We start from the raw sequence: 72,089 nt of genomic DNA on the forward strand, positions 1-72,089 counted from the left end.
ATTCTTATTCCCATCACACATTCAATCTGCATAATTACAACCCTGACACCACCAGGCTCTAATTGCACGGCTCACGAAAACAGCAGCGTCCTGGGCCGAGTCCAACCCGCGGCTGGGGTTAGGGGGAAGGCACCTTTGTTTAAAGACCTGCGCTGAGGCAGCGCTGCCCCCGGGGCTACCCGCGGAGGTTTCCTCCAAAGCGGCCCTCATTGCCCCCTTCCCCTGGGTGGATGGAAGGGTAGCCAGGCGGCTTTGTTCCCGCCGTGTTGCGTGTGCGCGGTACCTCGGCTACCGGAGTGGGAGGAGATCCCACCCGCGTCCTAGTCGCTGCTGACGAGAAGGCGCAAGAGCAACGGCGGAGGAGCGGGGGCGGGTAGCGTAGCGCTGCGCAGGGCCGGGCCGAGCCCCTAGCACGGCAAGCGGTGCTCCCCGGCCCTCCTCCCGCCCTCCCACCACCCTCGGGGGCCGGGCGCTGCCCTCCGGCGGCGCGGCGGAGCAGGTGCCGGTGGCGGCGGGCCGACAGGATGGAGGCTGCCTTGCTGAAACCGGCGATGATGGCGGAGGTGAAGGGGAGCGGCGTTGGCTCCGCCGTCAGCGCCGAATTGGAGGTGAAGAAGCTGCAGGAGCTGGTGCGGAAGCTTGAAAAGCAAAACGAGCAGCTCCGGAGCCGCGCCGCCGCTGCCGCGGTCACGACCGGCCCGCCCAGCCCTCACCTGCTGCTGGCCCCGCCGCCGGCCACCGGTGGACTGCGCCCCGCCAGCCCCCCCTCCGTGGCGGGCGGTGGGGCCGCGCCGTGCATGCCCAGCCCGGTGCCCACCCTGCTGTGTGCCACCGCGCTGGGCCCGCCGGAGCCCCTCGCCTATTTCAAACCGGCGACCGGCCTGCCCGCGGCTGGCGGCGCGGGGCAGGAAGCTGCTGGTGGCAGCAGCCCGGGGGCGGTGGCGGCCACGGTGCTGGACGAGGTTGCGGTGCTGGAGTTAGAGGACGGCTGCTGCGGACAGGACGAGGATACATGGTACATGCGGCTCGGCCCGTCCCTGCCCCGCCCCAGCTATGTCCCCCGGACCCAGGTGTCCGTCGATCCCCGGTCCTCGGTCGGGCTGGCGGCACACGCCACCTCCCGCAGCGCACACCCCACTGGTGCTCGTCAGGCTGTGATTAGCATTAGCCCCCAAATCCACTTGATCTCGTTCTGCTTAAACTTCAATCTGCCTATTTTTTGGTTTGTGTTTTTCTTTTTTCTTCCCACCCCCTCACCCTAAAATGTGTCATCACTGCGGTTGGCCCTACGGACGGATGGGGTTCAAGGCGCGGGGGGGGGGCTTTGCCCCGCCCTCCCGGCTCGCCTAAGGGGTCGCGCCGTCGGCGGGTCGTTTCTGTTCCTTTTCCCCTTTGAGGAAGGTTGTCTTTCTTCAGTTTCAGGTGTCAGCCAAGTTTTAGTCTCCTGTTTACATAAGGAATTAAAAATAACGGAATTGTGTCGGGAAAGCCTTTATCTGAGCTGCGCTGCTTCCCCATCCTAAAATCTCTGCCCAATTGTCTCTCATTTTAAAGAATTTCGGAAGCCTTTTGTTTTCTAGGCATTGATCTAAATGGTTGGCTGTGTATCTTGAACGCCAATGTAGCTCTAAAGGACATGTCCGAGTACGGGTAAATTGAAGTAAAATGAGAGATGAATTGCGAATGAATGTAGCGGAAAATAAAATCGACCTAGAGGAATGATAACTCTCATTTAGCTAGAGGGGGAATAACAGACTAGAGATATAAATAAGTAAGCTTGGTGCCTCAAAACTTGTCTCAGCAATATGGACAAACACTGTAGGCATGCTGCTAGAGTACAGTGGAAATAATTGGCTGCATAACCATATTAAATCTAATTGATGCCCAATTGTTCTAAAGTGTCATCAATAAAATACAGATTGTCTGTATTTAAATAACTGTTTTAAATATCTGTCAAATCTTCAGTGTAGCTTTTTATGCAGTCACTTTTTAAATTGAGCTGAAGTTTACCTCAGCTGTGAATAAAATACAGTATAATACAGCTGAGATGCATTGAAATATTCCTGGTTTTGGCTCAAGAGAAATTTAGATTATTTTTGTTTTAAATCCTATTTCTTGAATGCTGGTTGTGTGTACTTCATGGTGCACATTAATACCATGCTGCAGTTTGGGAAAATTTGCCTTTGGGAATCATCAACAAATTGTATGGACATTTTTGTCACTGTTTCTTCATTGTGTGTACCATTAGTCTGCGCAAGGCTGTTTTGGGGTTGCCAGTCCATGCTTGAATCAAATTTTACATTAGCCCTAACTCCTAGCATTCCTTCATGTGATGGAATATCAAATTTATTTAATTTTTTAAAAATTTCACCCTGTTAAACAAAATATTTCCCCTGTTTACATTTTTGGGATGGTAGAAAGTTGTCATTAATTTAGGTGTCTTGGTAAACTTTCCTCTTTGATTTGCCCCCTGGAAACAATCCTAAACGTTTTGGGGTGGGAGGGTGGGGGAAGAATTTACCATTGTGTCACACACTTACCTGTCCAGAGGAAGACTTTAGTGACAGGGACTTGTTAACAAATTTATTCCAGAAAGAGTGAGTTGTTTTAACTGCTGAAGGTTTGTAGTTCAAGGCTGAATCTCTGTCATTTTCCGTGAAAGGTCAGCTCTGTAATGCCAACTGCTCGGGGCTTTTTTGGAATGTCAGTCTTTAAAGCAGGCTACAGTTGGGAAAGCCAAAGACCTACGTGAATCCCAGTTGTTGATTGGTAATTTTATGCCTTAAATACCTTTGGTTTTTGTTTGGTTGTTGTTGTTTTTTGTTTGACTGCAGTTACAAAAAAACCCTGCCAAAATAGCATCATTACAGGCAGGTCCAACTTCTTTTTACTGTTCAGCTTTTTATACAAACCTCTGATCATCAGTCAGATGTGTGGCCTTTGAAGCACTTCTGCAAGTTAACAGGAAAGTGGAAAGCTGACTTTTTTTTTTCATTTTCATTTTTCACAGTATCATTTTTTAAATGTGTAGCCAGGCACTGCAGGAAGTTGAGGGAAATGAGTCCTCTCCGCAGAGAAATTCAATAGTTGATCTGTGCTGGGATTGCCAAGAAAGATAGAAATCACAATAAGGATATTTATTCCTTCTGAGCTGCATAGAGAGGTCTGATGGACTTCAAAGGGGGGAAAAAACCCCAACAAGAAAATGCAACAAACCAAAAAAACCCAACATTGAGCAGACATGGGAGAACAGTTGCCCTTGGGGGAGTTGGCTAGCTGTTGAGCTGAAACCCCGAAGGTGAAAGGCTGCTGCCTGTTAGTGGTCCCCTGAGGAGCTCGGTTTTGGTTGTTGTTGTTGTTTTGGGGTGTGTGTGTTTGTTTTTCTCCCCTGGTCTTTTGTTTTGCCTGTGTGCAGGCCAGATTCCTTTGCAGCCTGTGTTTTTGCTGGTGCCTGAAAATCTGCCTCTGACAGACTGTCTGCAGCCCTATCGATCAGACATGGTCAGGTCAAAGAGCCACGAGCCGTCTCCAGCAGCCAAGAATAGCTGCTTTCCTGGGAGATTTGTGCTCTCCCAGGTGAACCGGTGTCTGCTTCTGTTCACTAATCTTCAAGGGCAACAGCAGCAACATGGATCCCAGCTTCAAGAATTTCCCTGTGAAATGTGCTTTGATACCTGGCTTCCTAATGTGCTTGATTGTCTGATTAGTTGCTTACTCTTGTTTGGGAATAACACCTATATACTAGCTCTTTTTTGCCCTTTCTTTTTTCTCTTTTTGCTCAAATTGAGTATCAGAATTGGATTTTCAGTGTTTCTCAGCAAATGGTTTTGAATCTTTAAAAATCTGACTTGTGCAACATCTGGTTCATTTGGGAGAACATACTGTGTATGAAAATTCAATTATTATAATCAGCACTTTGACAAGTTGATTAAATTGTTAGCGATCAAAGAGTGAAATAAGTAACATTGAAACTGTGATTTCAATGTAAAATCAAATACTGTAATAGTTTACTCTCCAGTAAAGATAAATATAAAAGGGGAAACTGATAACACCTTTGGGTGTGTGTACAGCACATGATTTGGGCAGTGATGACATAGCAACACTGGTAATGATGAGATGAAAGATTTTCATGGGAAATGTCCTTGAACTTTGTTTTCATGTAGCAGACGTGTAAGGTTCATGTTTTGCCACCTAGTTTTCTGAGGAGAGAGCACAACTGATGTAAACTCTTCTACTTGGGAGTATCTTTTGTTACCATGTTGCAGAGCTTTGCACTGGTCCAGGAAAGTGAGAATACAAAAGTAAACAGTTAAGCATTTCACATCTCGCTGATGCTTGTGTGTATTTTGGTTAAGGTTATACGTCTTGCCTACCAAGATTCTCACTCCTCCAGAGAAATCGCTGAGTCCTCTGCAGTGGTGCAGGCGTGTTCTGGATCATCCAAGTCCTGAAATAGAGGCTGCAAAACGTTCCCTGTGCTTTAGATTGGAACAAGGTAATCTTAGTCTTTCAATTTCTTTCCTAGCAAGTTGGCATTTCACTCATGTTTGGTGTTTTTCACAATTTAGCAAGCTTTGCAGATGGCAGATACGCATTTTTTTTCCCCCTGTGTATGCAAATCTCTCTCTACTATGCAACTCCTAACAATGTAAATGTTTATTTTATTTGCTGGGCACGTTTTTTTTTTCCTAAAGTGTTTTCCTTCTCTTCGTGTCTTTAAAACTTGGCAATTCACTTCAGTTTCTTAAAGAAGTGGACCTCTTGGAAAGAAAGAGTTGATGCTGACTTTAATATTAGTAAGAGATTTGAAGATTAGTGCTTTAGTGATTAGTACAGATTTGAAAAATAGTGCTTTTGGAATTATGTAAAGCCCAAATTATCATGGTGCTGCTTATTTTTTTAAGGTGTATTTGTCCACATCTAATGTAGAACTGGGACTGCTAAATATGGACAGCCCAAGAAGAGCTGTAACTTGACCGTTAGCACTGCTTTGTGGGGCTCTTGGTAGTCTCAAGTACTGGGATCAGTCTGATGATTATTTGCTGATGAATTTGCTGATGGGTATATGCTGATGAACTTCTAGAGCTATATGTGGGTCTGCTGAATTTTCTGAATAAATATCAGCCAGCATTGTTTTAAATTTTTGCTATCTAGGGTCCCTTTAAGATTGCAGTGAGTGGTGTTGAAGGAAGGGATAAAGGTGGGATATTATCTTAAGGTTTATAACTCGCTAGGAAAGAAGCAGCAAATGAATGTTATAGGAATGTGACAGGAGAAGGAAATAAAGCTAATGACAATATGAAGTTGTATAAGCTAGCTACAGTCATCATTCCTATGTGCTTTGGAGGATATACATACCTGTGGGTGAGTTTTACCCAAAATCATACATTGAACCAAATCAGTCTCTGAAGGCATCTGTTTCTTTGCGTTGGCTGTAAAAGATCCTACATTGATTATTGTCCTAGCAATATTTAATTGAAATAATTTGCCTGAAGTTATCTAGCTTTAGGGTTGAATTTTGCTTGTGATTTGAACACCTGAGTTCAGGCATCTGTAGTGTGAGCTGAGTGTCCATACGTGGCAGTCAATGGGAATTTTATTCATAGAGTTTGGAAAATACAGGGGGAGCTGTAGGTGTTTGCCTTAGGATGAAGTCAGTAGCTCTCTTTACTCCAGTGCTGGTAATGGGCGCTTGGCATTCATCTCCTGTATGGTCATCTCAGTGTACATCTATGTGGTATATGGTGTCTCAGTCTGGAGCTGAATCAGTGTAGAAGCTCCTTCTAGATTGTCCCACCCAGCCATTTAGTTCTGTTTGAGGTAGCCTCAGTTACTCTGGCTGACCTCCAGCTTCCACTCAGGATGAGTACAGACCTTCCATAGGTCCTATGCTTTAGCATGCTGTTCCTTTGATGATAATTTTGGTCTCTCAGATTGACCCAGTGCATCTAGCTATGGGCAACTGAGTCAAGGCCATAATCTGTGTGTGGAAACAAGCCAGAAGAGCATGCAGCTTACTTATCCCCTAGAAGATAATATTTAAATTTATTAGGTAATAAAGGGACTAGAAGGCAAATTTGTTGGTTGAAATTTAAATCACTCTGTGGTTATTAGTTTTATCTCTCTGTGCAGCAAAGTCGCAGCGACTGATATGCATCACGTAAGGTTATGGTCATAATGACTTGCTCTGATCCATATGTTCTGCTTGTGGTGATGGGTTCAGAGATGCTTAGCCTGGAGAGGAGGAGGCTCAGGGGAGACCTTATTGCTCTCTACAACTATCTGAAGGGAGGTTGTAGACAGGCGGAAGTTGGTCTCTTCTCCCAGGCAACCAGCACCAGAACAAGAGGACAGAGTCTCAAGCTGCACCAGGGGAGGTTTAGGCTGGATGTTGGAAGAAATTCTACATAGAGAGAGTGATTGCCCATTGGAATGTGCTGCCCGGAGTCACCATCATTGGAGGTGTTTAGGAGGAGACTTGATAGGGTGCTTGGTTGCATGGTTTAGTTGATTAGGTGGGTTGGATAATAAGTTGGACGCGATGATCTTGAGGGTCTCTTCCAACCTGGTTTATTCTGTTCTATTTCCTGGGCTCTGTGAAGGGTTTCTGAGAAATTGTATGCCAGGTATGAAACCCATTATGGGAGGAGTAGGCTCAAGAAGTGCATGGACTTGTATTTCTACTGCAGCAATTCTATGCTAAAATGATTTTAATTATTCAGTTAGACTTGATTAACTCTCACATTTCTAAATACTTTCTTTTTATCACCTCTACCTTTAGAAGTAACACAAAATGAGCAAATGTCCTATTTCATAACCTAACTTTGTGGAAGTAGGTTTCACATTATTTATTTGTTCTATAGTTTTGACCCCAGGTGTGAGATTGTAAGTATCTAGTAATTCTGTTTCGAAGTACACAGTTTTCTGTCTTGTGACTTTCCTGGGGTTTGTGTTGCAGTGTGCTCTAGCAATTAGTGTATAAATACGCATTGTTCTTTCTGGTGCTGAAGCTTCAAGCTTTCTACTTCTAAGTTGAAGGATGTTTTGTTTTTTCCTTTTAGCTGGATGCCTTGAGAGAGCATTTTAGAGGGATTTTTGAAATACCATTATACCTTGTAAAAGTATAGATGTTCTGTAGATGTTTCATAGATGTTGGGTTTGCCTCATGCAATGCTTTCAGGACCAGATGTAAGCAGGCGAAGATGTTTGTTACGTTATACAGCAAAGTTATATAGTCTATCAGAAGGCACATGTGTCACCTCTCAGTTGGTCATTTTCTACTGGCATATGTGTAATTAAGGCATACAATAGGTCAAAATAACAAAACAATATTTTAACACATCCAACCAAATTCTGCCAAGCTTCTCTCTTTCAGTTACAAAGTGTTTATATTACCCTCAGAGTCAAAGACAAAACATAGCCCACTCTAATTCGAGCAAAGGCAAATCTTCATAGCCTTCCAAAGCTGTCTGAAAACAACCCTCTTCCCACATCGCCTTTGCTGCTTGGCACTGAGTCAACAGTAGCAGTGATGTACTTGAGTTAGTAAATGTGGAGTCAAAACCCATTTGTAATGCACCAGTCTGTGATTTCTGAGGGGCTCACATAGGTTTGAATTTGCTTTCTAGTTGTGTCCAAAAATTAGCGCAGTTTAGATTGCCCATAGCTCTTTGGAGATGACAGTGTGCATGGTAATAAGAAGCCATAAAAATTGATTTTTGTTTGCAAAGTCAGCATATCTGAAAAAGCACACACAGAAAGATCTGTGAGCCACAAGAAGTAAAAATTGGCTACTTTTCTGAGTTTTAAGTAATTCTTGTTCTCATGATTTTTAAATGTCTAATATTTTATTCCTTCTTATGTAATTTTTCCATACTACAGTATATCCTGATTTTCATAAAGGTATTAATTTGTTGTCTAAAATATCTCAGCAATAGAACAGCTCCTAACAAGGCTGAAAGTCTTGTGAAAGAATTCTGCCAAAGCTGTTCAAGTTGATGAAATAACACAGTGACTGCTTGGACTTTCGGACTTGACACTCACTTGGCTGATCCTAGTTAACTTTTCATGGCAGTCTCTTTGTGTTTGTTTTTTTTTTTCTGATGAAAATACCTGGTTTAAGTATGTCAGGTTGGAAGTAAGATTCCATCTTGGCATAAGTCTTTAGGGGTATGCACAATGGTGGTGTCCAGCATGTGGTTTCTGCTGTGAAAGATTGAGAACTTGAACAATTTTCTCCAATCTACCACTAAACTGCTAAAGTTTTGGGTTTTTTATTTTATGATGGGCTAGGCTTATTACAAGCCCTGTTTCTGTGGATTGAGTATGCTAGCTTTAAGAAAGATGAAGGTTAAATGTAGCCTCTTATGTTTAGATCTTTGCTCAGCCTTAGTGTGTTTTCTGTGAGTAGTTCTAATGTTGAGGTTGTATTTGTAGTTATTTTATTTTTTCCTCTGTGGCCTGATCTGGATTACTACTTTAGTTTTGCTCTTTTTCAGTCATCTTTTGTTTGAAACCCTTGTGGTTTGTTTTGTTTACAGCAGTTCTCTATCTACTGTAGTGTCAGTTCCCTCTCCATTCTGTTATTAGTATTGCTGTCTGTTTTATTTCTTCAACTGAAATCAACAGAACTGTACCACATCCTTAACAGTGCAGTGGAGCTGCTTCTGTATTTTCTTGGTGATGCTTGGAAATGTTGGGACATGTCAGCAGCAAGCCCAGTGAGCAGAGAGATGTGATGTGTAAACATCCTAGCTGGTGGAGATAGGTATAACTCCTTTGAAATCGATGAGATGGTGCTGATTGACACCCTGGCTAAGATACCTTATATAGCTTCAGTTCTGAAAAATGCTGTGGAGCAGGCGGGTGGATGAACTGAGGAGAGGAGTTAAGAGGCTTAGCAAGGAGTCAGTCTGTAGGAGCTCAGCCTTTATGCAGGGCTTCAAAGCATGTCATCCAATTCAGCCTTCCAGGCAGAAAGCTCCTCTTTCTTGGAGAATATGAAGTATTGGCTAGATTCAGAGTTTGGTTTAGATGAATTCTTACTTGAGACGTTTAAAAAGAGTAGGCAACAGAAGTCTGTAGGTTTTGCAGTTGGCTGCAGTAATTTATAGTCTTCAGCCTAAACTCTGCTTTGTTTTTTAAAGTGTCACATGCTTCAGAATGAATGCTGCTATGTCACCTGTGGATGATAAGGTATCATATGAAATGGATACATTGTGGTTTTTGTTGGATTGCTTATCATTTCACAAAACCCAAGGATTCCACCAGTGAAATTTTGCACTTGATTTTGCTGGCTTCCAGTGTCATGTGATAATTAAGTTTGATGCCCAAACATATACCCAGAAGAAGAACCAGAGGAGAGGAAAAAAACCCTCTCAAACCAAGCCAAGCAATTCAATTTGACAATTATATATATGTGTGTGTGTGTGTGTGTGTTCAAAAACCCAACCAATAATAATACAGCTTGTATGGGTATTTGACCTGGTTGTGCAGCTTGTTATTTACATCTGAAGAGAAGTTCTGGTCGATTATCCTAATCCTCTTCCATTTCCCAGTGGTTCATAGTGCATTCATCTTTTTTTGGAGTCCAAGATATAAAATACGTTTTGCCAGTTGTTAAGATCTGTTGTCTTAGGGAACTTTTGGTCTGGTAACAGCAGAATCAAACTGAAAAGACTGTAAGTGGTTGAAAGCTCTTATTTTGTATGCTGGATGCAGGGCTGTACCCAGTGCTGGGTGGGATTCTTTTTATTATTTTAAAATAGGTTTAAGTTTATATGCTGCCCACTGGTGTGTTAGAGATGTATGCTAACACTCAGGACTGGATTAGTAAGATTTAATACATCTTTCTCATCTTTATCTTTCATATGTAATGGAAAATACAGTTTGATGGAAAACATTTTTGGGGTAGCAAATGATAATGTGCTGAAGGTTGCAGATGATTGAATTGTATTTCAATCATAAAATTTCTAAAGTTCTGAAATGAATGGAAATAGTGGCACAGCCACTTTGATTCCTTTTTGTAGTATGCTTCTGATAATAAAAGTTGATGAGCAACTAACAGCATCTGATCTCCTCTGGGGAATGTGTGTGCTGTTGTATGCATAGCAGGATTCTGCTGCAGCACAAGCCTAGTTCTTGGAGCACACATACATGCAGAGGAGTTATTTCCTATTAGCTTTCCTTTATTTTAAGTAACCTGTTCTAACAGCTCTGTAATCTCAAGTAGATCTTATAGGTCTTTCACCTGCTGGTATCACTGAATTTTCTAACACCATTGCTGCTGCTTTGTGTATTTGGACTGGTGGAAAAACATAATTTTGATACTCTACATACAAGCCTGTGCTTGCATTTGCAGCAGAATATTTCTTTCTGCCACTGGAACATTTCTACTCTTCAAGTACCCTTCAAGGTAGAAGTGTTGGTTGAAATCCCTCATGGCAACAAATGGGTGGATCACAGGATGTTACGGGTTGGAAGGGACCTCCAAAGATCGACTCCAACCCCACTAGCAGAGCACGACCATAGCATCAGATGCTTCCCTTGATATTACACAGGTGTGCCTATTTAATATAGCTCTTAGTTATGACTTGTACTTACTGATAAATTGTAATGTATACTATTCAAGAATATAGTACCATATGTGAGGACTGATTGTCCTACAGCTCAAAGTAAAAAAAAGTCCTTAGAACTGATTTCTGGTTGTCGTTAGATTCAGCATCTGTAAAGGGTGGTGGAGAGGTGGTGTTGGCTCTTACCTCAGTTCAGAAGATAACTACAGTTATCTGTGCCAGGGGATGTTTAGGCTCAAGGTGAGGAGAAAGTTCTTCACCGAGAGAGTAATTCATTATTGGAATGTGCTGCCCAGGGAGGTGGTGGAGTCACCATCCCTGGAGGTGTTCAAGAGGGGATTGGACATGGCACTTGGTGCCATGGTCTAGTCATGAAGTCTGTGGTGACAGGTTGGACTCGATGATCTTTGAGGTCTCTTCCAACCTTAGTGATACTGTGATACTATACTCTAAACAGAGTGGGTGTTCTAATAATTCATGACAGCTACTGAGCTGGAACTTTCAACTCGTGGTGAGTGTGAGAAGTTATGTCACACTTTATGTGAGGATTTCAGTAGGCTTATTTAAAGTGAGAGCAATTTGTGCTAGAAATACAGCCTCAAAAGCTATAATGTAGCATATGTCTAAAAGCAGTTACACTAAAAATACAAGCACAACTGTTTCTGTTTCTAAAGTACACAACTACTTCCCTGGACAGAAATTAAACAAACCCCTAGGTTATATTAATGGACCTGGGGAGACCTCAAAGCTTGTCTTCTGAAGATGGTTTTTTTGGTGGACTATTCTGAACGCTCTCATTTAGTTTTTGCTTCTGATAGTCATTGTTTGCTACTTTCCAAATCATTGTAGCTTTTATCTTTCCATTCTGAATTCCTCTCACTGCCTGTTTTTGATGTCTTCAGAAGAGAGCTGGGAATAGCCTTTCAGAATGTAGATGAGCCTCCCTCATGTGGTCTACAGAGGTAGCACTACTTTACTAACATGTTACCTATCTTCAGCAAGCACTTGGGTTACTGTCTTCAAAGCACTGTGTCTTTTGAGAAACTTTTGTTCAGATTTATTCCATGACCCCTAAGTACCTTTCAGGAGTTTTTTCTTTCAGGATATAGCCTACAGTCTTGTAAGTATGCCTGACAGTCCTTACCAGCTGACCTCACATTTTAGTATAATAGAAAGAAGTAGATTATCTGCACTTGCTTTACCAAGTGCTCCACATCCAGCCTATCTGTTTGTAATTTGTGAAAATAAAGCATTTACAGCAGTAATTTACTTTTAACTATGGATCATGCAAAAGTTCTTCTAATGCTGTAAAACTTTTTTGACTCTACCTGATAATGAAATGTAGTCAGTTGTTGGGGTGCCGTCCCTGGAGATGTTTAAGCCCAGGCTGGATGAGGCTCTGTCCAGCCTGATACAGTGTGGGGTGTCCCTGCCCATGGCAGGGGGGTTGGAACTAGATGATCCTTGTGGTCCCTTCCAACCCTGACTGATACTATGATACTTGTGAAGTCTGGGCATTCATAGATTTGCTTGATCTTCTCTGTGTTGCAAAACCAGGGATAAGTTAGTATGAATGGTAGAGACAGGGGTTTACAAAGATCAAATTCTTAAGTCTTTTAATGTTCTTTCATGAACATCCCCTAAAATATTATTTTTTTGTAATATTACTTTCAGATGGGATATAATTATAAAATTTTTAATTACATAAAATGCCTTTTTCTTTTTTTTTTTTTGGTAGAGTATTCACTTTTGGGAGCTGTACTTGAGCCATTCTTAGTCTTCGAATGTGGCTTGATCACACACTGTAATTGAATACTTAATTAAAAGCTTTACTCTTCTGAGAAGGCTGAGATAGTCCTGCAGGAAGACTTAAAGTACTTTTCTAAAAATTGCATCCTTCAGAAAAAAAGCAGCAGCACAAACTTAGGTAATTATTTGGAAAACATTTGCAGCAGTTTAGTGATTACATTTTTAGTAATTTTAAAGAATTGTAAGAGAGAAGGGCAATGAGAGGTGAGAGGCCTCCAGCACAAGCCCTGTGAGGAGAGGCTGAGGGAGCTGGGGTTGTTTAGCCTGGAGGAGAGGAGGCTCAGGGGTGACCTTATTGCTCTCTACAGCTACCTGAAGGGTGATTTTAGCCAGAAGGGGGTTGGTCTCTTCTCCCAGGCAACCAGCACCAGAACAAGAGGACACAGTCTCAAGCTGCACCAGGCAAAGTTTAGGCTTGAGGTGAGGAGAAAGTTCTTCACTGAGGGAGTCGTTATCCATTGGAATGAGCTGCCCAGGGAGGTGGTGGAGTCACCATCCCTGGAGGTGTTCAAGAGGGGATTGGTTGTGGCACTTGGTGCTATGGTTTAGTCATGAGCTCTGTGGTTACAGGTTGCACTTGATGATCTTTGAGGTCTCTTCCAACCTTGGTGATTCTGTGATTCTGTGAAAATAAGTCATGAAATAGAATTCATGTTCTTGATTTTTTTTAATTATTTTTTTTTTTTATTGGAACATTTGGCTGTGAGATGTTGTGGAAAACAACAGGGCAACAACTGATTTTTAAAGTGATGTTAAGCTAATAGCTGAGATTTTATTTTGTAATTTCTATTTGTTTATTGAATTGTTTTACCACAATTAAGATGTCTTGTAAACCAAGGCACAAGACACGAATTTGGACCACCACTACCACTTCTGCAATGTAAAGTGCCTGAAAACTGATTCTACTGAACTACAAGTGTCTGAGCTGACACTTGTATGATGGCACCATTTTGGGATAACTTCTTCTTGAAAGCAAACACATGGGAAAATGCATGGAAGTACAGCTGATGGCTGAACCTACTCAACCCTATGTGGTACAGGGGTATTGAAATTAAGCCGTCTAGAGAAACAAGGCATGTTCAGAGTGGCCAGAACCAGTGGAATTCAAGACGCAAGGGAGTGCACCAATCTGATTCTCCAGAGTTGGAGTCTCAGACACAGGTGACTTTTTCTCTCTGGTCCACTAGGTGTGAGGCTGCTGCGCATCCTTATTTGCAGGTACAGTCAGCTGTAAAGCTGAGCCTTGCTGGCAGATGTTACACCCACACTTGTACATGGCCAGACCTATGGTCCCTCAAATATCAGACCCCAGACCTCCATTCTCTGTTACTGACCTTTAGAACCTGTTTTCCCTACAGTATCCAGCCCCCCAAGTCTCCAGCCCTACTCAATGGGTAGTCTGACTTGATGTTTGCTGGAATCTCACCAGTATACTCATAGGTATGTGCCTAGACTGACAGTTCCTCCAGTGTCCAGCCTGTGGACCTGCAGTTGCTTAATGGTGGGTTTCGAGACCTTATGCCCACCTCGCTGGCTAGCATGGTTTGCCAGTATCTGTCACACATGTGGCACAGAAGACATATTCTGTACAGAAAAAATGAAGAATTCTTCAAGTAGAAAGAGACTGATCAGGTGCAGGAGTGGCTCAGGCCAGTGCACTGACTAGCAGCTTGTTTCCATGTGGCTGGACCCCTCTTATGCCCCTTCTCTTTATATCACAGAATCACCAAGGTTGGAAGAGGCCTCAGAGATCATCAAGTCCAACCTGTCACCACAGACCTCATGACTAAACCATGGCACCAAGTGCCACGTCCAATCCCCTCTTGAGTTTCCCATGCTTATTCCTTAGCCATTCACTCTCATTTCCTCCTTCCTTTGTCCTGGTCTCCTCCTAAATAAGCAACCTGTCCCTCATTACTTTTTCATAGTTTCATAGTTTCATTCAGGGTTGGAAGGGACCACAAGGATCATCTAGTTCCAACCCCCCTGCCATGGGCAGGGACACCCCACACTAGATCAGGCTGGACAGAGCCTCATCCAGCCTGCTCTTTTGCCCATTATTTAAGATTTTGGTACATCTGTACTCAGACTTGGTGTTTCTGGTGCTGTTACCCAAGTCACTGCAGCCTTGCATGGTGTGTGGGTGGCGTTACTAAGACACTGCTGTCCTTGCAGTACTCTACCCTCAAAGGTCTGTGATGCTTCTGTGGAGCTGCATGTGATACTCAGCTGTCTCATGTAATGCCCCTCAGCTCCCAGTGAGACTCAGCCATCTCTTGTGGTGCTGGTGGTCACTTTTGGCAGGTTCATAGGCTGTTCCTGTTGTGTTGAACAATAATACCTTATGTCCAGTCCTGTAATGCCTTGTCTTATATAGTATGTATTAGAGTGAGGTTTTTATTGGTAATGAAATCAGTATTTTCAACAATACATATATTAACACTACCTGGGACATAAATATATAACCTGTTAATTTGATGGAAGTACTTCAGGAGTTTAAGAAGGAAAATTTTTCTAATTAATTCTGGATGTAGCTTCAAACTATAGCTTTTAGATTATTAGCATGTTGGCATATGCCTCTCAAGGTTTTTCATGTATCATGCAGCACTATGTATTCATTATTTTGTCCTGTCCATTTGGAATTGCTTTTTGCATGGAAAGAAATTCAGCATGCATTTTATATTGATGCTGTCATGTCATTGAAAAGTTATCAGTAAGAAGAAAATAAGTTATGCAAGGTAACTTGCAGTTGCATATTTTTAGTATGTGAGTAGACTTTAAGTAGCATTAAATGCTTGTTTCAGAGTCACTTGAAATCCATGTAAAGATCTGTGTCAGAAATGAAAGCAAGCTGATAGAGCTAGGGACTGTCATTTGTTTTATCCTTCAGGAGAGGCTCATGTAATGTAATTCCAATTTCCCTGGGCTCAAGGTACTACCACAGCATAGCCTTAGCAAAAGACTAAAATTAAGTGTTAAGAAGTTGCATCTGACTGGTGGCACTTCGTAATTATATTTTTTTATTATTTATTTTAGAATCTTTTGGTGCTTGATGTATTTGTGATTTCTGGCTTCAGGCAATCTTTTTTCTTCAGAGTCAGTCAGGGCTGGAAGGGACCACAAGGATCATCTAGTTCCAATCCCCCTGCCATGGGCAGGGACACCCCACACTAGATCAGGCTGGCCAGAGCCTCATCCAGCCTGGGATTAAACACCTCCAGGGACAGGGCCTCAACCACCTCCCTGGACAACCCATTCCAGGGCTTCACCACTCTCATGGTGAAGAACCTCCTTCTCATGTCCAGCCTGAATCTCCCCACCTCCAGCTTCATTCCATTCCCCCTAGTCCTATCACTACCTGAGATCCTAAGAAGTCCCTCCCCAGCCTTCTTGTAGGCCCCCTTCAGATACATAAAATATCTTAAGCCTGTTGTGTGCAGGAAGGGATTTTGTGGCTGTAGTGTGTGGGTGATAGCAACACCATAATCTGTTATGATGTTAACTGCAAATACAGAGGGCTGGGCTCAGCATCCTAACTCCTTGAGGTCCATATTTCCTAAAGGTTTGCCATGTCCCTTGAGTAGCTTTAGCTTTATGAAGCACTAGCAGGCCTTCTTTATGTTCTTGTTTTCCTCCTTCCCCATCTGTACAAAATGCAGGGGTGAGAGTGATTTGTAGGCCAGCATGAATCAGGGCAGGGCGGAGTGATAGAGGGAATCGTTGCTTCAGTCTGTTCCTCTGTGGCATCACCAGTTTTCTTTTTTGTCATTTCTGCCTCATATTGCAGTTGTATAGCCAACAATAAGAATGTCTCATGGTTGTGTTTTAATGTCTTTGAAACACTGTCTGTGAAATACTTCACTGTGATCACAAATGGGCCTTTACAAATAAATAAAAAATAATTTGGGTATGTGAGTAAGCAGATAGGTTTTTGCTTTGTTGGACTTAGTCCCAGAGAGATTTTGGGGTGGGCTGTTTTGGTGTATGTGGGTGCTGATAGATCTGAAAGAATTACTTAGAAGAAACAAAATGTTTTTTGTGGAGAAGCTTGAGGAAACATCTTAATCTTTGTTGCACAAGCCCCTTTCTGTTTACTGTGGTCATGACAGATTGCCTTTTGTACTGAAAAGTAAGATGTGGGCAGAAGGATGTCTCAGCAGTATAATACTTGTACTGATGGTGCTTCTGCAAGTTGTGTGCTTTGACTCTTGCCTCTTGTGCCATTCTCATGCTTTCTGTGTTGTGCTGTGTTCTTGCTTGATAATGTCTACTCCTCTCTTCCTCTGTCATGTCTGTCATGTCACAGTCTCAAGCTGCACCAGGGGAAGTTTAGACTTGAGGTGAGGAGAAAGTTCTTCTCTGAGAGAGTTGTTCGCCATTGGAGTGTGCTGCCCAGGGAGGTGGTGGAGTCACCGTCCCTGGAGGTGTTCAAGAAGGGATTGGACGTGGCACTTGGTGCCATGGTTTAGTCATGAGGTCTGTGGTGATGGGTTGGACTCGATGATCTTTGAGGTCTCTTCCAACCTTGGTGATACTGTGATATTATACCTATGCCCCTTGTTTGTGGGGAGCAACTATTGTCGTTTTGTTAAATGCTTGTACAATTCTTGCTGCAGCGTGGGTACCTTCTTACAAAGTGAAGTTTACTTAAGGAGTCTCTCTCAATGTCTGAAATCACCCCAGGGGAGCTGAAATTTAGGAATGTGCTCTGAGTTAGTGCCAATTTTTCTCTAGAGAGTCTGAAGAGATTAGTATGCTTAGGCTAAAAATTGTCTTTGCAGTAGCTCTAACTACTGTGACAGTAATTATAATGGTAATGATATCTATAGCAAACATTTCATTTTACTCATTTCCTAGAACTAATTATTTGGTTAGTGCTTCTTAATTAGACTCTAGGTTGGTATTGAACCATAATGCTACATGAGTATAGGTATTCTGAATACTTTAAAATATAAACCTCTCTCAGAACTTTTGTTAATCCTAGACTTTCATGATTTTTCCCCCCTGTTTGGTGTCCTAGAAGCATAAAGAAACTGTTTTACAGTATCTTTTATTTTTGAAGGGGTTTGTATCTTTTCTCTACTTTGGGTGATAATATTAATACTTTCACATAATAAGCACTTAACTGTGACACCTGCTGTATTTATCTAGAGGCCACAGGGGTCCTGGAGGGTAAGTGCTGCTTTTGACCTCAATTTGAGCCTAGCTTTTATCTTTTCCAGTCTGAGTCAATATAGGCAGCAGATGTACTTGTGCAAAGAAAAAGGAGTGTGGCGTCTTAGGACAGGGTGTCAGAGCCAGTAACCATAGACAATGGAGCTGTCTTGCAAAACCCTCCTGCCAGAGTCTTAAGTTCACCTAGTATGGAATTGTTAGCCTGTGCTGTTAGAAGAGACTGGATGTTAGGAGGAAATTCTTCATAGAGAGAGTGATTGCCCATTGGAATGTGCTGCCCGGGGAGGTGGTGGAGTTGCCGTCATTGGAGATGTTTAGGAGGAGACTTGACAGGGTGCTTGGTGCCATGGTTTAGTTGATTAGGTGGTGTTGGATGATGGGTTGGACACGATGATCTTGAAGGTCTTTTCCAACCTGGTTTATTCTCATTCTATTCTTATTCAATTGTCTTTCTATGAGTTTTACAGAATGGATCCCTTACCCTTTGTGCTTACCTCCCTTGCAGGTGGTAATATACAAAAAATATAGGAATTGTATATGCTACTAAAAATTTGGGATTTTGTAGGAAATGTAATTAGCTCTGTTTTTCCTCCAGCCACCTGTTCTCCTCAGCAGAAATTTACATTTTTGCTTTGAATTGTTGCTAACATATCTGCTTAGCAGTATAGTGTGTATCCACTTAGGGGAACTGTCGTGCATCCTGTGTGGCATGAGGTAATGAAGTTCTCTTTTATTGACTGGAGCAAAACCCTAGGTACCTCTTCTGAAGTAGTGCACTAACCACTACTTATTAGTCTTTTTTTTCTTTTACCTCTAGTCCAATGAAAAAAACTAAAAGAACAGGACATCTTCATAGGAAGAGCACGAGAGCACCTTGTGTAATAGCTGAGCTCTGATCTGCAAGGGGAGTTGAACCTGTTCTTTAAATCAAGCAGAGAAGGGATAAGTAAGCTTATTCCTCATCCTAGAGGAATTTGCTAAGTGTATTCTTAGAGAGTGAAAAGGTGAAGGCACCCTTCTTCCTACATTTTGTGAGTGGCAGCTGAACCTTTCTTGCAATCTAATTTAAAAAATCTGATTTGTTCTCTAAAATAGTTCCTGCAGCATTTAAAAATATTACATTTATTTGCCCTGTTGTTGAATGTTTGTGCTAATTGTCACATACTTGTGAAGAGCTTCAGTTGATGTGATAATTTTAAATCAGGTTTTTTTTTCTGGAATTTCACTTTTACTGCTGTCTCCTCTCATCTTTTATTCAGCTCCTGAGACAAATCTGGAGAAAGGGAGCCTGTCCAGCTGAGTTCTGTGGGACTGCTGTGATAGCAGCGCCTCAACTCCTGTACTGAATGCATAGGAAGATAAATACAATGGCACTGACAATCTTAGAACTACCAGTGCAAAGACACAAAGGCTCAAGAGGTCACAAAGCAGCTGTTGTTCTCTAAGGGATGAAAGCAGCATTTCCAAGTGACTTGATACGCTGCTGTCCTTGGAGTTTTAAAACTGCTTTTTGACAGATTAGCCTGAGGAAGTCTAATGTACAGTTGCAAGAGATTGATTAGGCAAGTAGTACTTCTGAATAAAAATGTACTGTTTGGTTAAATGGTTTTGGAAACAGACCTCTTTCTTAGACTGAAGTAACAAAATACATAAGACCTGTGCTTTTTTATTATGTATAAAGCAGCTTGCTGTCAAGATTAAAGGTTCTTATGTTCTTAGCCTTGAAGGGCGTGCTTGTGTACAGAGCATATACAGTCATGCAGAAGACATCACCCCTCCTTCTTGTGTTACCAAAACATAAATAGATCCTGAGAGTTGATTCTGTCAATGCATACAACCTGTCTATACCCTGCACAGACATGCCAAACAGCCTTGCTCCAGTACACCCACATGCTGCAGTACAGTGCCATGTGGATGATACACACTCATATAATTGCCACTTGGATCTGACTGTAATAAATGCCATGATACTCTTTGTATTACAACTTTCATGTTACATCTTCACAGAATCACAAAGGTTGGAAGAGACCTCAAAGATCATCAAGTCCAACCTGTCACCACAGACCTCATGACTAAACCATGGCACCAAGTGCCACTTTCAGTCCCCTCTTGAACACCTTCAGGGACGGTGACTCCACCACCTCCCTGGGCAGCCCATTCCAATGGCGAATGACTCTCTCCGTGAAGAACTTTCTCCTCACGTCAAGCGTAAACTTCCCCTGGTGCAGCTTGAGACTGTGTCCTCTTGTTCTGGGCCCCTCAGTTTAGGAAGGACGTTGACTTGCTGGAACGAGTCCAGAGAAGGGCAACGAAGTTGGTGACGGGCTTGGAACACAAGCCCTATGAGGAGAGACTGAGGGAGCTGGGGCTGCTTAGCCTGGAGAAGAGGAGGCTCAGGGGAGACCTTATTGCTCTCTACAACTACCTGAAGGGAGGTTGTAGACAGGCGGAGGTCGGTCTCTTCTCCCAGGCAGCCAGCAGCAGAACAAGAGGACACAGTCTCAGGCTGCGCCAGGGGAGGTTCAGGCTGGAGGTCAGGAGGAAGTTTTACATGGAGAGAGTGATTGCCCATTGGAATGGACTGCCCGGGGAGGTGGTGGAGTCGCCATCACTGGAGGTGTACAGGAGGAGACTTGACAGGGTGCTTGGTTGCATGGGTTAGTTGATTAGGTGGTGTTGGATGATAGGTTGGACGCGATGATCTTGAAGGTCTCTTCCAACCTGGTTTATTCTGTTCTATTCTGATGCTGGTTGGCTGGGAGAAGAGACCAACCTCTGCCTGTCTACAACCAAATGGTCCAGTGTAGTAACAGATTTCTGAAAGCATTCTGCTAAGAATTACTACCATCAGATCTGCCTGTAAAACAGAAATTTTGTTTTCTTCCCAGGGCAGTGATGATCTTACCTCCTCTACTCTCAGGTTTCTCTACCAGGACATAAGAGGTGTGACTTCAACTAGTATCAGCCTCCAGGCCATTAAACCTCCTCCTGCAGTGAGCAGGGTATCTTTAACTAGATTAAGTTGCACAGAGTCCCATCAGGTTTGACCTTGCATGTCTCCAGGGATGGGGCCTCCACCATCTCTCTGGACAATCTGTTCCAGAATTTCACTACCCTCCTTGTAAAGAATTTCTTCCGAAGTCAGATATCCCCTTCTATGCAAGTCACAGCTTCATCCCCAGCTGGTAACTAATCACCACACAGCAGTGGAAATTTGCCTTTACCTGCTTTTGCTGCTACTGAAAAGGATGCTCACTGCACCCACAAGACTTGTGCAGGAGTGGATGAAGAGCTTCTGTGAATAGGGAACATGAAACCGGTGCTCCTTCCCTTTGGATGCTGAAGCAAATTTGCACACATACAGCTGATCTCATGGGGCAGAGCTGTGTGGCTTGGGAGCAGGAGGACTTGTAACAAGAGAGTCACATACCCGATATGTGTACCAGATGGGTTAGTAGCTTGAAAGCTTGCTCCTGCATAATAGATAAGCATGTCCAAAGAAGTGGCAGACCAGATTTCTCTAAGTCAACTGCACCACCAGATACTTTTTAGGATGATGAAGTGCTTACTTAAGTGCACAGAACTATGATCATAAGCCCATATTACAAACAAACCCCCCAACCCAACATGCATTATTAAGCTTTTGTATGATACTAGGTTTCTCTCTTCATTTTTCCAGAATCTCAGCTAGCATGAGTGATGAGTTAGAGGGCCCATGGGGACGTGCCTGAGAAGAACTGTAGAGCTACGGCTCCCCTGATCCTTTCTGTGAAGTGGTTTGTGAAGTCTCTCAAAATAGCTGCTCTGGTGGCTACTTTTCATCTCAAAAGGGAACAACTCATCCTTGTGGTTTGGTACTGGGACAGCAAGTGCTGCTTCTGGGGCATAAGGAATTTCTGCCTTCTAGTTAAGGCAATTTAATTAACATTTTTGTTGAATGCCCTGATCAGATTTTAGAACTAGCATTAAACTTCCATTGTTTCTTCAGAGCAGACCTGAAAATTGACATAATGAAGCATTTTATACAGAAATAGGAAATATTAACTGTGTATATTCTGGTTAACACTCTAGATGTGTAACCTTTGCACAGGGACAACTGTGAAATACAAACCCTACAAACCACCCGATTTCAGGTGGAGTTGTGAAGACTGCATCTCCTTCCAACTCCATGAGCATATGTCATTGGTCCCATTAAAATTAAAGGCACATCTCTGAGAGATGGTGACAGTGTAGCAGTACTAAGAGAAAACAGATTTATATTCTTCCAGTTTTTGTAATGCTGTGCTCCATAGAACTGTGCCATTAGTAACCTAGCACAGTAGTTATCAAACTGCTGGTCACCAGTGCTTACTGTGTGAGAGCTGAATCCTGGGCAAGCATCTCTGATGAGGATACTGCAAGTGTGGATTTATGGAAGCTGTAGAAGTGACTCCTGCAGCTGCATGCTCCTTGCTGTTGCTTATCAACAGACATTCCCTTGACTCCTTCACACCTAGAGAGATTACAGCATGCTGCTCTGTGGAGTAAACGTCCACTGGATTGAAATGGTACAAGCTAATCAGCAGAAAAACATTGTCGGGGCACTGTAAGCAGGAGGTGGTGAAGAATGGTCCTGAGACACACACTATAGGTGTGCTGTTTTTCAGACCTGAGAGCCAGCATATGAAGGAAAAAGCCCAAAAGATGTTTTTCAGTTCAAAATTTAGTTGGTTTTGCTATTTTTGGAGTATTGGATCAAATGGAGCACTTAAACCAGTGTTGAGTGATTGCAAAATACACTTTCCCCAGAAGTCTTGGGGATTTTGCTGTATCACACTTCTCTCTGAAATACAGACAAAGCAGTTACCAAAGATAATGAATTCAAGAAGGAAAATAAGCTTAGGATGAGTTTCACAATGCTTATGTAATGAGCATGAGATTTCTGAGTTTGCTTATGATGATGTTACAGAAATGAATGTCTCTTTCATCAGTTGCATTAGAGTGGAGGTAGACCTGTGAGTTATAAAGGAAAATGCAAACTATGTCACAAATCATTGCAACCAAAATATTTTCTTCTTGGATTGGAAGGCAGTGTTAAGCAGGTAGTGAGTAAAATGTGATTGCTATGGGATAGACTACAATAGCAATCTCTGTGTGAAGACGCTACTCATATATTGGTATGCTGTGGAGCTTTCTGCAAGGTTACTTGAAATATTTGAGACGAAATTAGTTATACCCACCAAGTTGTGTGCACCTAGATGCTAGTGGAGATGACCCTAATTTCTTGCCATGGCCTTTCTCTTGTCATGCCTTTCTCTAGGTAGGTGCACCAGCCTCTTGAGAGCTCTTTTAGGGCTCTTGGATACTCTGCCATATGGTATAAACAAACCTGCAAATCCCATGTGGATCCACTACATTTGGAATAAGATGATCTTGGGTAGCTGTGCTTGAACCTTCCTCTCATCCCTTTGTGCGGGGATGTAACCTACTTTTTCTTTGGCAAGGATATATGTCCTGTTTAATCTTCATTTATGCCTAAAGGAATTGCTGCCCATTCAGATCTACTGGCTGAGACAATTACATGATAGCTTCCTTGCCCATCACAGTTGGTACATGCCAGGTGAGCTTAACCAGAGCCCTGATAATTTACAGCCAGAACAGACTGGGCAGGAGGTCTGTCCAGCTGGTATGCCTTAGGCACATTCTCTGCACACCATGGTGATAGATCCTTTGAGTGACATTTTAAGGTGGTTACCATTTTGTTCCCTTTTTTGTTGTTAATTGTTAAAATATGATGAAAGTGCTATTGTTCTGTGCTGTATATGTAAGCAAACAATCAGTGTCAGACATGGAGCTCATATCATCTATATTTATACACATTGTGGAGGCTGTTCTCTGATAAGTGTTTCCTTGGGAGGTAGCATGGGCTTCAGCAGCCCCATCTTTCTTCTGCTGCTTTCCACTTCTCTATCTCTCCCTGATACAACTGGTCTCCATCTTCCTTGTAAAGGTGATGGAGGAACTCTTCCTTGTTTAGAAAAATAATTAGCAAAAAGGTCTTCTAAATGCAGGTAAGTGATCTGATTTAGCATGAAGTCTTGCAACGACATCGGTACTCGCTGCTACAGTTTAATAAAACAGCTGAAAAGATGTCATGGGGAGGATTAGGGTAAATCATTACCCTGTAGGAGCATAGCAGAGGTTCTCCATTCAACTGGAACTGCTGTCAAGAAGGATGTTCAACAACTTAATTGGATATCTACAGCTGTTTCAGAGGGAGGGATGTGAGCATTGTGATGCTCAAGTGCTACGAAAGGTATTTTTTTTTCAATTGCTTAGAATTCAGAACTGAATGCAGTCTCTGAAATCTCTTCTTTTAAAGCTCTGTTTATTGTTCCCTGTAATTGATGCTGTCAGAGTGAGTTTCATTTGAACAGAGGCAGAGGTCTGTATTGGAGCCAGTGACACTGGACTGCCTTTGTAGGCAACAGACAAACAGGCCATGTCCTTTATAAATGCTGGTGAGGTGAATTGTGCCCCATGCTTTCTCTTTGGGGTATATTGCATCCTGTGATGACTAGGCTTGCCATTAATGCCTATACATAAGAGCATCATTATTTTGTCTGTGGGACATACAGTCCTGCATCCAACAGTGCCATAACTGCACACTGGAAGACAGTGAGAATACAGGGAAATGGCATACTTGCCTGTCCCGACACCCTCCCAGCTATATTTTCTGTTCTGAGACTGACTGAACCAGATACCAGCTGTGATGCAGACATGATTTATTAACCTGTGGTGTATTTTTCTGTGAATTTGTGTAGCCTCCCCATGTAAATTTCTGCATTCACAATGTCCTTTGGTAAGAATTCCTTATTTGAAGGATCCTAAGATTCAGTGAGGTAAACACTCTTCATAATGAATTAAATGCTAATAGTTTGGCAGAAGAATCTTAGGGCTAACATTTAGTTTCAGGTTACCATACTTAGTAATACATGAGAATGAGTCTTCTGCTCAAAAAGCTGTATCTTATTTCAAACAAGATGAAATGTGAGAGCTTGTATACTCATGAGTTCTGGTTAAGAATCTACCAAGTGGAATGAAAATGCATCAGACTGGCAGTTCATATAAAATGGCTCTTGCTGAGTGTGGAAACTGGGGAAGGGACAGACATTTGGGCTCTAGGGCATGCCTAGGGCATAATACTTCAGCATAATATTTGTTCCAATTTCTCAAGAAATGGGATGCTGGGAAGCCAAGTTTGGCTGTTAACTCTGCTCTGAAAGTTTGCCTGTGTGCAGACTCTGCATGTAGGGAGAATTGTGTGCACAGAAAGAAAATGAACACTGAGGCAGTTACATTTTTAACAAAGTCTCTGTGATTTTCTGCTCGTATAGCTTACTTGGTAAAAAGGTTGTCTTTGAACAAAACAGCATTCAGTAGCATTCAGTAATAAAAACAATAGAAATCTCAACCCTTCAAAGCACATACCTAGGGTGTAGTATCATTCATTGCAGAAGTTTTGTTGGTGGTAATTCAGATCTCTTCATTCCATTTAATTTCTAGTCTTTTGAATACATTGATGTCATAAAATAATGTTTTGTGGCTAAGTTGGGTTGGAGAACAGTGATTAGATTAGCATTTCCAGCACACTGCATTTGGAAAGCAGTATTGTCATTTTTCCAGTATAAAGAGAATTTTCAGGTCAGCCTTTCACTGAGACTTCACAGCAATAGACTAGCTGTGCATATGTCTTGAAAAAAATACATGTTTTCCCTGCTTACACCAATAGGTAATAGTTGTCACAACTGAAATATGTCAAAGTGCTTACTTAGCACTTACAGAATCTTAGATTTATGGTTTTGCCACCAATTGCAGTATTCCCAACTACTGCTGACTGCAGTGCCTTGCTGTGTGTAATGGGTTGGGGCAGACCCCCTCCCCACCACGTGCAGAAATGACGACTCAGACAAACAGATTGCAAAAGTGATGGAAAGTTTAAACAGAGAACAGTGAGTGCATGCAGAGAACTAGAACTAGAACAGTGACAAGAAGAACCCCAAAACAGATCCAGAGAAATGCCATCCCCACCTGAGGGTGCACCCAAAACCCCCAGGGCTCCTCCTTCCCCCCCCGCCCACTGCTAGGCTAGTCTCAGCTGGCCAGATCTGAGACTGCCCATCCCCCCGTGGCCTTGGGCCTAATCAGGCCCATGGCCGGGAGATCTCTCCCCCAGTTACCAGGCGGTGAGGAGGAAGGAAAGAGGAAGTGCCAGACCCCGCCATGAAACTTATAGTGGTGCAAGGGATCATGGTAGGAAATAACCTAATTTCCTGTGTCCACCCACTGGGCTGGACTTCTGGACACAGGAAACACCCCTGTAGCAGAGGGCACCCAGCCCAAACTGCGACACTGTGCTATCTGAAAGTCCTAGAAAAATAGAATAGAGTAGAATAGAATAGAATAGTGGATACAAACTATACTGCTAAGCAGATATGTTAGCAATAATTCAAAGCAAAAATGTAAATTTCTGCTGAGGAGAACAGGTGGCTGGAGGAAAAACAGAGCTAATTACATTTCCTACAAAATCCCAAATTTCTAGTAGCATACATAATTCCTATATTTTTTGTACATTACCATCTGCAAGGGAGATAAGCACAAAGGGTAAGGGATCCATTCTATAAAACTCGTAGAAAAACAATTTAGAATAGAATAGACCAGGTTGGAAGAGACCTCCAAGATCATTGCGTGCAACCCATCATCCAACACCATCTGATCAACTAAACCATGGCACCAAGCACCCCATCAAGTCTCCTTATTGAAAGTACTGCAAATTAGACAGGCTTTCTGGTTGTATCCTTAAAATGTATGCTAGGGCGGCTCTTGAAGTGTATGAATTGCAGTTCTAGGTACCAAGTTGGTCAGGGGTTTGGAACACAAGCCCTGTGAGGAGAAGCTGAGGGAGCTGGGGTTGCTTAGCCTGGAGAGGAGGAGACTCAGGGGTGACCTTCTTGCTCTCTGCAACTACCTGAAGGGAGGTTGTAGACAGGCAATGTTGGTCTCTTCTCCCAGGCAGCCAGTACCAGAACAAGAGGACACAGTCTCAGGCTGCACCAGGGGAGGTTTAGGTTGGATGTTAGGAAGAAGTTCTATACAGAGAGAGTGATTGCCCATTGGAATGGGCTGCCTGGGGAGGTGGTGGAGTCACCATCATTGGAGGTGTTCAGGAGGAGACTTGATGGGGTACTTGGTGCCGTTGTTTAGGTGGGTTGGATTGGTTGATGGGTTGGACATCATGATCTTGAAGGTCTCTTCCTATCCTATCCTATCCTATCCTATCCTATCCTATCCTATCCTATCCTATCCTATCCTATCCTATCCTATCCTATCCTATCCTATCCTATCCTATCCTATCCTATCCTATCCTATCCTATCCTATCCATTTGTTCACCAATTCATGCCAACTTAACTGATTTCTTACTCTACACAAATATTAGATCCTTTTATATTGTTTTCAAGAATTACTTGTTTTATATGAATTAGTTGCAAATCAAACTTTTTCAGGTACTTCCAGCTCTCTCATACTCTTTAAAATTTCTCCTAGGCAACCAGCACTGGAACACAGGACATAGCCTCAAGCTGTGCCAGGGGAGGTTTAGACTGGCTGTTAGGACGAAGTTCTTCATAGAGAGAGTGGTTGGTCATGGGAATGGGCTGCCCAGGGAGGTGGTGGAGTTGCCATCATTGGGGAGTTCAGGAGGAGACTTGATAGGGTGCTTGGTGCCATGGTTTAGTTGATTAGATGGTGTTGGATGATGGGTTTGACGCAATGATCTTGAAGGTCTCTTCCAACCTAGTTTATTCTCTTCTATTCTATTCTTAGGCTTAGGGGAAAGTGGCCAGTCTTTATTATATTTTTTCCTAATCTATCACTGTGTGTCCAAACTATAATGTCAGTTAGACATTTTAAGATGAGTCTGATTGCTTTTCATTATTTTAAAGTAGCACAAGACTGTGCTACTGTACATGGTAACTCTGTGTGTTGACTTAAAAACACTGGGAAAACTTAGACTATTGTAGAAAAATGACATTCTTGCAAAAGACATTGCTTTGTAGTTGCTAGCTGACCTATATTAAGAACTTGAGTAACCATAGGATTTAGTGTACAAACAAAAACCAAAGAAAAAATGTTGGCATATACTTGTTCAGTTGTTGTAGTCCAGTTATGGAGGTTAAAGTTTCAGGATAAGATATACACTAAATTGTATTTTGGAGACCCAAATTTACAGATGCTTGCAAGGGTCCCCTTGTGCAATCTACACTTAAGTGATTTCTGTCTTGTTGCATCTGGGAAAGAGGGGGTGCTTTGCTGCTTGACCAAGAAATCAAGGGGCAGAAACAGCAAACAAGCCCAAAGAGCATTTTGTGAGTTGGATATGTCAGTGCAGGGGAATGGTTTCAGGCAATGACAGATTCAGTGTGACTGAAAATGTGTTTTAAGCATATGAACTGTAGGTCTGTGCTGATGGTGAAGTTTCTACCACTAGCTGTATGGGTGAAGGAGCTGAAGCTGTGGTGAGGAAACTATACATGCTGGAGCAAGCTGTTGAGATGATCACAACTGATGGTTATGGGAGACTGGAACTTGGGAGTATGCTACTTGCATAGTCCAGAAGTTCACTGTCCAATAGCATTCAGCAAGATGGGAATATGTACATGCCCCAGACTGACTTCCAGTTTTGCAGGTACAACTCAATCCTCTTGTATTTGTTGCAATTGAAAATGGTGTCTTGGGCCCAGAATTTTTAATCTTGTAACTAGTAAAAACACAATTATTTCCAAAAAGGAGAATTTTTGGTCTCGTAATTTCAAGAGAAAGTTTTAATGAACCATGTTCAAATTAATCCTGGAAGATGCTGTAGTCCTTCTCTTTTGGGTGCAGAAGCCAAATGCTTCCCCCTGTGAAGGATACCTAAGGATTTTATGTTTTCCTAAGATCCATGTGTTTTGGAGATTCTGCAGTACTTGAAAGTATCTAGTTAGGTTTTGATTTCACAACTTACCTGAAGGTCTTTTCCTGTGTGGGAGCATCACAATATTGTTTGCAGTTGAACATCTAGCACCTCTCTTCTACCTCAAACTACTTCAAGTTCTTACAGGAGCTCTGGGTTTTCCAGGGACCCAAGTAAATCTCTTCAGACTGGTGAGCAGTAGGAGTCCATGTTTCTTGCTTCTTGGCAAATGCCTAGCAACGGCTCTGTTCAGGGAGCTACCTTGATCTTCTCTTCCTCTGGCTATCTTTTCAGGCATGTTAGATACCTGCCGATTCCCAGATGTACATCTGACTGCAGGAGTAGTTTTCAGCCTCTGAACATGGTTTTACAAGGATTGAAAGCAAAGGTTAAATATCTTTATTTGGGAGGAAGATATTAGATATGCCTCACTGAGGTGATAACTCTCAGAGCTGGTTTAGACATACTCTTATCTATGGTAAGAAGAGGTTTTGAATTCCCCTGTAGCACTCTTGTATTTCTCTAGTGATTAACAAAATACTTCTGTTTCCTATACAGGACTGTGCATTTTAGTCCTGAGAGAGATACTTTGCTTTTAAGCATGGCTTCTGTGCATCCGTGCGTGTGCAGAGCACACAAGGGAAGTGGTTTGGGTTTCCTGCTCTAAAGAAAGTATGCCAGCAGGAGAGTGCTGAGTGTTCAAAACTTGTGTTTTGAACTTGCTACATTGGCACTATTGGAGGTATCCCTTCAAGGATGTCTCAAAAGAGGAATTTTGTTCAGGCTGTGTTGGAAGCCACATCCCTGGATGTTTTTAGGCCAGGCTGGATATGGCTCTGGGTAACCTGATCTAGTGGAGGGTATCCCTACCCATGGCAGAGGGGGTTGGAACTAGATGATCCTTGAGGTCCCTTCCCACCCTGACAATTCTGTGATTCTGTGAAATCCTGTTATCCTTAGCCAATGTAATATCCTAAGAATATGTGGTCAGTCACGTAGAGGACCTGCACTTCATCTATCCCTGTTTACATCAGTATAAATGCACCAAATTAAAGTAACAAAATCTGTCAGGTTTTACCTTGTGTCCAAGCTTATGAATGTTACCGCTTTGAAGTTGTGTACCTTATGTATCTTAAGAAATTGCTTTTAGTAATGAAATTTCTTTAGATGTGGTACAGTATGCTTTGGTTTTGCAGGGTTCTCTGTTGCTTTTGGGCCATGTAATTCTGTAGATGTTTACTTATTCAGGCTTTCATGTGAAATTTTCCATCAGTTCTTACCAAATGCTGAATATTTGTGTTTATGTAGCTGCTCATATTTCTTTATATGAGTTACTATGATCATCTATTTCAACATTTTGGTATCTCCAGGGAGGTTATAAAAATAAGGTCTTAATTAATTTTAAAACCTTAAATTGTGTGAATAAATAAAGTTATGAACGGGCTCACGTGTTGCTGATTTTGTCATTTAAAGGAAAGTCTTTGATTGCTTGTGTAGTCATTTTGACAATTGCTTTTATTAGAATAAATATTGTGTAACACAGTACGGTACCGGTGGTTTAGTTACTAAGAATTGATCAAAATGAAGGAAATCATTCCAATTCTGGGCCCCTCAGTTTAAGAAGGACATCAAGACACTTGAACATGTCCAGAGAAGGGCAACAAGGCTGGTGAGAGGCCTTGAGCATAAGCCCTATGAGGAGAGGCTGAGGGAGCTGGGATTGTTTAGCCTGGAGAAGAGGAAGCTCAGGGGTGACCTCATTGCCCTCTACAACTACCTGAAAGGTGGTTGTAGCAGGGAAGGGGTTGGTCTCTTCTCCCAGGCAACCAGCAACAAGGGGACACAGTCTCAAGCTGTGCCAGGGGAGGTTTAGACTCAAGGTGAGGAGGAAGTTCTTCACTGAGTGAGTCATTCGTCATTGGAATGTGCTGCCCAGGGAGGTGGTTGAGTCACCGTCCCTGGAGGTGTTCAAGAGGAGATTGGACGTGGCACTTGGTGCCATGGTCTAGTCATGGGGTCTGTGTTGATAGGTTGGACTTGATGATCGTCGAGGTCCTTTCCGACCTTAGTTATACTGAGTACTGTGAAATCATACCCAAAACGTTGGGTGCCTCCAATCCAACTGTAGACTTTGATGACTGGAACAATTTGTGCTTATTGTATTGTAGAATATTAGTGCCAGCAAGTTCATGCTTCAAGAACTCAAATTATTAATGGGTTTAACGCACTGCCATTGGTAAATCAAATTGTTTTTTTGCCATACTTTCTCTTGATGGTTCTTTAGATGTCCCCGCTTTCCTTTCCACAGCTGGTTCTTTTTCTTCCTTCAGCCCCTTTAAAGACAAAGGAAGATTCTAACATTTGCAGCTGAGTACTGCTCTGAGTACCTGACATGGTCTAGTCATGAGGTCTGTGGTGACAGGTTGGACTCGATGATTGTTGAAGTCTCTTCCAAACTTGGTGATACTGTGATACAGTTTAAGTGTAAGGTACTCAGAGCAATACTCAGCTGCAAGTGTTAGAATCTTCCTTTGTCTTTAAAGGGTAGCTGGGTTTCTTAGTTCATCTGGGGCTTTAAGAAAGAGCTGCAAATTTTGTAAAATTGAGAGCTTTAGAGATGAGCTTTTGAACTTAAAGGTCTCACCAGCATTATCTCGTCTGTGAGTTGTGTTTTGTCCTGCTAACCAGGACAGTCTCAGAATCAGTTTGGAGCAAAAATAACTATCCTAAAATGACTGTCCGTAGCATTATATTGGGATTTTACAAATTTTGCATTGATTTACCTGTTTGCCTAGATGTCTACAGCACTTGCTTCCTACATAGTTATTGAAAAACATTTTTGGCACTAGCACAAGGTTTCAGCAAGTCTGATTTCGGCGATTTTTGTTGGTGTTGTAGAAGTACTCCATATGCATGTGGACATTTTCATTTGAAACCTAATGAAAGCAGTTTTCTGTGTTTTATTCTAAGCAAGGGAGTCAATTGATTACCTGAAAAGTGTCAGTCATTTGTTGCTGCTTAAACGCTATAAAGTTTTATTTTCAATGTGATGACAAAACTTCTAGAATTCAGGGTATTTCACATTGGTATATCTAGAGATTTAGAACATAGAGAGATTAGTGTAAACAGTTTCTTACCTTCTTTGTCCATCTATCCTTGAGAACACATACTGTTTGAAAGAAGAGTCTGAAATCTGTTTTGCCATAAATACTAATTATATTCTGTGTGTGACTTCTTGCTTTCATAGTTGTGATAACTGTTGCTTTGTGCTCAGTGGGCCAGCTCACAGCGGTTATTGTAGAGGGTAATGAATGATGGGGTTTTGTGCTGTACAGTTGACCACATCTGGGAGTGAGAAAACACTGGACGCTAATTGGCCTGGCTATTGATCAGGCTGCTACAAAACAGGGTCTTGTGTTAGGCAGAAAAACAAAATCACCAGGAACTCTCCTCCCTTGCTCCTTCCTGGCGATTTCTGCTGAAAACGACAGTTGTGGATATGACACTGAGATCTACTCTATCACATCCATTTCTTTCAGTGAATGCCTCAAATAATTTTGCAGTTATTTAATCCTTATGACTTAATCTCAATTCCAGCAGTCTGTGTTAATGAGCAGTTTCTGGAGTTGTATCCATCTGCCTTTGCTCCCCTTTTTGTCCTGGAGTACTTGCATGCTTGACTTTTGAACTGGTCATGTTAGTGGATGTTAAGGACAAACAGACCTGCTGGGCAGTTGATGCCAAGCAATTTCCTAGAGGTGGTGCTGATGCTGCTCTTAGTTATGACTCAGACCTTCAGGTTTCTTTAAGCTTGAAGAATCATGAGAAATAAACAAGTTGCAGTAATTCTGTTTTGAGGGGACAACAAAGATGACAGTAGTTTAGCTCCCTCCCACAGAGCCTGAACCTTGCAGGTACTCCCTTTATCTAGTACCCTACTTTATGCCAGTGCGGGAACCATTGCCTTCCCTTCAAACTTAGTAGCACTAGTGGGAAGAGTAGAAAAGGCTGCTCATTCCTTAGAAACCCAGTAGCATCTCTGAATGGGTCAAAGCAAAAGGAATAGAGGGGATATAGCATCTTTTGGACTGATGATAAATTACTCCAAAAGATTACAAAGATAAGAGTGACAGCCCATCAAAAAGATAACACTTCCATGCTATTCATGTGGCCACTCAGTGTTGATGGTAGCAAGAAGGAAAATAAAGTTTATTTGTTCTGCCTTGTCATTCTGACAACAGTGAGGTTTTAAAATAGAGAGGGATTAAATATTATTTGAGTGTCTTTGAGTGTTTTAATGGAATGAAGTTTCCTAATAACTTGCCAGGTATTAACTAGTCCTGCCTGACCAACCTGATCTCATTCTATGACCAGGTGACCCGCCTGGTGGATGTGGACAAGGCTGTGGATGTAGTCTCCCTGGACTTCAGCAAGGCCTTTGATACCGTCCCCCACAGCAAACTCCTGAGCAAGCTGTCAGCTCGTGGCTTGGACAGCAGCACTCAGTGCAGCAGTACTGGGTTAGGAACTGGCTGGAGGGCTGAGCCCAGAGAGTGGTGGTGAATGGTGCCACATCCAGCTGGCAGCCAGTCACTAGTGGTGTCCCCCAGGGATCAGTGCTGGACCCCATCCTGTACAATATCTTTATTGATGATCTGGACGAGGGAATTGAGTCCATCATCAGTAAATTTGCAGATGACACCAAGCTGGGGACAGGAGTTGATCTGTTAAATGGTGGGAGAGCTCTCCAGAGGGACCTTGACAGGCTGGACAGATGGGCAGAGTCCAAGGACATGAGATTTAACACATCCAAGTGCCGGGTTCTGCACATTGGCCACAACAACCCCATGCAGTGCTACAGGCTGGGGTTAGAGTAGCTGGAGAGCAGCCAGGCAGAAAGGGACCTGGACGTACTGGTCGATAGTAGGCTGAACATGAGCCAGCAGTGTGCCCAGGTGGCCAAGAAGGCCGGTGGCATCCTGGCCTCTATCAGGAACAGTGTGGCCAGCAGGAGCAGGGAAGTCATTGTGCCCCTGCACTCAGCACTGGTTAGGCCACACCTTGATTCCTGTGTCTAGTTCTGGGCCCCTCAATTTAGGAAGGATGTTAACTTGGTGGAACGTGTCCAGAGTAGGGCAACAAAGCTGGGGAGGGGTTTGGAGCACAAGCCCTATGAGGAGAGACTGAGGGAGCTGGGATTGCTTAGCCTAGAGAAGAGGTTCAAAGGAGACCTTGCTCTCTATAACTACCTGAAGGGAGGTTGTAGCCTGGTGGAGTCTCATCTCTTCTCCCAGGCAACCAGCAGCAGAACAAGAGGACACAGTCTCAAGCTGCACCAGGGGAGGTTTAGGCTGGATGTTAGGAAGAAATTCTTCATAGAGTGATTGGCCATGGGAATGGGCTGCCTGGGGAGGTGGTGGAGTCATCATCACTGGAGGTGTTTAAGAGGAGTCTGGACGGGGCACTTAATGCCATGGTTTAGTTGATTGGATAGTGTGGGGTGATAGGTTGGACTCTGTGATCTCAGAGGTCTTTTCCAACCTGGTTTATTCTATTTTATTCTAGTCATGTGGTGGAGAATTGCTTTTGAGGGCTTGTGAGGCCTTCCAGCTTTCAAAACTGGTTAGTGGCATCTGACACCACAAAGTACATCTGTCAAGCATCAAGGTTTTTCCTTCACTTTCTAAATTAGGTATAGGTATATTGCTAGCTTCCTCCCTTGTGTCACCATACACGGCATCTATCAGGACAAAGTAGATTTTATCACAAACAAACATGTGATACTATAATTTGTTTATCTGTACAAACTTTGCTTATATGTGAATGGGTTTTCTGAAATTTGCATTTAAAAATTTTTCTTCTACTTAGAACAACTTTAATATTTATTTATTTTCTGATGAACCTGTGGATATTGTTTACCTGAACTTTTTAATTCCTGTTAAAAAATAAGTATGTCAAAGGACAGTTGTGTTCATATGTTCCTGAATGAGCTAAGAACATGTAAATTAAATAAGCCTTCAGGTTTATTTTTTGCTTGTTCTGAGCTCTGCTACTGAACAGCCAGATTCTTTGCAATCTTTTTACAAGGAATATGGAGAAAAAAGAGGTGGCCTAATCTATTATTTTGTTGATTCTCCAAAGCAGTGGGAAAAAAAAAATCATGCTTATGTAATCAGGAATTTGATGCTGTAAAAAGAGAAGGGAAAATATGGTGGCTTAAAAGCTTGCTATGGGATTACAGTTGTTTTTAGCGCTCGATGGTTAAGCATCTTTTACTGTGGTGCCTCTGAACTCCCATAACTGATAATCTGACTGCTAAATCAATTGTGTGATGATTGAGTGCCATGAGCAATTCCTTGAAGAGCACTGTGAATTTCATTTGTGTTTATTAACTGTAGTGGTTTTTACTTCATTTGTTACTCTGTGTGCTGGCACCCAGTACTGTATGTGATGAATGTGTACCAAAATGCTGTATACACAGAAAACAGCAAACAAGACATTGTTGCTAGAAAACATTTTGGAACGTGCTTTCAAATGTAGAAGGCAGTGCTGATCCTCTATTTTGCTGCTGAACTTTGACTATTGTTTTGGTTCTGCCATAAGTAAAAAATGTATTATGACCAGATTAAGATAATTTTTCTAACAGCACTATTCTATTTATAACTACAAATCTTTTTTTCCCCCCCTCCTCCCTTGCATCTGTAACAGCTAGCCGATGGCGGAACCTCTTCTCTACACCTGTCTCCCTGGCTTTTCCCTATAGTCCTGTTGCAAGACTCACCCCATATACCAATGGCTTTAACAGTTCCAGCTTCTCTAAAACCTCCAGTAAAGCAATACTAACACCTGAACGGACAGGTAATGCTTATCTGTTTATTGATTTCAGTACTTACAGAATTGCTTATTATAATCTTGCCAGCATTTAACAGCAGTACGCTCTTCAGGTGTTGTATATAGACTCTTACTGCAGGGGGAGACTTTTTGTTTTAATTACCTACAATTTATCAATTGACTAGCAGTATAGGTTATTTTCTGTATTACACAGCATGTTATAGGGAAGTGATGCTAGTAAACAGAGCCTGTTTCTCAATAATGGTTTACCTGAGAGTATTGTTGCAGCTGTGTCAGCTTAAGCAGTCCCCAGCTTTGTCTGCTCTTTACTGCTCATTTGAGCCCCACAGTGTCCCTTCCTTTTGTCTACAGAAATGTTTGTGCAGCTGTGTAATGAAGTTGCAGGGAGAATTTCTCTACAATAATAATAGCTAGCAGAATCACATCTGCTTTCAAACTTGGTATTGTTGCAAGTGTCCAAGGTGTATTTGATGTTTGCCACTGATTTTCAGGGGACACAGGAGTTTTAGGGAAAATACAAACTTTCTGTGGGATGTAGATTGCAGAGTTGCATTTTTCCTTCTTCACTACAGGTATCAGAAGGCTATTTGTATCTGTGACTTTCCTTAAGATGCAGTGGCGGTGGAGAAAATAATGTTCTGGGGAAGAGGCAGCAACATTTTATTGCTGGTGGGAGCAGGCGTAGTCTAAGGAAGTTAGCATCAGTGTCACACTGACCTGTGCACAGTTTTCTTTACAATGCATGAAATGAGGGCAGAAAGCCCTGTTAGGGACATGGGCGTTGAAGGTGAGATACAGCTCCACACTGAGTGCCTGGCATAGGTGTCTGTGTGGGCGAGATGTCTAAGCTCCCTTTTTCAATTGGATGTAGGTTAGTCCTTAATTGAAGGCATCTAATGCTATTTTAGATACCCTCAGGTATTTTGTCTATCTTCCCACTGCTGCCCCAAAACAGCATGGCTGTTACTGCCTCTGCAAAGCCTTCAGGCCTGTTGTAACTTTCAAATTTTAAAAAGCCAAGATGTTTACTCCTTACAATCCTTTCAAAGCAAAGTAATCCCCTGTGTGTTCTTTTCTGTTGGAGATACTATTAAAGAACAGCTAAATTTAGGGTGAACTTTAGGCAGCTGTTTTGAGCAGTGCTGAAGGATGCAAACATGTCTGTGGATACAAGCATGGCTGGTGACCCATAGTCAGAGTGGTTTTTGCCCTACAGACTGCAGACCTGTGGTGCCCTAGAGGATATTAGAAAACTAGTGACTGTTTTATTTGAACAATTTTTCTTTAAAGTTGGGCAACAGCTAGCTTATGCAACTAATTGCAGTTTAGTTTATATTTTAGTATCATGCAAGGAAAATTTAGAATCCAGAGCTCTTTCAAAAGGTAGCTCTGTAAAGGGGACAGTGCTTTCTCTGTTTTGGCATGATGTTTCGTCTTAATTGCTATTTTCATGGATTTATATGAAGATTTTACAGAAGTCAAGAAAAAATAATAAAATTTAGGTAAATAGCTCTGGTACAGAATCTGAGTACTGAGCAGGAGTTGATGACCCGTACACACTTGTTTTTCAGAAGCGAGTAGGGAGAACCACAGTCCCACAGGGAAGATTCAAATGCAGATGTGTTTAGACTACACTAACTAATAGGAGCTGTATCAGAACTTCCTTGGGTAAATTATTCATTGTCTGAGCTATGTGATGCTGTTTTGGGAACAAGCAGAGGAATTCATGATCCATTGATACTACTTCTCACGAGTATCAAAGCCCTTTGCTGTTTGTCGGTGGACTGCACTACTCTTCTGAAAGTTTTTGTCTGTAATACAGGAAATGTTGCAAGCTACTGTAACATGAAGGGCAGGTAGTTGTGAATTAAAGATGACCAGACGTATTTACAGACTAAAGGTTGTGTTTTCTTACATAGGTTACATTTCTAGAAGTTCTCCTTTGAGCCCACAGTCATCCATAGACAGTGAACTGAGCACCTCAGAGCTGGAGGATGATTCCATCTCCATGGGATACAAGCTGCAGGACCTCACTGATGTTCAAATCATGGCTCGTCTACAGGAGGAGAGTGCGTGGCTTTTTTTCTCTTTTTAAAAATAGACTAAGGAAGATTTCCTGTAGCAGTCAAAACTGCTTTAGTCTGGTTTCAGTCAAGTGGATCTTTCCTAAGCAATGTTGCCTCTGGAGTGGCAGGTGGGAAAGCTTTTCACTGGCATGGAGAGGGTGCACGTGTTGTTTGGTTCAGGTTAATGGTACTGGATCTTTCAAAACTTGATGCTTATATTTTACAGAATCCCAACCAGTAGCTCCATATCCATTGAGTACATTTAGATTTAGATGATTATAATGTCCCACCATATTCATTAAATTTAGTGGGTCGGTTTGGGTTTTTTTCTGGGAAGATGCTGAAGTATTTGTCTCATACATGTATTTCACAAGGAAGGTTAAAATAAACAGCTCTTGTGAATTTCTTTGCTTCTACTGATTTTCTTAATTGTCAGGTGAATTTTGAAATTAATCCCCCTTTAAATCATGAATTGAGGCATATAAATTTACCAATTTTGTTGAAGACTAGTGATTACACACAAATCTAAGCCCAAAAGCTTGTTTAACATAGATTATACTTTGGCTTGATAGCAATTTGGGAAAATGTCTTTATTCATAATTAAAGGCTATTTGACTTAGAAGCCTTACTCACGTCCTATTAGAATAGAATAAACCAGGTTGGAAGAGACCTTCAAGATCATTGCGTCCAACCCATCAACCAATCCAACCGACCTAATCAATTAAACCATGGCACCAAGCACCCTATCAAGTCTCCTCCTGCACACCTCCAATGATGGTGACTCCACCACCTCCCTGGGCAGCCCATTCCAATGGGCAATCACTCTCTCTGTCTAGAACTTCTTCCTAACATCCAACCTAAACCTCCCCTGGCGCAGCCTGAGACTGTGTCCTCTTGTTTTGGTGCTGGCTGCCTGGGAGAAGAGACCAACATTGCCTGTCTACAACCTCCCTTCTGGTAGTTGCAGAGAGCAATAGGGTCACCCCTGAGCCTCCTCTTCTCCAGGCTAAGCAACCCCACCTCCCTCATCCTGTCCTCATAGGGCTTCTGTTCCAAACCCCTCACCAACTTTGTTGCGAGGAAAATATTAGATGAAAACCAAGAGCAATTCAGAAATGGGGACTGAGGGAAAATGCCAACTAACAAGCAAGTTGATAAAATAATGATGAAATATAGGGGAAGAAATTAGAGCTAAAATCTGGCTGCAGCAACCAGACTGAGCAGGCTGGAGTGATGCACTTATTAGCAGTTGAGCCTGCTGGAGTTTCTAGTGGCCCTTGTTATGTTCAGCAGAGAAATTAGCTAGTGTGAGACTTTACATGATAGCTGAATTCTCAGCTGGCAAATACATGGGGTCACAGCTTGGAGAATTTCTGATATTATGTGAAAGTTATAAATAAAACTGTGACTATCAAAGGATTGCACTACTTAAGTGGCAGCTGTGCTTATTTCCTTCAGATTGAGATTTAAAAAAAAAGGCTTCAGATCCTTGGCTCTGTAAGGAATCAGGTCATTGGTAAACTGCAAGGAAAAACACTGTTTTCCTTCTAATCTGCATCAGGTGTAATGGTTGTATCTCATCCTTGTTGTAGCAGCTGGTGCAGAACATTAGAGCACGTGACAGTTGTCCACTTAATCCCGTGGAAAATGGTAGTAGGATACGTGCATGCAGGCACACTCTCTTCACAGCCACAAATAGCAACTCCCACTCGAAGGCGGGGGAGAAAGCATATTAAGAAGTTTCTATGATGAAGCAAAGACATCTGTCAAAGCTGAGGGCTTTTGGTAAATCTAAGTTGTTGTTTTCTCCAGCTATTGGTGGAGTTACTCAGGTCCTGGAAATGCAATCTGTGTCCTCTTTTTCCCTGACTGCTGTGCAACAGGCGAAGGGTGGGGGGAAGTGCAAGGCGCGTGGGTGTTACCCGGTCATGTACCTGGAGGAAACATGCTCTTCTAGGGCAGTGCTAATAGTGGCATGGTTTTCAAAACCTGACGTTCTGAGAAGGGGTTGATTGGAAGGGAACCTGCCTAAAGCACAGCTGTGTCACCACTGAGCCTTGTCCAGGAAACTGACCACCTGCTAGTAGGAACTAAATCTGGTTCAGGAAGGTTGGAGAGAGAATTTTTACATGGCTTGCAAACTTAGGAAATGTCATTGTCAGCACATTCATTGCATGAGTATGAAGTTTAATACCGTTAACTTGGAAGACTAATAGAGCGAGTGTTAATTTAGGAGTGTTTAAAAGTTAATACTCATGTAGTCTTTCTTCTTTCAGAAAAATAGGTGCCTCCTGAAGGCATCCATCTTTTGTTAGGAGAGGTATCTAATACCTCTCGGGGTGCTGCATTTTGGAGATGCCTGTATTGTTTTAATATTCTTTATTAAAAAGGGATCTCAAGGGAAATAATTCATGCTTAGATGCCTGAAAGGTAGATACTGAAAATTAGATCAGATGAATGCTACTTCAGATCTTCAGCCTAGTGACATTTTAAGTCCATTTCTTGCTGTAAAGTTGTCTGCTTACCTGCATATTTTTCAAGATTGAAGCACGTGTTAAGAGTTAATCACTGAAGCTGAATCATCCTCTTCTTGGAATTTGCAGGCCTTAGGCAAGATTATGCTTCGACTTCAGCATCCGTATCAAGGCACAGTTCAGGCGTCTCTCTGCACACAGGAAAGAAAGGGACATGCGGTGACCAAGAGTATGATCGCTATAGTCTTGAGGATGAAGAAGAGTTCGACCACCTCCCACCTCCACAGCCACGCCTGACTCGCTGCTCCCCCTTCCAGAGAGGCATTCCTCACTCACAGACTTTCTCCAGTATCCGGGACTGCAGGAGGAGCCCTACCTCCCCGCAATTCCCTTCAAATACTTATCAACAGCCCTACTGCTCTCCTCAAGCCCAGACGCCAGAGCAACAACCCAATAGGATTAATGGAGGTGGGTTGCATGCTTTTCTGAGAAGTGATCTTTTCTCTATGCAAAGTACCAGTGCCATTTTAAAGGTCAAGTTGTGTCAAGAGTGTTTAGTATATGGCAGCTAGACCAGTCTGTGAATTGTGACAAGCAATTTAAGCCTGTGTTTAAATTGCAGTATGTTATTGTTAAGTAAGTAATCTGTGACCTGGATGTGAAAGTTGTTGCTTTAGTCTGTTTTAAAGTGCTGCATAGGATGACTTCAGTGAAGAAAAAAGAAACATAGGGAAGAGCAGCATCTTTTAGCAGAGTAGTAGCTGGTGACAAGAACTGGTTGGGGTTTTGAGTTTGGCTTATGCATGTCCGTCATGGATACAGTAAAATACAAAAGAGATTTTCATCAAAAGAGATCTAAGATTTTTATTCCCTTTCTTAGTCATGACTTTGCTGTTTATGTAGCTATGCTGTGAATCCATGATGAGTGCTTATGGCAGGGGTCAATATGCTGCTCCTGCTCCAGGTCTGGTAGGGTAGACTGTTAAAGTAGTAGTTGCTCTCAAACTATCCTGAGCCATTAATGAGTTTTGCACTGCATTTGAGATATATTCCAGAGTCTCTCTGCAATTTGGTGCTTGGTCAAGACTTAAGTTTCTCTCTGTTATTGCTCTTACCATCCTTTCATTCCATATTATGATCACAATTTTCTTTCTCCTACTGTGTCTTCCTTTCCTGTTCTCTCTTTTCTCCAAGCTAATTTGAAACAGTCAGTTTTCAGTCCAGGTCATGTTTGTGACATTGCAGGTTATAGAGCTCACCCTCAGGCAAGAAAATAAATGTATTGTTCAAAACAACACAAAGCTGCTATTTATAGAGCACTACAGGTATGGATGTTGCTTTCCTGACAAATACAGTATGACAGCTGGGTGTCAAAAGCACTTGCATTCAAAGACAGACATGGCATGGGAGTATAATTGACAAGTGTCAGTATATAAACAAGGCTGATTTTTAAGAGATGGTAGAGGGGTGTGGGCGTTTGTTGGCACAAGATATGTGCCCCATTAATTTAAAAATTGGTTTTGTTGCTGGTGAGGTTCAAGTATGGGACAGCACTTGATGATGGGCTTGAAGAAAAGTCACAAAGATAAAAAGGAAAATTATGGGGCATTGTTTTATTCAGGAGTAGGGGAAAGTTGTGGTGCTGTGATCATTTTATGTGGTCCCAAAATTCTTTTTGCAGTGATTTATTTTTTATGTTCCATATCAGTGGAATTTAAGCATTAGAATTCCCATGAGGGCACTAAAGATATTGGACTCCTAGTTTATTAACTCGAAAGTGTATAAAAAGGTTATTAACTAGAAAGTGTATAACAGAAAAAGACCAATTTACCACTTAGTTGCCTTTTATTCTCAAGGGCTTTAAGTGTTGGATAATCTGTTTAGTGTTGCTCAGATGTGTAACATCACTACAAATATGCTGAAGGTGTGGTAAACTTGGAAAACGTCACTAATTCTTTTAAGAGTATAATCACAGAATCAACCAGGTTGGAAAAGACCTCAGAGATCATCAAGTCCAACCTCCTGATAACTAAATCACGGCTCCAAGTGCCACATTCAATCCTTTTTTGAACACCAGCAGGGACAGTGACTTCACCACCTCCCTGGGCAGCCCATTCCAATGACCAATTACTCTTTCTGTGAAGAACTTTCTCCTCACCTCGAGCCTAAACTTCCCCTGGCACAGCTTGAGACTGTGTCCTCTTGTTCTGATGCTGGTTGCCTGCGAGAAGCGACCAGCCTCCACCTGATGAGGATGAGGAGCACCTACATGTACATGCTGAGATGTGGGTATCCACATGTGTATGAAGGGACCCGTTCAGCTGCTCCCATACAAGCACCTAGTGCTATATTATGAGGTACTTTGATGCACCCTGCTTGGCTTCACCACTGCCGTGTGTCAGTGCTGTTTGAATGCCATAGACAACACAGGAGCTCTCAAATGGTGTGAGGTGCCTATACATAGCACTAAGTGTTGGTGTTTAATCTCTCGCTGTAGCTGGTGGTCTGCTTGTTCTTCATCCACAGGATTGCATTTTAGGTAGCAGAGAGATTGTGTGGGGTTTCAGGAACCCTAGCAATCTTCTCCCTGTGCTTGCAGTGAGAGTATTCCAAGATGTTTTCCAGCTGTGTTTGAGGCCATAATTTTGAACTCACACACTGTTCTTGCCAGTGTGTTGTAGCAAAGTGCTGCCCCTGCTGCGGTTTTGATGCTCTGCCCTGTTTTAAATTGCTGTACATCTATTTTAAAATAAAATGCCCTAATTCTATTTTTAATACTATAAAATACAGCCCCCACTCTCAAACCCAAAACTCTTTCTCTTATAGAGAGGTGGAAAAAGGTAAGTTCTTAGTGGCTTACTTGTTCACAGAGTGTTTTCTGCTCATAGCTTTTCTTGTTCAGTAAGGAATGGAGAACTCACTGTAGGAAATTGTTGCAGACTTCATAAAAGGAGAAAAAAAAATCTTACTTTGTCACCTTTGAAGTTACACTGAAAATAGTGACCGGTGGGGAGAAGTCATGGAAGCATAATGGGAAAACTTTTAATTTGCTGTAGCTGTCTGTGGCAGGAGACATACGACTGTGAATCCAGGATGAGATGATGCAATAATTCTGAATAAAATGGAAATGTTCAACATTAGCAAATGTAGATATTGACAATCATGACAAATGGTATCTCAAACTTAAGTGAAATGGAATAGAATAGAATGGAATAGAGAAGAATAGAATAGAATAGACCAGACCAGGTTGGAAGAGACCTTTGAGATCACCGACCTATCATCCAACACTATCTAATCAACTAAACCTTGACACCAAGAACCCCATCCAGTCTCTTCCTAAACACCTCCTGTGATGGTGACTCCACCACCTCTCTGGGCAGCCCATTCCAATGGCCAATTACTCTTTCTGTGAAGAACTTCTCCCTACCATCCAGCCTAAACCTCTCCTGTCACAGCTTGAGACTGTGTCCTCTTGTTCTGGTGCTGGTTGCCTGGGAGAAGTGACCAAGCCCTCACCTGGCTACAACCTCCCAACTGTCAATTCCATAGACCTTTAACTACACCCTGATTATTTGAGATGTCATAAATATTATAACCATAGAAAATGTCATGGAGATACTGAAATCAGGTATTCAAAGATTAGGAAGATAAATTAGTCCCTTAATGGGCAATATCTACATAATATAGAATGCAGTATTTAAGACAGAAAGGTATGGATGTTTTCCTTCTGTTTTTTCCCTCAGATTTTTTGTGCACACCACACAGGTGAGGCAGACTTGAATTTGCTGGTTCTGTGTGAAAGATTTAAATGTGTGTGTGAAATTGCTAAAATGGTGACATAGGTTTCTCTGAGACACTAATTATTATTCACTGTATCCCATTCCTTAATGATCGTGCATTTTTGGTGAGGCTCGTGTGTCCATTTGTTCAAATAAAACATTGACAACACCTGCAGAAAATAACAATGGGTGGATAAATGTATTCTAAGGCACTTCACTGTAGGGCCAGCTTAAGCCATCCCCACTAGGAAAGCCTCTCTGGATGAGGTGTTTCAGTAGAGAGAAGATGCTACTTACAAAGAACCACTACAGAACCCTCAGTCTGGCAGCCCACCTAGAGCATGCCTCTTCTGGGGCAGCTTTGCTCTGACACTGAGGTCTGGTTGCATGCTACATGGACATTAATCTTCAGCTGGTGATAGTATTAGGTCAGGGAAAAAACAAAACAAAACAAAAAAAACCCAAAGGGGGTGGAATGAGGATGGCAGTGGTGCTGGCACCACGAGACTGAAGGCAGGTGCTGCCTGTTCTAGTGTCCTGCCTGAAAGAAGCTGAGCTGCTGATCCCAGGCTGACTGCAGAGAAGGAAGAGCACTGGGGGAAGAACTTCCTAGACAAAAAAAAAGAATCTGAACAGAAGCAGCTGGGTAAGAGGCAAACTGCTGTCTTTACTGAAATTTTGTGGAAAGCTTGACAAAATAAGGGACAGTTTTGCCTGCTTTTTGACACATTTACCAGTAATGAATATGTGCTGTGGGGTGATCTTTTCGTGCACATTTTCAGTTGAGGACAGAAGACTCTATATTCCACCATTTCCAGTTTTTCCTGTGCTGTAGGCAATAAGCAATTTTGCATGGATGCCACATAGGAGAAAAAAATGTAAACATGCAGTAGGTGATTCTTGTGGTGTATCATTTTGCTGCTGATATGTGAAACGAGGACAACCAATGTATGACACCTAAGGAACATTTACAGAGTGACAAACTTATATCTCAAAGAAGGCTGGAAAAGGGGAAGGTACACCTGTGGTGCTCCATATGGCTGCATCCTACTCAAACATCATCTTTGTTTTAGCCTAGATTATAGTTGAGACTCAGTAGTGGGTCACAAAAACTATGGATGCTGTAGAAGAGCCTGGAGAAAAGGAGGCTCAGGGGAGACCTTATTGCTGTCTACAGTTACCTGAAGGGAGGTAGTAGCCAGGAGGGGGTTGGTCTCTTCTCGCAGGCAACCAGCATCAGAACAAGAGGACACAGTCTCAAACTGTGCCAGGGGAAGTTTATGCTTGAGGTGAGGAGAAAGTTCTTCACAGAGAGAGTTGTTAGCCATTGGAATGGGCTGCCCAGGGAGGTGGCTGAGTCACTGTCCCTGGAGGTGTTCAAGAGGGGATTGGATGTGGCACTTGGTGCCACGGTTTAGTAGTCATGAGGTCTTGGGACTTGATGATCCTTGAGGTCTTCTCCAACCTTATTGATTCTATGATTTTATGATTCTAAGATGCAGGTCATTTGGAGTTCCTTGGTAGTGTTAATATCTACATCCTCCTAGCAGAATGAACTGCAATCAACTGATGACTTTTTTAGGCTTGCCGCTGAACTAGATTATGCAGAAGAGATAGCAGAAACCATAGCAAATTTCAGCATTCATGATAAACTGGACTATTTGGGCAAATTAATTCTCACTTGAGAATACATCTCATCTATGCTTCTTCACTCTTAATGCTCCCATCAGTGTTAGGAGAGCAAAGAGTTCCAGAAAGGGCAGGCTTATTAGTATCAACATGGAAAAGCATTTTTGTTTTCTTCTTATGTATTTCCAGTAAGTTTGTATCTAGTCATGTCTCAGTGTCCTGAAATAATGTTAACATGATTCCTACCTTCTGCTTCCATATATCAATCTCATTTGTAAATGAAATGCTAACTCTTATAAAACATGTGTAAGACTTTCCATTGTTCTGAGGAAGGAAACAGGTGACAGAAGTTCAAGAAAGATATTAAAGAGGATCTATATCCAAGGAGCTGAGAGCTGCAAAATGCCATCAAGCATTTCTGGATTTTCTCTAAACACAAAACTGACCTGCTGTTTTTGTTAGTTTTCAGGGCCATTTATCTCAGCAGACATAAGGACCCATCAAAGAAGTAGCGCAGATGCTTAATGGATGAGAATTTATAGGTGCAGCAGAAGTCTGCTGCCTCAATATTGAATGAATGAGCAGCACAGCAGACTATTGGAAGGAGGAGGGGTTAATGAATAGGAGGCAAAAGATGCAACTTCCTGTGATATGAGGGAAATCCAAGCCACTTCCATACCTGTTATTTTTCCTGCCATTGTGGTTGTGTCCACTGGACAATTAAATGCACTGAGCATGCCTGAGTGGCTGATGCAGACCCTAAGTGGTAGAGCACGTACAGTCCAAGAAATGCAGCTTACAGAACATAAGTGGATAGTATTAGAAAAGCTATTTTATGCAATGTCATCTTTTCTGCCACCAGTGTGCTGTTCAAATATTTTTTGCCAACTACTGTAATGTTTTTGACCTAGAGTTTCAGGACCTAGGATTTTAAAGGGTATGCAAGAGCTCCAAAATTAACAATAGCTACAGACATCCCATATTCATACATTTTCTGCCACTCTGGGTCAAGAATTGCATCACAGAAAGACAGTTCTCTTTCCAGTTTGCTAAACTATGAGTATTTCAGAAATAGGGACATAGAGTAGCTGTGTGGATGCCATTGTTTATGTCCTTGGGACAGTTTTGGAAGCCTGGTAACTGTTTTGTCAGTGATACTGTGACTGAACCACAGTGATAGTCCCTTTGCTAATGTTTATTGCAGTACCACTGGTAATTTCAGGCTGCTAGTGTCTGTGGTGAGTCACTGAAGTTCAACAGCTCTTAAATCTTTGATGGAGGATTACTCTAAAATTGATTCTTTATCAGGATTTGGCTGTACTTTTGTTTCCTGTAACTCAAACCCTGCATATTCTTTTCTTGCACTGAACTCCACTCTTTCTTACCTCTCAAGCCCACTGATTTAAAAAAATATGAAAATGTAGCGTATGTAATTTATGAGAATATTTATTTCCTAGACAGCAGAGCTTTTCTTTTTTTGTCAGACCATCTATGGTAATTGAAAGTCAACCTTAGTTGAGATGGAAGAGAAGAAGGTGTGATGGGTTGAAAATTGGCCCCTAGCATTACATGTGCCAGACCAGCTCAGTTGAAAGCAAAGGAAAGCTGTATTTACAAGAAAAACTACAATCTGCAATGAATAGGCTTAGTCATGAGGTCTGTGGTGACAGGTTGGACTTGATGATCTTTGAGGTCTCTTCCAACCTTGGTGATTCTGTGAATATGTACAAATTACACAGTATTTACAGATATTTACGTGTATTTAGAATTAATAAACAGCACAAGGACCCCCCTGGCCAAAGACCAGGGGAGCTGCAACAGCTTCTCCCTCCACTGGTCCCTTCCTTAACCCCCTGTACACAAAAGGCACAAGAGGCAGAGCAGAGAAGTTGTTGTTAATACCAGTCATGACAAAAGCAATGCAGTCAAGGTCAGTAAAGCCAGGAGAAGTGTCAGCCAGAGCCAAAGAAGTGAAAAGTGAAAAAGATGGTTTTCATTACTGGCTTAAGTCCATTATCTTTCCAATAGGATTGTTCAGAATTATTATTTTCCTTTTTACACCCAATAGTGATTTATTTACATTCTGCCACTTTCTGTTCAAGATCTGTGGAAAATTTTAAAGGCATAGCCTAACACTACCACAGAAGGTCTTATTGTTACAGGACTAGTGTGCATGATACTGTGTCAAGGGCAGGTAGGCACTGGCAATTGGAACTTGGAACATGAAGATATTGGGAATATTGGACCTTTGAAGTACAAGGATGTTTTGCAGGATTCCTTACCAGTTCTTACCATTAGGACCAGTCATACAAAAGCAGCAGGAGCTGGAGCCTTGCTGTGACTCAGTTTGCTGGAGTTACATAGGCATCACCTATATTGAAGTTACTTTACTGACAGCTAATACCTTGTATAGATAGAACTCTACTGTCACTTCTTATTACTTGTCAATTATTAGCAGCTTTAAGGATTAGAGGAGCCCGGGATGGTGCTAAATAGATTATATATTTATGTGAACTGCTAAACAGAGATTCCTAAGTCTGTTCAGTGTTTCAGTGGACTGAACTTGCCTTGTATGAGCTAGGAGGTCAACCTAAAACAGCAGTTCCAAGCTGTATGTGATATGTTGTTCCTGTGCATGAATCAAAAATGTCAGTCTTGAAACGCCCCATTTGCTGTTGGAGAGAGCAGTCATAACTCCCTGTTAGAAGAGAAGCATACCCATGCTTTCTATTGCAATTTAAGGGCTGGAGGCAGACATCTGCCAGGTGCTGGAACCTGTGGCAGGGGTAGGAGCTGGTGGCCTCCATGCTGTCTGCAGTAACAAGAAAAACGTAACTACCTCAGCAGGGCATAGCATTTGTGCTCCTGAACCTGGCCAAGAGGTTAGTGGTGTTATTAATGATGTTATTAGTTACTTGTTATTAATGGTGTTATTAGTTACTTGTTATTAATGGTGTTAATGGCATTAACCAATGAGAGATTAATGAATGGTTATTTCCTCACGTAGTGCTTTATTGAAGTCTGTCGTGTCACAGGAGGCAGTTCAGACCATGTCATTCAGTGAGTGCCTGTCTGCCACTGCCAGTCTCCTGGTTATGCAGGACCTCATTCATGTTGCAAAGATGTGAGAGGTGAATGCCGGGAGGATGAAGCCAAATTCTTTTCAGTGACATCCAGTGATAGGACAAGGGGCAACAGGTGCAAGCTGGAGCATAGGAGGCTTCATGGAAACTTAAGGCAAAACATTCTCACTGGGAGGGTGACAGAGCCCTGGAGTAGGGTGCCCAGAGATTTTGTGGAGTCTCTGTCTCTGGAGACATTCAAAACTCACCTGGAGGTGTTCCTGTGTGATCTACTCTAGGGGATCCTACTGTAGCAGGAGGGTTGGACTAGATATCTTTTGAGGTCCCTTCCAACTCATAAACTTATGTGGTTCTGTGACCATGTCATCTCCCTTTGGCCCTTGTCAAGGTCCGGAGACATTAGATGTCTCGGTCCGGAGACACAGTTCTTTTAAATATTCCCGTGTTGTGAAATTAAAGGCACAAACAAGGCCAAAGTATCAACAGCTAGACTATTTATTACATAGAGAAAGTGGACATAAGAAAGGGAGAGGGAGAAAATAAAGAGGGAGAGAGAGACGAGAGATAGAAGAGGAAAGGAATTATATTACCACACCCCTCATCCCCCCCAAGACAAAGTCTGTGGAGGAAAGGTGCTGCAGGAGATGTTGGGTTTGTAGAGAAACCGTGGTGAGGCTTTTGCTGGAGAACAGCTGTGGTCCTCTGGGGAGATGTTGGGTTGATATAGGAACGGTGCTGAGGCTCCTCTGGGCAGCCTGGGTCTGTAGAGAAGGGGTGCTGAGGATTTGGCTGGAGCTGTGGTCCTCCGGGCAGCTTCTTTTCTCCGGAGCAGCATCGTCCCGGCTTTCTCTTCTCAGCGGCCTGGCCCGTCTCCTGTGTTTTCCTTCATCTCCGTTTTTCTCCCCGTTTTTCTCCTCTGTTTCTCCCCTCTGTTTCTCTCTACAAACCAGTAGTTGCTCCAGTCTTTTATACAGTTTTTAGTCCTTAGGTATGTAGTCAAATATTGTCCCTCAGGAATTCCAGTGGCAGGAAATCTGTGTGTTTGGGCAAGACCCTGGCTGGAGGAGGGGGGAATCTCCGTCTACCCCGTCTCCATCCAGACAAGGCTCAGGAAACAGGTGGTGATTATCTTGCCCTAAAGGTGTGATGGCTGGGTCCTTGGGTCCTATTGTTGTAGTCCCGTGTTATCACGATGCAATCACAAGCTGATTTGCATCCAGGATTGGTGGACAGGATTCTTTCCACCTTCTTTCCAGTGGCTCTGCTATCACTTTATCTTTGTTGACTCACATAGAGAGAGACAAACTTACTAGACTTTCACAGCCCTGCAGCAGAAGAGGCTGAAAGAGCTTCACCTTAGAATGCCTAAAGCTGTTCTGGCTGGGAGGTCTTCTTGAGATATCAGACTTGGTTTTGGCTTGTCTCTCCAAATCAAGTAGCATAAGTGGAGTTGCAGGCATCTTCTGACAACTTAGTTGCCCTAGCTATTGAACCTGCCCAGAAAAATATTAGGGACATATGCACCTTTCTTTTTGCAGAAGGCTCTGTGGGCCTGTTCTGAAAATGCCCACCAAATCAGACACCACAAATGGGGTAGAAGGGAGAACCAACAGATGTGAAAATCTTTATGTCAATCCAGGGCTCCGAGTGACTGATCAGCATCAAGACTTACCAGGTGTTTTTTATATGACCACCTGCAGAAACTTAACATGATAATGAGTTTAGGTACTGAATGGAATTTTTTAGCATATCACTGGCACTTGAAAGCAAGACTTTAGTCACTTAGCATGGATTCATCTCACCGGTCCTTAGACATCCACAGTATAGATACCTTTGTCTGTCACTGCAGCCTTGCTTTGTATTCACTGAAAAGAAATAGGCACATTTAGGGCATGATTCATCTGACCTACTCTACATATTTATGTGAAACTCATCCTTACTGTGATTCTTCAGTGACTGAATCCTTGTTATTGTGAAAATGTACTGCCTATTGGTGTCTTTACAGTTATTTGTGAATAATCATGCTGTTGCAATTGTCAGAAGAGTTCAATTAGTAGGCTGTCTATAACATACTCCTATTCGTCCTACAGAGCAAAACCTTTCTTTGTGTGGAAGTAATTTGCTTTCATTTTGACTTTCTGCAGAAATTATTCAGAGGCTGCTTGTGCTTGTTGGAAATTCTGACGTGACTATGGATATTGTCTTCTTTTGCTTCAGATAAACTTCGAAGAAGCATGCCTAACCTCGCTCGGATGCCAAGTACCCCCACCATTAACAGTAATCCTGGCTTTGTTGGTTCTCCAGTCACTGTGAGGAACAGTCAGAGCTTTGATTCTAATTTGCATGGAGCAAGTAATGGGATTTCAAGGATGCAGTCATGTAGTAAGTACCTGTGTTCTTCAGCTGCACACAAGGAATCGATAGAGTGGTAAAATACATGGCCCAGTCACTGATCCACTGCTTCATGAAAAATTAAAAGCAGACTGTGTTCCCTTTGCACCAGATACTAATACAGCTCAGGGTTTTCAAAGCTGCTATTTTGGAAAGCAAATTTTGCCAGTTTAGTTATGCAGTCTGAGAGTTTCATCATCACCACCACCACTCCCCCCCCCCCCCTTTTATTTTTTTTGTTTCCTTTGCCTATTTGGTATCATTATTCATAACACTTAGTAGTAGTAGAAGCCCAAATAATGCAGTAAATTCACATATGCTTACATTTTGGGTTCTGCTATTACAACTGAAAACTGCTTTTTGTGGTAATTTATACAATGCTGGTTTTGCAGAACACTATTTAAATAATATCTTAAAATACATGACCTCTCTCACTGCTATTTTCTTCTGAGCAAATGTGATAAACAAGGTTATATGCTCAAGTATGATTGCTTGTCAAGTGGAGGAATTAAAGTGACTCTAATTAGCTTAATTTAGGTGACTCCTTGGTGGAGGGATGAAGGGAGTATTGATTTAGTGAATGTTGAATTATTAATGTAGAACATGAACAAGAACAGATCAAAATCCAAACCCATCTTTTATAGCATGGTGGTTGAGGTACTCTGAGAGGGAATGGAAAAAGTGAATTTCTTTGGATGGAGTTAGGAGAAAGGATTTAACTTACGCCTTTGATGTCGCGTGGGATTTTAGAGGGAGAAGTTGGAAAAACCTTTCCCTGTGGGTGTTTTCTTTCAGATTTAAGCAGAATTTACAAGTGTCTGTAAAACTTTTAAATTATGTCTTTTTTGAAAGAGACACTTGACTCTTGGATTTATTTTCTTTTATTTTTGTCCTGTTTGAACAGAAGAATGGAAATAGTTGTTCAGGTTCCCACTTGCATTTTGCAGGGCAGCCCATTCAGAGTTAGATTTTATTTACCATTTTAGAAATACATATTTCTTTGTGTTTGTCTGTCTATATACATAGCTCTGTGTACAAAATGGGACTTTTCTGAAATAGTTTTTTGACAACATTTCTAACAAGTGGCTGTGCTGGGGTATTTAAGGAGCTGTGTTAGAAGAATCCCATAACAGCCTATTAACCAGTATTATTGAATTGAATCATACATATATATATTTCTCCTGTGTTTTTAAATGATCTTAAGATGGAATTTTTCAAAGATTTGAGAAAGAATTGGCTGTATATGGTGTATTAATTTATATGCTTCAGGCTTTTGACAGTTTGCCTGTGATATGTGAGCTCTGAAACTAGATTTGTGTCTGATGTACACCAGAGGGCAGGATTGTGTACGAAAACCTCTCCACATAAAGCTTCTGAAACCCATAGCATTGATTTTAAACGATTGTTTACATAACATCAGCCTTGGAATATGTTGTTAAATTCAAGAGTTTTTCTAAATAGCCTTTTTATTGTTTCTATACATAAAGCTTAGCCTTCTGTGATGTTGTATAATGCTTTAATGCAGTGTTCCTTAAACCAGATGTGGTTGTTCCAAGCAACCTTACAAAAACCTAAATGATCTGATAGTAATTAATTTATACCTTCAACTATCTCACCTGTTTAAAGCTGTAATTGCATAAGTGGAATTAATGTGCTTGTAATGGATAATGAAGCCTTTTTCAAGAGAGGAAGAGCTATGAATATGAGGTGAGATTTTTGTTCAGGATATGGATGGAACAGGGTATTTTAGTTCAGTGCAGTATTAATGGATGCAGTAATGGATCCAAGGGGGGTTTTACCAGTCTGTAATTAGCAAGTAAATTGTATACTGATGTATTTGTTCCCAGTCAGAGCTGTGTAAAAATGAGCATTACTGCCTGGCCACATCTCTTGCATACTGACCTTGTTACTTCCTTTTCTACCACTCTTTACAGTTCCATCACCAGGACAACTTCAACACAGAGTTCACAGTGTGGGACATTTTCCAGTGTCTGTCAGACAGCCTCTCAAAGCTACTGCCTATGTAAGCCCAACAGTACAAGGTAGTACTAGTAGTAGTAGTAGCAGCAGTATTCCAGTGTCCAACAACTTACAGTTATATTCTAACACTGGGATTCCAATGCCAAACAAGACTGCCAGTCAAGGGATTGTAGGGCGCAGTGCTCTTCCAAGACCGTCGCTGGCCATCAATGGGAGTGGCATACCCAGAAGTAAAATTGCACAGCCAGTTCGAAGGTAAGAGTTACACAGGCCTCCTTCTCTAGCTTTGGCTTGGATCGTGGGGTATTTGTTTCTCTTCCAAATATGAAGCTGGGTTTTGAAAGAGAAGTGTTTCTAGCTTATTATGTGGTAACTGAATAGGTCAAGATTGTTTTCCAGAAATACTGGTGGACAATATCTGTTGGTAGCTCCTTTTAAGATACAGTTTTGAGAGAATGCCCACCCACAAGAAGGGCCAGATGGGGGAACCTGCAAACTACAGGCCTGTGAGCCTGACCTCAGGGCCGGGAAAGATTATGGAGCAGATCATCTTGGGGGCAATCACTGTGCACCTGCAGGATGGCCAAGGGATCAGACCTAGCCAGCACGGATTTAGGAAGGGCAGGTCCTGCCTCACCAACCTGATCTCCTTCTATGATCAGGTGACCCGCCTGGTGGATGTGGGCAAGGCTGTGGATGTAGTCTGCCTTTGACACTGTCCCCTGAGGCAAACTCCTGGCCAAGCTGTCAGCTTGTGGCTTGGACAGCAGCACTCTGCACTGGGTTAGGAACTGGCTGGAGGGCTGAGCCCAGAGAGTGGTGGTGAATGGTGCCACATCCAGCTGGCAGCCAGTCACTAGTGGTGTCCCCCAGGGATCAGTGCTGGGCCCCATCCTCTTCAATATCTTTATTGATGATCTGGATGAGGGGATTGAGTCCACCATTAGTAAGTTTACATATGACACCAAGTTGTGAGCAGGTGTTGATCTGTTAGAGGGTAGAAGGGCTCTCCAGAGGGACAGGCTGAACAGATGGCTGGAGTCCAACAGGGTGGCATTTAACAAGTCCAGGTGCTGGGTGCTGCAGTTCAGCTACAACAACCCCATGCAGTGCTACAGGCTGGGGTCAGAGTGGCTGGAGAGCAGCCAGGCAGAGAGGGACCTGGGGGTACTGGTTGATAGTAGGCTGAACATGAGCCAGCATTGTGCCCAGGGGGCCAAGAAGGTCAATGGCATCCTGGCCTGTAACAGGCATAGTGTGGCCAGGAGGAGCAAGGAAGTCATTCTGCCCCTGTACTCTGCACTGGTTAGGCCATACCTTGAGTCCTGTGTCCAGTTCTGGGCCTCTCAGTTTAGGAAGGATGTTGGCTAGCTGGAATGTGCCCAGAGAAAGGCAACAAAGCTGGTGAGGGGTTTGGGGCACAAGCCCTATGAAGAGAAGCTGAGGAAGCTGGGATTGCTTACCCTGGAGAGGAGGAGGCTCAGGGGAGGCCTTATTGCTCTCTACAGCTACCTGAAAGGAGGTTGTGGCCAGGTGGGGGTTGGTCTGTTCGCCCAGGCAACCAGCAGCAGAACAAGAGGACACAGTGTCAAGCTGTGCCAGGGGAAATTTAGGCTTGAGGTGAGGAGAAAGTTCTTCACAGAGAGAGTGATTGGCCATTGAAATGTGCTGCCCAGGGAGTTAGTGGAGTCGTCGTTCCTGGAGGTGTTCAAAAAGGGGTTGCCCGTGGCACTTGAAGCCATGGTTTAGTTAGTCGTGAGGTGTTGGGTGATAGGTTGGACTTGATGATCTCTGAGGTCTTTTCCAACCTTAGTGATTCTATGATTCTAATGTAATCACATATAAATAAGAATGGATTTTCATCTATCAATAAGAAATCAAAAAGAAATGGACATCTTGCATCATGGACATATGTGACTTGACCCCTTCTAGATCTGTGCCAACAGCTATTTTGATGTCACAGGACAAGCAAAGCTTAGAGTACTCAAGTAGAGCTGCATCCTTCTTGTTGTACATAGCAGTAGACTCTAAAAATGGAATTTGTGGCATTACAGCATGATGAGGAATGAAACAGTGGGACTGGATAGGACAATCTTGGGTTGAACCAGCATCTTTTCTGTTCCACCTGGGAGACAATAGGCAAACAGGGAGTCCTGGACACTTGCAGGGAGCTATGCTGTTAATTGTGTCTCCAGATATTATTTTATTTTTTTTTTAGGGCAAGCAATAAAACAAGCTTGAGGAAAGAGACACTGTTTTAATCACCTTATCACAGCTGTGAATTAAACTCTTAGCTGGATATTCTGTGATTCATAGGTAGTGAAGTTTCTCAGAGAAAGTTCGATCAACTTTTGTCAGTTCTTTTATTTCTTCCCATTGCACACATCCTTGCTCTTCTGAGGGCCTGCCTCATGACCACCTGGTTTTCTTTTGAATGAACTATTGCTGTTCAGGTCTTGCTATTTTTATTCTTTTCACTAGATACTGGCTAGATCTAGAGTAAGTTCAATTGCTGACATTCTCTTTTTGGGTGAGTTACTCAGGGATTACACCAATGTGACTGACCGCAGATTCCGATGAACTGCAGTGAAACTTTGATAAAGAGCTGTCAGGTTTCTTCTTTGATGAAGACTGTACCATGAGATTTCTATTATAACCTCCTTTGCTCTCTGCTGGAACTCTCTCTCTTAGAGTCCTTTATAGTAGAGAATTTTCTTTCTTTCTCCCCCCACCTTTTCCGCCGCATGTTCTTCTGCAGAGTTCTTATTTTTTTCATAGCAACATGTGAGAAAGGCTTCTGGGCCATGAGCACCAGTCCCTCGCTATTTTGTAACTTTTCACACAACAGACAATATTAAAGAAAAGCAAAATTAAAAGGTTTCAGTGAGAGGGTGAGACAATGTACTCTCAACATTGGTTTTATTTATTTATTTATTTATTTATCTGAAAGGGGCCTACAGGAAGGCTGGGGAAGGACTTCTCAGGATATCAGGTAGTGATAGGACTAGGGGGAATGGAATGAAGCTGGAGGTGGGGAGATTCAGGCTAGATGTGAGGAGGAGGTTCTTCACCATGAGAGTGGTGAAACCCTGGAATGTGTTGTCCAGAGAGGTGGTCGAGGCCCCGTCCCTGGGGGTGTTTAAGAGCAGGCTGGATGAGGCTCTGTCCAGCCTGATGTAGTGTGGGGTGTCCCTGCCCATGGCAGGGGGGTTGGAACTAGATGATCCTTGTGGTCCCTTCCAACCCTGAATGAAACTATGAAACTATGAAACTAATTAGAAGCTGATTCTAATTAGTAATAAAGCTATTTATAGTCCAGAAAGTCTGGGCTCCTGTCTTCATGCTTCCAATTTTACCTTGACAGAATTATATGTTGCCATAGAGCCAGATCGATCATCCTCGAAGATGAATGGTCTTTGCACTTCGGGAATGACAAGTTCATAGCACTCTAAAAGCGCAGACAGATTTGAGCTCAGCCTGCAGTTCTTTTAAGACCCTTCTTTCATTCATGTGGAAAATAAAGGCAGTTTCGATTCATGTGAAATTTTCATGGAAAGAATTCAGCCAGCATTACCAGATTTGTCACTGTGGTCATTTCTAATGGTATTTCTGACTATCAGTTGAAGAGTCTAACTCCTGTTAGACTGAAAATTAAAGTATTTTTAATCATAACTTGATTAAAATGAGAAAAAAAATGGGTTTGTTTTGGGTTTGTTTGGGTTTTTTTTTGTGGGTTTGTGTTGTTTTTTTAAATTCAATATTCAAGGAGAAACACATTCAGAGCATTTGTCATTATACTTGTGGACAGACTGTTAGGCAGACAAATTATTGCTATTTTAGATACTAAAAATAGATCTTAGACAATTTATGTAGGCCCTGCATTAAGAAACTCCAGTATTTACTGTATAGAATCAAACAAGGGATGAGGGAGTGCTTTTGATAATTAGTAAAACAAAAAGATAATAGCCAAGATAACCAACTTGACTATATATTAGCTGCTTTTCTCTTTGCTGTCAAAGATTCATGCATCCACAAGCAGTCTAAAGAGATTGTAAGAGTATAGTACATCTATTCTTAGCTTCACAAGTGAGGCATAACCTTTTTTTTGTTCCTATTGAATGGTCCAATCTCCAGCTCCCATCTCAGGGCATCTTACAGACCCCTACCTTCTGGTCCTCCACTTTCCATACTTACAAAATGTGAGGAACAGCAGGGACAGCTTCCCGTGAGACAAGGTGAGCTGGGAGCTGAGTGGGACAGCCAGGCTGCCCTAATGTGCCCAGCTGAGGGCAGCGTTGATGGTAACCAGGGTCAGGTAAGAGTCCCAGTCTCCAGACAAGTCCACAGTGCTGAAGCAGGTCACAGCAGGTCAAAGCCAAGAAGTCAGTCAGCAGCTTTGAGTCTGGATCATCCCAGGTACAGGTAAAACAGCAACATGAACATAGCTCTAGAACCAGGATGGGAGGCTTTCTTGTTGCAATCCAGCTGGCAATGGAAAAGTAGAAAGGGCCAAAACACCCCTAAGTCCCTTTCTGCCTGGCCGCTCTCCAGCCACTCTGACCCCAGCCTGTAGCACTGGAGCCAGTGTGATGTCTCTAAGCAAGCCACAATGCCAGTGTCCCTGCAGATGTAAATGATGTTTGTTGCCTTGATCTTTCAAATGGAATGTGACTCCCTTTTGCCTTTTCTTGTCATTTTGTTTCATACAGTTTTCTTCAACCTCCAAAGCCACTTTCATCACTCAGCACGATGCGGGATGGGAACTGGAGAGACGGCTGCTATTGATGAAGTGTACCCATCAACAGTGGAAAACAAATAATGTGGATTTCAATACCCAGCTGGCTGGGTAACAATGATTTGGGAAAGGAAGTTCATACAGTATTATTTCCCCCTGGGAATTTAATATGTAACCATCCATAACGCAGTATCATTTTTTTTGAAAATGAACATCTTCGCAAATACTAAACACTGCACTTAATCAGTTACCTGAGCAGCTGCACTGTTATCAGAGTAACAATGGCAGCATGGGCATTTGGAACTGAAGGAAGTATTATAAATGTGCAAAGTACCAGAATATTTCCTTGGAAAAAGCTGGGAGACAATGCTTTTGGGCAGCTTTGCCGTACTGAAATTCTAAGCTAGTTCTCTTCAGTGTAAAGGCATCATGCATTTTGTTTTGAATTTGGGGGAGGGAGACTTACATATGTGCTTGAATTCTTTTTTTTTTTTCTTTCTAGTGTTTCTGGTACACTTTATTTTGTATACTTAAGTTCAAATAAACTTGCCTGAACCTTGAACAACAGAGAGATAATCTAAATTTTCCGTGCCATAAATAATATTTTTGGGGTGATGTACTTTTTTTAGCGCTAGGAACGTGTCTTACAAAATCACACCATTGGCAATACAAAGCAGTGTATTTATGTTGCAGAAGCACAAAAAAGGTAGCATTCACTGGAAACTGCCATCCAGCTGGGTCAGTATTGTTTTGTTGGTCTTTCACTCTTTGTTCGGTTGTTAATTTATTGTCATAGTGTTTTGTATTCAAAATGGCAGCAGAAGTCACGTTGCACTTAAAAGGATACAGCGATCTCTACAACGGCGGTTGGTTTTCAGTACTTTATTACAAAGAATAAAATTGTAATGTTTTATTAACAGTTGCTTATGGAAAATGAGTTTTAATGTGAATAAATCTTTTTTGATAGATCTTTTACAAAACCCAATTGCACTAATCAATGCTTTCTTATAACGGCATAATGGTTTAATATTTGACTACAACTGTGTATACTGCTGTTTTGGAATGTTTCAGAAATAAAGAATCTATTTCAGCAATAATGTGGTGCTTGAGTGTGCTGTGTTAATAGTGTCAGGATTTAGCAACTGACATATACTTAGCTCCTGAATCCCAGAATCACCAAGGTTGGAGGAGACCTCAAAGATCATCAAGTCCAACCTGTCACCACAGACCTCATAACTAAACTAAACCATGGCACCGAGTGCCACGTCCAATCCCCTCTTGAACACCTCCAGGGACGGTGACTCCACCACCTCCCTGGGCAGCCCATTCCAATGGCGAAGGTTGTTGTTTAGCATTTATAAAGATTATGCTGAATTTTTGCAAATACTAAGTTCATTTGAACATGTTTGAACATCTTTTGGTGTGTTACAAAGCCATACTCTGCATAGAAGACAAATATGTATTTTTAATTAATCTCACTAAGATCTTAAGATTTTTTTTTCAATTTAGTGTTCAGATTCTACAAGTGCAAATGTAGCTTGAAATGGGGAACAGGTTGTGTATCAAGCGAATCTTTTCACTGTGGCCATGAACTTGCTCTCAACTTTGCTTTGAATTTTGCTTGAGGGCCTGCTTTTTCTTAAGAGGGCAAGCTAAAATAAAAAAGCAAAGTCGAAGCATTTAGTGGTGAGTAAAACCTTCATTACACTGAGAAGTGATTGTGTAGTAGTGCAGTAGTATCCCTGCACATCCTAACACTGTTTAACAGAATCAATTCATTATTCCTACTTCAGGTCTTTTAATCCAGCTAGATTCCATTAAAAACAACAAAAAAAACCCCAGAAGGTATCAAGAAGTATTCGACCGAGGAAACTCCCTCTGCACAGGTAAATATTTCAGGAGGAGTGTGCCAAACTCATCTTGTTCATAATAAAAGGTTATCAGGAGTAGCCAGCATGGATTTACTAAGAGGAGATGGTGCTTGACTAATCTGATAGCCTTCTACAAAGGCATGACCAAATGGATAGATGAACGGAGAGCAATGGGTGTTGTCTATCTTGACTTCAGCAAGGCTTTTGATACTGACTCCCATAACATCTTGTAGGTAAACTCAGGTGAATTCAATGATTGGACTGTGAGGTGGATTGGAAGCTGACTTAGCAACAGAGTTCAGAGAGAGCTGATCAGTGGCACACAGCCTAGTTGGGAGCGTGTGGCCAGTAGTGTTTTGCAGGGATAAGAACTGGGTCCAGTTTTGTTCAGGATCTTCATCAATGACCTCAATGAGGGGATTTAGTGTGCCCTCGACAAGTTCACTGATGAAACAAAACTGGGAGTGGTGTCTGACACCCTGTCAGCGTGTGCTGCTATCCAGCAAGATCTGGACAGGCTGAAAAGCTGGGTGCAGGCAAATTTCATGAAGTAAGGACAAGTGCAGGGTCCTGCATCTGGGGAGGAATATCACCAGACACCATCACAGACTAGGGGTTGTCCTGTTGGAAAGCAGCTCCATGGAGAAAGACCTTGGAGTCCTAGTGGACAGCAAGTTCTCCATGAGACAGCAATGTGCCCTTGTGGCAAGGAGCACCAATGGTATCTGGAGTTGCATGAAGATAAGTGTGTCCAGCAGGTGTAGGGAGGTTTTCTTCCCCACTAGTCTGCCCTGGTGAGACCACACCTGGTATTCCATGTACAGTTTTGGGCTTCCCAATTCAAGAGAGACAGGGACCTGCTGGAGAGAGTCCAGCAGAGATCTATGAAGATGACTGAATAACATAAAGAAATAGAACTGGAGCTGATTAGTCTTGAGAAGGCTGAGAAGGAATTTTATCAGTGTCTATAAATATCTGAGGGGTGGGTGTCAAGATGAAGGTGGCAATCTATTTTTAGTGGTGCCCAGTGATAGGACAAGGAACAACATCTGCAAGGTGCAACATAGGAGGTTCCATCTCAGCATGAGGAGACCACTTTATGGTGAGGGTGAGAGAGCACTGGAACAGAGCTGTCCAGAGAGGGTGTGGGTCTCTTTCTCTGGAGATACTCAAAACCCACCTGGATGCTTTCCTATGTGGCCTGCCCTAGGCAATCCTGCTTTGGCAGGGAGGGTTGGACTTGGTTTCTGGAGGTCTTTTCGAACCCCTAACATTCTGTAATTCTGTGATAAGAAACTTCAATTGGAAGAAACTGCTGCTGTTTAGAGCAGTCAGCCATTTGTGGACAATCTCTGGTCTCTTGAACGATTCATCATAGCCAGCTTGGGAGGTGCTTTGCTATTTGCCTGTGACATGGATGGCTGCAGAAGCTCCCAAATTAATAAACTCTTCTGGTGCTAGGGAGCCAGTGCAACGTTTTTCATAAAAGATGGCTAGGGGCCAGTAGTAATGATTAACTTCTGTTCATTGCTGGCTGTACCAGTCCTGATCTGAGCTGTCTTTTCACTCTGTTCCATAGTGCCAGGATTTTATCTCTGTTTCACCATTATCTGAGACCCGGCAGCCGTGCATTAATCAGTTTTTGAAACAGGTTGCAAGTGTTGGCGGTAATACCGAGTTGTACACTAGAGGGCAGTGTATACTTTGAAAACGTGTTCTGTTCAGTAGCTAAAGGTCCCCGGTTTTCCAGGCTTTTGGGCTAAGCCTAGCATGTATGTTTCTTCCTGGTGTTTTGGATATGGTGCGAACATGTTAAAAGTAGGTGCTCAGCTGTTTGTGATTTGTATTCTTACATTTCGCACTACAAAATGTGTTGTGATCTGGAGAGATGAGCATTTTGGATATCATGAACTCTTTGAGAAGATGCAGTTGTTTTTCTAATTGTCTAACTGTTCTCTTGCAATACATTCTTTATCATGTCAGGATTTGGTAATCATAGCTTTGCTGTTTGAAGTGGCTTTGTCAAATACCTGTCACACTTGGTGTTTCAGGATGAATCTCAAGGTGTGAACAGCTTGATCTCTTTTCTACACTCACACTCGTTGCAACTGAGATCTGTGGTACTGCTGCTGTTTGCCTGTAGCTAAGGGAGATTACTTTCTCCCCTGAGAGTAACACTGATACTACTACATAGTGCTGAACCAGATACTACTACATAGTGCTCAGAGTGTCACTTACTGCACAATATGCGGCACAAAACAACTTCTGTCACATTTGATTCTGTCAGACAGAACCTCCTCCAGAGCAATGGGAAACAGTGAGGTCACAGTATCATCATAGTATCATAGTATCAGTTAGGGTTGGAAGGGACCACAAGGATCATCTAGTTCCAACCCCCCTGCCATGGGCAGGGGCACCCCACTCTAGATCAGGCTGACCAGAGCCTCATCCAGCCTGGTCTTAAACACCTCCAGGGACGGGGCCTGAACCACCTCCCTGGACAACCCATTCCAGGGTTTCACCACTCTCATGGTGAAGAACCTCCTCCTCATGTCCAGCCTGAATCTCCCCACAGAATCACAGAATCAACCAGGTTGGAAAAGACCTCAGAGATCATCAAGTCCAACCTATTGCCTAATACCTAATGCCTCATGACAACTAAACCACCTCCAGCTTCATTCCATTCCCCCTAGTCCTATCACTACCTGATATCCTGATAAGTCCCTCCCCAGCCTTCCTGTAGGCCCCCTTCAGATACTGGAAGGCCACATAGTTATCTTTAAAAATTAAGGCTCAAACTTATTTTTCACAAATGTAGTTTGGTTTCTAATTATAAGAGAGCATTTAAGAACTCTTTCTTAGCCCCCCTCCCCTTTGGTTCTTCTCTTTTGATCTATGAATGCAAATCCTACTCCTTTCTCATTGTTGCTGCAACCCCAAAGTGACCTACCTTCTGTCCAAAGTGTAGTTTGGGCTCAACTCTGATTGCCTCAGTTATGATTCAACCTCTTTCTCTAAAAGCTTTACCCTTTCCTTGTTTTTGTCACTGCAACTAGGGTTGACCTTGGGTGGATGCTAGGTGCCCACCAAAGCCTCTCTATCACTCTCCTCCTCAGCTAGACAGAGGAGAGAAAATAGAACAAAAGGCTTGAAGGTTGAGGCAAATCCAGGGAGTGATCACTCACCAATTACTATAATGGGCAAAACAGAGTCCATTTGAAGGAAATTAATTGAATTTATTACCAATCAAATCAGAATAATGAGAAATAAAAACTATATCCTAAAACACCTTCCCCCCAACCCTCCCTACTTCCCAGGCACAACCTGACTCATGAATTCTCTGCCTCCTCTACTCTGGTTTCACAGGGTGACAATGAATGAGGGTTGCAGTCAGTTCATCACATGTTGTCTATGCCACTCCTTCCTCCTCAGTGGGAGGACTCCTTGTATTCTTCCCCTACCCCAACATGAGATTGCTCTCATGGAAGGCAGTCCACCAGGAACCTCTCAAACATGTATCCTTCTCACAGGCAGCAGTTCTGCAGAAACTGCTCCATTGTGGGTCCTTTCCACAGGGTGATGGCTCCAGCACAAGTCCCCCATGGGATCACAAGTCCTGCTAGCAAACCTGCTCCTCTCTTCACAGGCCACAGGTCCCACCAAGAACCTACTCCAGTGTGGGTTTCATGTGGGGTCAGAGCTTCCTCAGGTACATCCACTTGCTCCAGTGTGGGGTCCTCCAGGTGCTGCAGATGGATATCTGTTCCACCATTAAACTTCATGGGCTGCTGAGAGAGAGCCTGCCTCACCATGGTTTTCACCACAGGCTGCAAGGGACTCTCTGCTCCAGTGACTTGAGCACCTGCTCCCCCTCCTTCTTCACTGACCTTGCTGTCTGCAGAGTTGCTCACATATTCTCATTCCTCTCTGTTGCACACGGCAGAAGCTTCTGACAGCTTTTCTTAGAACCCACGCTTGAGAGGTAGCTGAGATGGTAGTGCATAAGACCCTTAATGGGAAGGTCATGAGTTCAAGCCTGCAGTGGGCAGTAGTGTCCTCCCTACTCTAGTCATGAGGTCTGTGGTGACAGGTTGGACTCGATGATCTTTGAGGTCTCTTCCAACCTTAGCGATACTGGATACTGGAAATCTTACCAACACCTTGCCATGCAAATGCAGTACATCTACCCAGCTCTTCTCACTCACCAAACTGCAGAGCAGGTTCTTGGTGCATCATGTGTCTCCCTACAAGGTTAGCAGTTACACTTAATCTGATGAACCACAATGGAAGGGAAGTTTAAGGCATGAAAGTATGCTAATAGATGTGACAGAGTGGTAATTAATCCCAGAGTTGGTGATCCTTCAGTAGGGTCATATCTTTACACTCTGATCTGAGCAGGCTGCCCATTAGTTCCAAGTGCAGTTCAAGGGGTTGGCTTCAAGCAGAAGAGGTTTGAGAGATTATCTTTCTATATCTGCAGTTCAACAACACTTTTTGCAAAGCAAAAAGAGATTAAATAGGTTTGTTCTTGAAACCTCATTCCACTTTTATGTAAGCCAAGGATTTAGGTGGTTTTGGCATTACAAAGCTCTTGACCATAAACAAAACCATAAAAAAAAAAGAAAAGGAGTTATGAAGAGTGGTTTGGTGCCTAAATGCTGGTTTTGGCATCATCCTTACAGGGTGTTTGTGACTGCACTGCTGACAGCTTGGCAATGCCATGCTGTTCATGCATGCATATTCATGAGTGCAGCACTCATTGTGGTAGCATATTTTAAGGATCATGAGCCCATAAAGGGAAAAGAGAGAGGTGGAAGGTCATAAGTTTAGAAGTCTTGTTAGGCTCTGCATGTTTGAAATGTCACAGATCCTGGACTTTTTTAATGGCTTCTTGAGCCATTTGAGAGTGTGTGTAAATAAGTGCCAATTTCCTTGCATGTACATGGGAGGTTTTAATAGTCTGGGCATAGTAAGAGGCAGAACAGGGTATTTTGAGCAAAACATTGGCTGTAAACTGCTATATGGTTTCTGTGTTGTTAATAATTTACTTTACTGGGAAAAATCTGTCCTCAGCTACTCATGTAGAAGCATATGCTTCTGACTAGCTCACCTTGCACTGTGAGCATTCTACTGCTCATACTGAGTGTGCATGAATGTTTTTTTGATCCTGATTTTAACAGCTTTTATTCCTCAATAAAGGAAGCTGGGATAGTGCAATGATGTTTATGACTACAAATAGAAGAGAGAGTTGAGAAGAGAATGCAATTGATCTGAAATTGATAGACTGTAGTGATCTGAGCCTTAACTGAGAGTTAAAAGCTCAAATGGGGAAAAGGCTGAGAATCCCTTCCCCACTCCCCCCCCCCCAAACAGGGAGAGGGGAAAAAAAAAGGGTAAAGAGCAAATCCACTAAACAACAATCTGGAGTCAGCTTGGAAGTAGAGAGGCGAATAATTTTTTCTTCAAATTATATATATAACAATAACAGGGAAAAAAAAGGTTCACAAGGGCAAGGAACAAGAATGGATGGGAGTGGGACAGAAAAGAATAATACAAAACCAGTGTTTCTCTGAGAAGGTGCAGAGGCAGCAGGGAAAAGGATCAGGTCCAGCCACGTGGCTGAGGAGCAGGAGAGCAGCTGCAGTAGCTCTCATCCAGCAGAGGCAGGAGCCAAAAAGGAGCTCCAACAGCTATGATGTCCTGCTTTTTATACCCTAGCTGGGCAGGGAGGGGGGGAGTGGAACAGACTCAGCTTTCCCAGGGGGAAACGCCCTTCAGGGAGGGTAAAGTACCCGCAAGCCCTCCACCCTGCTTTCTTCTTTTGTTTTCAGAAAAAGGCGTTAACCCACCACATAGACATACTGACAACACACTAACCTAGACCTTGAGAGGTGAACAGGGCATTCTTTGCTTTTTGAGTAACTGCTAAATACATTTCTTAAGTGGTGCATTACAGAGCATATCAAATTATTGCAGTCATAGGTACCTATATCCAAAACCAACTTGTTATCTGATTTTCTATTGGTTTGTGTGGAAAATGGATAGACTTATAAATTGGACTCCCAAAAGTATATTAAGAAATTCGGTCAGTAAACAGTGGTTGAACTTTAATGTTTATGTGGAGAACTACTGAAAAAGTTGAACTCTTCCTTTGACAATCCATCTGGACAGGTGGAGAGGAGCTTGGTATCTAATGCAGTCAAAAGATGTACACAATTCCCAGATACACTTATCAACACTTTATGATACTGCAGGTAGACAGAGAATAAATTACATTCACAGATGACAAAAATACTCCTAATTGAAGAAAAAAGTGGCAAACACAGAGAATGATGGCAATCACATCCCTGCTGTTGCTCTCTCATTAGGTATTTGGTGATGCACTATTGAATTCAACTCATAATGCAGAGGAGTTGGACATTGGAAACTAAGCCACCTGAGTTGTTCTTATAGCTGGGCAGAAAAAAACACCTTCTGGCTCCTATACACAGAGTAGATTTGGCAGTGTGGAACTGCAGCATGGATCTACCACTCTGAGCAGCCCCATTGCTTCTCAAGAACACAGCACTTACTGCACATGGCACCCAGATGCACAGCCATCACTGTCTGCCATCCTCTGCAGAGGTACCAGACATTGCTTTGCTTGCTCAAGTGGAGCATTTAAAAGCAACTGATTACTGGGGCAGTCCAACTATATGATGATACTCAAAAGTGTTGATTTTGTTCTTTGAGCATAGCTGAAAGATAACATTTTGCCTCCTCATACATTTTTTTTCTTTCCAATAATAGAAAACAGAAAGGATGCTAATATGTTTCTATGCCTTTGATTTTCAACCTTTCCCTACAGGAGGCTATAAGAGGCTCATTTTTAGATACTCTTGATCAATGCTTTTTTACTTCCTGGTTATGAATTTCACTGATCCAATACAAATGTATTTAATTAATTTTTAGTAAAATGTTCAGTGACTACTGACCTTGTCAAGAAACTTACAGTATTTGTTTCGAAACCTGAGGTATTCCAATGCCAGCATCAGAGTATAATCAATTTGCCTTAAATAAAGTTGCTAACATAGTATCATAAAATTGTTAGGGCTGGAAGGGACCTCAAGTATTGTCTAGTTCCAACGCCCCTGCCATGGGCAGGGACTCCTCACACTAGATCAGGTTGCTCAGAGCCACATCCAGCCTGGCTTTAAAAACCTACAGGCATGAGTCTTCTACTACCTCCCTGGGCAGCCTGTTCCAGGGCCTCACCATCCTCATGGGGAAGAACTTCTTCCTAACATCCAATCTGAATTTACACATTTCTAGTTTTGTTCCATTTCCCCTAGTCCTATCATTACCTGACACCCTAAAAAGTCCCTCCCCAGCTTTCTTGGAGCCCCCCTTCAGATACTGGAAGGCCACAATAAGGTCTCCTCAGAGCCTTCTCTTCTCCAGACTGAACAGCCCCAACTCCCTCAGTCTGTCCTCATAGGAGAGTTGCTCCAGCCCTCTGCTCATCCATGTGGCCCTTCTCTGGACATACTCCAGCACTTCCAGATCCTTCCTGTAATAGGGACTCCAGAACTGGACACAGTACTCCAGGTGGGGTCTCATCAGAGTGGAGTAGAGGGGGAAAATCACCTCCCTCGACCTGCTGGCTATGCTTCTCTTCATGCAGCCCAGTATGTGATTGGCTTTCTGGGCTGCAAGTGCACACTGGTGGCTCATGTTGAGCTCCTCATCCACCAGCACCCCCAAGTCCTTTTCTTCAGGGCTGCTTTCAAGGCACTCACTGCCCACCCTGTATCGGTGCTTGAGATTGCCCCAACCCAAATGCGGGACCTTGCATTTGGTCCTGTTGAATCTCATGAGTTTGGCTTGTGCCCACCTCTCCAGCCTGTCAAGGTCCCTCTGGATGGCATCCCTTCCCTCCAGCCTGTCAGCTGCACCACACAACTTGGTGTCATAAGCAAATCTGTTGAAGGTGCACCCAATGCCACTGTCCATGTCACCAACAAAGATATTAAACAAGACTGGTCCCAGTATTAATCCCTGAGGGATTCCACTTGTCACTGGACTCCACTTGGACATGGACCCATTGACAGTCACCCTTTGGTTGCTGCTATCGAACCAGTTCTTTATTCACTGAATGATCCATCTATCAAACCTATATTGCACCTGCTTGGAGACCAGGATGTGATGCAGGACAGTGTTGAAGGCTTTGCTTAGGTGCAGGTAAACAATATCAGTTTCTCAACCTTCATTTATTAATGTTGTGACCTTGTCATAGAAGGCCACCAGGTTTGTCAGGCAGGATTTGTCCTTGGTGAAGCTGTGCTGATTGTACCCAATTACCTCTTTGTTATTCTTCTGCCTCAGCAGTGCCTCCAGGAGGATCTGTTCCATGATCTTACCAGACACAGAGGTGAGACTGACCTGTAAAAAGGGTGTTATGTTTCCCTTTTTCCCGTCAGTGGCAACCTCCATGGACTGTCATGACTTTTGGAATATGATGGAGAGTGGCCTAGCAACCTCAGCTGCCAGTTCCCTCAGCACCTGTGGGTGTATCCCATCAGGTCCCATGGACTTGAACACTTTCAGGTTCTTCAGATGGTCACAAACCTGATCTTCACTTACAAAATGTAGGTAATTTAAGAACAAGTTCAAGAACTCAGCAGAAAAAGTAATATTTTTAATAGCCAAATTAAATCATTAAAATGTGTTTTGATTTATCTATGCTTTTCTAGGCAGTCACTGACTGCACTGAATTATACAAATCTCATTATGCATAAATATGCACCAGGAATGAATTTTTGGCATATGAGAGAAGGAAAAAGCATCAGACAACATGACAACATTGCTGTATTGATGACTTGCTATTCACTGGGTTGGAATTCACATTAAATAACCTACTTCTGCCTCTGAAAAAGGAACAGTTTTAGCATCTGTTCTTTTCAATCAATATGAAACAGTGTTGATGTTTAAAATTGGCTCCATGCCCCTTCATTTACAGATGGAGCTACTTGAGTGTGTGCAGTTGGGCTCAAGCCCTTTTAGGCATCCTCTCCTCTGGTTGGTGTGAGGTCTCATCTAGAGGCAATGCTGGGCATTAATGGAGCATATTTTTCATCTCAAAATGTCTTGTTACTTTGGCTACAATCTCATGCAGATCAAGATCTGTTGTTGAGTTGAAGGAGATGATGCATCTGCCTTACCTAGTTCAGTATTATCAGCCTGGTACCTGATAGAGCACAACCAATTTGTGGCTTTTTTAATCTGGCCTATGGTTGGTAAGTGAGCTACTGAGTGGTGCTCTTTGATGAAGAGCCAAATGTAATTATGTAGTCTTATATTATGGGCATGTTTTTCTGAAGCACTGAATAATTGCAGCTCCCACTGCATCCAGCTCAAATGTTAAGAACTTTAGCACCTCTGAAATTAGATACTGGGCAAATTTTATGTTCCTGATATTTTCTTACCCAGCTTAAAATGAAGTTTCATTACTATATATTCATAAAACAGAGGTCTGTTTTGGAAAGCATTGAGTGAAAAATGGCTTGGAATAAAATTCACTATCTGGACTTGGATATTCTGCATTTTTGTGGAATTCCAAACTCGGTGCACAGAACATTCTGTTAAAAATAATGTTTTAGATTGTTTTGCATTGTCAAGGAGAAGTTTTCCAATGAAAACAGGAAGAAAAGTGCTATTTATTTGACAAGTTATTCCAGACAATCAGAATGAGAGTTTTTGCCAACACCAATTGCTTCATACAGAATTGGGTGCAAATTCCAGTATTCTTCAAAAAGTCTCAGACATTCATAAATCTCCCAGTTAACTATATAAGGCAGCACAGCAAAAACTACACCCAAGGGTCATTTGTGTAGCGGTGGACTCCAAAGTGGTAGAGGAGGCTTACTGCCTCCATGAAGAATGCACTGACAGTTTGCTTAAGAAATTCATGTCTTGTTCCAAAATATAAATCACAGGTGCTTGTTTGGTTTACAGAAGCATAAGCATACTTCCAAGAAAGAAATGGGGATGTGGAAATCTTGGATTGTTTCAGTCACATTTCAGAATATAAACTGCTGGAAAGAGCTTTGCTTCCTTCTGCATCGTTTTGTAGCCTCACTCAATATCCTGTCTACTTTATATCCTCACTGTGAACAATATATGATAAGATGAAAGGCAGTGGACATAAAAGCAAACCATCTCCTTGAAGAGAACTTATAAAGTACATCTGTATATTCCTTTAATCCTTTGTGAAGCCATAGACTGCAGTTTTGCCCTCTGTTTTGAAACTTTTCTTTAGTTCCACAGAGCAGATAAATTTATTGTGAAACAGCACTTTTTTTCCCCCCACCTTCCCTCTGGGAGAAAAAAAAGATATAGGAAAACCTGCCTCATGACATGTATTAGCATGCTGACAAAACCACAGAGCAAGGAAAAGGAACACACTTTCTAAAAACCCCAGTACTAACAGAAAATGTGCCTGACATGCCTGTGCTTGTGTAATGGGATTCAGTGTTTGTGCTGTGCTAGTGTCTGTGGGCTGGAAGGAAGTTGGACTTCATGCAATGAAACCAAAAAGCCTTGTCCAAAGCAGCTGGCAATCTAGGTGAGGGTGTTGCCTGAGCTCAGTTTGTACACCATGTCATATGAACAAAGGTCTTCCAGCTGCAAGATAATTAGTATCCTAGTATCAGTCAGGGTTGGAAGGGACCACAAGGATCATCTAGTTCCAACCCCTCTGCCATGGGCAGGGACACCCCACACTAGATCAGCCTGGCCAGAACCTCATCCAGCCTGCTCTTAAACACCTCCAGGGATGGGGCCTCAACCACCTCCCTGGACAACCCATTCCAGTGCTTCACCACTCTCATGGTGAAGAGCCTCCTCCTCACGTCCAGCCTGAATCTCCCCACCTCCAGCTTCATTCCATTCCCCCTAGTCCTATCACTACCTGAGATCCTGAGAAGTCCCTCCCCAGCCTTCCTGTAGGCCCCCTTTAGATACTGGAAGGCCACAATGAGGTCATCTTGGAGCCTTCTCTTCTCCAGACTGAAACTGATTAAGAAACTGATTCTGGGACAGGAGCAAATAGGATAGCAAACTGGAAATCAGAAAACCAGGATTGTCTTCCCAAAACATTTTCTGTAGGGCTGCTCGTTCTTATGTTCTTTCCTGATAGAGTCTCTGCTTAAACAAGTCTTTGCTTTAACAAACTTACAATGTGTTCATAGAGCTTTGTAAAGTGTAGCTATTGTTTACATTTTTAAAGGAGCTACAGTGAGGCAAATAATAATTCCTGATGCTATTGAACACAGGTAACTATTTTAGAATCACTGAATGATAGTATAAATAAGGTTGGAAAAGACCTCAGAGATCATCAAGTCCAACCTATCACCTAACACCTCATGACTAACTAAACCATGAGTTCAAGTGCCACATCTAATCCCCTCTTGAACACCTCCAAGGAAAGTGACTCCACCACCTCTCTGGGCAGCACATTCCAATGGCCAATCACTCTTTCTGTGAAGAACTTTCTCCTCACCTTGAGCCTAAACTTCCCCTGGCACCGCTTGAGACTGTGTCCTCTTGTTCTGGTGCTGGTTGCCTGGGAGAAGAGACCAAACCTCACCTGGCTAAAATCTCCTTCCAGGTAGTTGTAGACAGCAATAAGATCTCCCCTGAGCCTCCTCTTCTCCAGGCTAAACAATTCCAGCTCCCTCAGCCTCTCCTCATAAGGCTTGTGCTTGAGACCTCTCCCCAGCCTTGTTGCCCTTCTCTGGACACATTCAAGTGTCTCAATGTCCTCCTTAAACTGAGAAGCCCAGAACTGGACACAATACAGGGGCAGAATGACTTCCCTGCTCCTGCTGGCCGCACTATTTCTGATGCAGACCAGGATGCCATTGGCTTTCTTGGCCACCTGGGCACACTGCTGGCTCATGTTCAGCCTACTGTCAACTAGTACCCCCAGGCTGCTCTCCAGCCACTCTGACCCCAGCCTGTAGTGCTGCATGGTGTTGTTGTGACCAAAGTGCAGCACCTAGCACTTGGACTTGTTAAATGCCATCCTGTTGGACTCTGCCCACCTGTCCAGCCAGTCAAGGTCCCTGTGGAGAGCCCTTTTACCCTCTAACAGATCAACACCTGCTCCAACTTGGTGTCATCTGCAAATTTACTAACAGTGGACTCAATCCCCTTGTCTAGATCATTCAGTAAAGGTATTGAATAGGATTGGGCCCAGCACAAATCCCTGGGGGACACCACTAGTGACTGGCCTCCAGCTGGATGTGGCACCATTCACCAGAAGAGAAGCAAGGAAATAGAATTTTCTAGTTCAAAATTGAAAGCAAATTCCTCTACAGGTGCATACTGTGGAGATGAGATTATTTTGTGTTATTGATGAATTTAGTTAATGAGCAAAGGCTCTGTAACAACTTTAGGTATTCATATGGAAATAGCTATATACAGCTTGTTCGGTTTTATTCTTTATTCTGTAGGCTGATGAAGCTGTCATATCTTCATGTCACTGAACAAAATAGGATAAACACAAGCAGAAGGAAAGTGGGGAAAGAAAATCAGAAATAAAGCTAATTATTGAGAGTAGTACTCACCAGATGACAAGGAGGCTTCCTAGTAGGTACTGATCTGCTGTGTGCATCTACAGTCTTAGTTTTCCTCAGTAC

At 42.6% G+C, this 72,089-nt stretch overlaps 1 protein-coding gene across 3 annotated transcripts; it reads left to right on the plus strand.

The window, feature by feature from the left end:
- Positions 1 to 259: 259 nt before the first annotated feature.
- Positions 260 to 58,618, plus strand: SLAIN1 (SLAIN motif family member 1). 3 transcript variants are annotated; one of them, XM_068157603.1, is made up of 9 exons: positions 260 to 1,015; positions 4,356 to 4,495; positions 35,258 to 35,407; positions 37,321 to 37,470; positions 40,071 to 40,409; positions 50,650 to 50,814; positions 52,758 to 52,846; positions 52,955 to 53,058; positions 57,513 to 58,618. In XM_068157603.1, exons 1-9 carry the CDS (start codon positions 525 to 527, stop codon positions 57,586 to 57,588), a joined length of 1,704 nt encoding a protein of 567 aa, XP_068013704.1. In that variant the 5' UTR covers positions 260 to 524; the 3' UTR covers positions 57,589 to 58,618. The 3 variants fall into 3 exon arrangements, with proteins under 3 accessions (XP_068013704.1, XP_068013617.1, XP_068013778.1); XM_068157516.1 differs by having other exon boundaries at positions 262 to 1,015; positions 52,758 to 53,058; XM_068157677.1 differs by lacking the exon at positions 35,258 to 35,407 and having other exon boundaries at positions 262 to 1,015; positions 52,758 to 53,058.
- The last annotated feature ends 13,471 nt before the right edge of the window (positions 58,619 to 72,089 follow it).

Source organism: Melanerpes formicivorus, unplaced genomic scaffold (assembly GCF_026170545.1).
Source record: "Melanerpes formicivorus ecotype bairdi unplaced genomic scaffold, bMelFor1.0.p_v2 SCAF_1, whole genome shotgun sequence".
NCBI lineage: Eukaryota > Metazoa > Chordata > Aves > Piciformes > Picidae > Melanerpes > Melanerpes formicivorus.

Bases quoted from the DNA above. Each gene is read 5' to 3' on its own strand.
- SLAIN1 (XM_068157516.1), top strand. From the start codon at position 525: ATGGAGGCTGCCTTGCTGAAACCGGCGATGATGGCGGAGGTGAAGGGG. The intron at 4,496-35,257 runs GTAATCTTAGTC...CATCTGTAACAG, and splicing joins GTGCTTTAGATTGGAACAAG to CTAGCCGATGGCGGAACCTC. The intron at 37,471-40,070 runs GTGCGTGGCTTT...TGGAATTTGCAG, and splicing joins GGCTCGTCTACAGGAGGAGA to GCCTTAGGCAAGATTATGCT.